Source organism: Thamnophis sirtalis, unplaced genomic scaffold (assembly GCF_051295495.1).
Source record: "Thamnophis sirtalis isolate CommonGarterSnake01/CBP01778 unplaced genomic scaffold, rThaSir2_p1.2 scaffold_3, whole genome shotgun sequence".
NCBI classification, from domain to species: Eukaryota; Metazoa; Chordata; class Lepidosauria; order Squamata; family Natricidae; genus Thamnophis; species Thamnophis sirtalis.
This window is the reverse complement of record NW_028261383.1, coordinates 126,404,156-126,475,130: the sequence shown is the minus strand read 5'-3', so window position 1 is coordinate 126,475,130 and position 70,975 is coordinate 126,404,156. Positions and strand designations below refer to the sequence as shown.

General features: G+C 42.9%; 1 protein-coding gene across 2 annotated transcripts; it reads right to left on the bottom strand.

Annotated features, from left to right (window-relative positions):
- Positions 1–15,767: 15,767 nt before the first annotated feature.
- On the bottom strand, positions 15,768–47,565 carry FADS6 (fatty acid desaturase 6). 2 transcript variants are annotated; one of them, XM_014070653.2, is made up of 6 exons: positions 46,906–47,565; positions 39,894–40,060; positions 24,436–24,616; positions 22,149–22,336; positions 18,574–18,753; positions 15,768–17,258 (listed from the first exon to the last, which is right to left on the bottom strand). In XM_014070653.2, exons 1-6 carry the CDS (start codon positions 47,285–47,287, stop codon positions 17,109–17,111), a joined length of 1,248 nt encoding a protein of 415 aa, XP_013926128.1. In that variant the 5' UTR covers positions 47,288–47,565; the 3' UTR covers positions 15,768–17,108. The 2 variants fall into 2 exon arrangements, with proteins under 2 accessions (XP_013926128.1, XP_013926129.1); XM_014070654.2 differs by lacking the exon at positions 18,574–18,753.
- Positions 47,566–70,975: the final 23,410 nt, after the last annotated feature.

The following is a 70,975-nucleotide window of genomic DNA, read 5'->3' as shown; positions in this document are numbered from 1 at the left end:
TGAAACGGCGCCTCATGGAAGCCAAAATACATGATCTCTTATCCATCAACGCCATGGAACAGGTTCCCAGAGGGCAGGAAGGCCTAGGGTTTTACTCAATATTATTTCTGGTACCCAAGAGCTCAGGGGGATGGCGGGCCATTCTAGATCTGAAAAGACTCAATTGGTACATCAAGTACCAAAGGTTCAAAATGCAGTCCTTAAAGAGCATCTTGGCATCCATCCGCCAGGGCGATTTGATGACATCAGTCGACATCAAGGAAGCGTACCTCCATGTGCCCATTCATCCGTCACATCGCAGGTTTCTGCGCTTCCAGTTTGCAGACTGGCATTTCCAGTACAGAGCCTTGCCCTTCGGTCTCTCCTCGGCCCTGCGCACCTTTACCAAGCTCCTGGCGGTGGTGGCGGCCTCGCTTCGCTCGGTTCCCGTGAGAGTGAATTGTTACTTAGACGACATCTTGGTCCTGTCGCCGTCTCAGGAACAGGCCCTTTGGGATCTTCAAGTAACGATGGACTCCCTGCGGAAGCACGGTTTCGTTCTGAACCTTCCCAAGAGTCATCTGCAGCCAACTACATCACTGCTTCACTTAGGGACCGTAATCAATTCTACCACGTGCGAAGTCTTCCTGTCCCTGGAGAGACGTCAGAGCATTCAATGACTGGCGGCCCAGGTGTCAGCTCAGCGGCTTGTGCCCCTGGCCCTGCTCTCCCAGCTGTTAGGGAAGATGATTTCATGCATCGACATCATCCCCTGGGCCAGTTTTCATGCACGGCGCCTGCAACGGTTCCTGCTCCCTTATCAAAGGTCTCACAACAGTCATTCACAGCTCAAAGTTCGACTGCCGTCCAAACCTCTCAGATCCCTTTGGTGGTGGACATCTTCCAAGCTTTTCAAGGGCTGCCCATTCAAGGAGCCGGATCGTATCCAGGTTACGACAGATGCCACCCTCTTCGGATGGGGCGGCCATGCCTTGAACCGGGTGGCACAGGGCCATTGGTCAAGTCGAGAGCTGAACAACAGCATCAATTGGCTAGAGCTCCGGGCCATCCGTCTGTCCCTGCGGGAGTTCCAGGACATTGTGAGCCACAACCACGTCCTAACGGACAATGTGGCCACCAAAGCGCATGTCAACCGCCAAGGGAGCATGCACTCCAGGGCTCTCATGCTGGAGGCGGAGATGTTGCATCATTGGGCGGAGTCCAGACTGTTGTCGCTCCGGGCGGAGCACATCTCAGACGACTCCAACGTCCAGGCAGATTGGTTGAGCAGAGCCACAGTGGATCATGCGGAGTGGCAACTCCATCCCGATCTCTTCCAACAGCTCTCTCGCCGGTTCGGCAATCCAGTAGTGGACTTGTTCGCACAACCTCACAATGCACAACTGCCTCGTTTTTACTCCAGATATGTGACTCCCGGGGCGGAGAGGGTCGATGCCCTGCGCAGCCCGTGGCCGGCCGGCCTTCTCTACGTCTTCCCGCCGCTGCCAGTGATACCGGCGGTTATTTAGAAGATATTGGCGGAGCAGGCGGAAGTCCTCCTGGTGGCTCCGATGTGGTCCCGACATCCCTGGCATGCCGACCTGGTGCACCTGTCGATCTCACGCCTGTGGAGAATTCCAGATGAACAGATCCAGCTTACCCAGGGGGCTCTCATACATCCGAACCCCCAGTTGTTGCAGTTAGCCATGTGGCACGTGAGCGGGCTCTGCTGACCAAGCTTCATTATTCCAACGAGGTCATCACCACAATTCAAGCGGCCCGTCACCCCTCCACCACTCGGATTTACGAGGCTACCTGGCAGGCTTTCTGCAGATGGTGCCGCCGGACTGGGGCAGATCCCCTCCAGGATTCGGTGCCCCGAGTTTTGGATTTTCTGCAATCGGGTCTCAACAAAGGTTTGGCACCCAACACGCTTCGCAGGCAGGTCATGGCCCTTGCCACGGTGATTGGGGGCGGTCAGGGACATTCCTTGTCTCAACATTCGCAAGTCAAGGCTTTCCTGAAGGGGGCGGCCAACATCCGGCCTCCGACCGTGCACCGCTACCCTACATGGGATTTGACTTTAGTGCTCAGGGCGCTTATGGACTCTCCATTCGAACCTATTACTTCCATCAGTCTTCGACTATTGACTCTTGGTAGCTATTACATCAGCTAGGTGGGTTTCCGAACTGGCGGCATTGTCAGTTCGGGCGGACCTCTGTATTTTCCACCCCAACAGAGTCGTTCTCCGTTTGGACCCTGCCTTTCTACCGAAAGTCAACACGTTGTTTCACAGGGCTCAGGAACTCGTCCTCCCGGACTTTTGCCCCAATCCTTCTCATCCACAGGAGCGCCAATGGCATCACCTGGATGTGCGCAGAGTTCTTCGGCGCTACGTGAAACGCACGGTGTCCTTCAGGAGATCGGAAGCGCTGTTTGTGTCCTTTCAGCCATCGTCCATGGGGCAAAAGGTTTCTTCCCATACGATAGGTCGCTGGTTGAAGGCGTGCATCGCTCTTGCTTATGACAGTCAATCTCAGCAGGTACCCAGGCGCATCACTCTTCACTCTACCAGGAGTGCGGCTACCACGGCGGCCTGGGCCATGCAAGCTTCAGTGGAGGAAATCTGCAGGGCGGCGACTTGGTCTACGCCTTCACCGTTCATCCGACACTACAAAGTTGATGTGTATGCCTCGACTGAGGCCTCCTTTGGACGGCGTGTACTGCAACAGGTGCTCCCCCCTGCGGGGGACCCTGGCCAGCCTAGCTCCCGCCCTGGACCTTAATTGTTTTGGCATGTCCCATGCTTGGATTCCCCAAGCAGCACACAGGAGAACGACCATTGACTTACCTGAACGGTCCTTCTATGTGTGCTGCGAGGGGAATCCAAACCCGCCCGCAGCTTCGGCTGGCCAGGGCTGTCATGACCTTTCACCTGATTGACTTCTGCTCTATGACTTGACTATGACTGTTTGTGACTAGTTGTGACTTGTTTTTGTTGCCATGTTTGTATACCTGTTGAGCTACGGCCTCTATTGTTATTGTTATACATCATTAAATGGCTGACTTCGTACAAAACTGACCCATACAGTCAGAGGAGGCGTGGTCACCAATTTGCATAACCAAGTCTCTAGGCTAATGGACAAAGTTAACCCATGTTTGGATTCCCCTCGCAGCACACATAGAAGGACCGTTCAGGTAAGTCAACGGTCATTTTAGACTACATTTAATGTAAATGTACAAAGACAAAAAATGTTTCTGAGAATCTATTCAAAAGAAAAACAGCTGTATTTTATATAACTGTGCCAAGAGCTTTTTGTTTGAAAGTCCCCTGAAGCTGACTAAAAAAACAGATCTGCTTTGTTTAGATCCTATCTGGATTACTGTAGTCACTTCTGAGCACTTCATTATAAGGATTCAGATGAACTGAAACAAATTCAGAGAACAGCCATGAGAAAGACTAGAGGACTAGAAAAAAAGGCTTGTGAAAAAAGATTGAGCTGAGCAACTTTAGCCTTGAGAAGAGAAGATTGGAGAGGACAGATAGCTCTCTTCAAATACTTGAAAGGATGCCATGGATAAAAGGTCATAACCTAATTCAAAGTGCCAGATGTGGAATAATGGATTTAAGTTCAAGAAAGGCAAATATGATTGAATGTTAAATGTTATTCCTAACAATAAACACTGTTCAGAAGTGGATCCAGTTACCTAGAAAAGTGGTGAACTCACTTTCACTGGATGTGTTCAAGTGGAACTAGGCAACCATTTTCAGTTTGGATTCCTTCAATTAGTAGCAGGTTGGCTTTGACCAGACAAATGTCTTCTTTGAACGTTATGATTCTATAATTTCTGAGATTTCAGTGAATTCTTCATGATTTTAATGAGATGTCTCTTGGCTCCAATCTCCATATTAAACCTTGAAAACTTGAAAAATACAGAAACAGTTTACTATTTAGCAAGTCTCTCCTTAGCTCATCAGGTGGAGAACCTGGTCAACCTTTTCTGTGGATAGAAGCTTAGCACTGTTAATCATGGCACTCATTGTTAATTAGTTCCAGGAAACGTGATGAGTGCCAAAAACAATGAGTACCAAACAGATTTTTCCCATAAGGAATAATGTAGTGAGTCACAAGGCAGTTGACACTGATAAGTTCTAGCTTTGTCTGTTGAGTACCAAACAAACAATGAGTACTGGGACAAAATGTTCACATCAAAATGTATTGAGTATCAAATTAGATGAGTTTCAAAGCAGTTGAGTTTCAGGGTACCATTACCATTGTACTTAGAATTGTATGAAACGTGCCAAAAGTAAGTTGCATTAGATCCATAGAAATGTCTAGTCTGACCTTATGTATGTTTACCTGCGAGTTCCCTTAAGAACTGTCATTTTTATTTTCAAGTTAACTAATTTAGCACTGTTGTCTCTACGTTCTGCTTTGTACAGAATGCTCAATCATATTGAAATGTTTTTGCTTAATTTATTTGTAAAGCTGAACACTGTTTGCTAGGTCAGCAAATCATAATACAGGTAGTCCTCGACATACAAGAATTCATTTAGTGACCATTCAAAGTTACAACGGCACTGAAAAAGTGACTCAACCATTTTTCACACTTAACAACCATTGCAGCATCCCCATGATCACAAGATCAAGCTTGACATCTGGTTCGTATTTATGATGGTTGCAGTGTCTCAGTGTCATGTGATCCTCTTTTATGATCTTCTGATAAGTAAAGCCAGATTCATTTAACAATCATGTTACTAACTTAACAAATGCAGTGTTTTAATAACTTAATAACTATGGCAAGGAGGGTTGAAAAATGGGGCAAATGTCACTTAATAAATGTCTCACTTAGCAACAGAAATGGGCTCAATTGCCATAAGTCAAGGACTACCTGTAGTTTAAAGTCTTGGCTTAATGTTATATCAGAATTCATTTATCTATGAATTTTGTGACCACACAAATGGATTTCTGCTCTTTCCTTACTTCTCTCCCCCATTTCCTTCCTGCAAATTCTTCTAACAGTTCAGTGCACATCAGGAAGAATCATGGGGATGCGATGACAGCCAAATGTAACTTTTATCAATGCTATTGTAACTTTGAATAGTTGCTAAACAAATGATTGTAAGTTAAGGACTTCCTGTAATAATGTAGTGGGCATTTTGGCGTCAAGCTGAAAACTTTACATGCACTTTTTTTTTCAAATTATGGAAACAAAATGTATTCTATAATCTAATAAAATGTTTAAATCAGAAAAATCAGCAGAGAGTAAAGATCTAAAAAAATGCATTCTGCTTGGAATCTTTTGCTAATGTTCTAGTGAACTTTAGCAATAGCAATAGCAGTTAGACTTATATACCGCTTCATAGGGCTTTCAGCCCTCTCTAAGCGGTTTACAGAGTCAGCATATTGCCCACACAGTCTGGGTCCTCATTTCACCCACTTCGGAAGGATGGAAGGCTGAGTCAACCTTGAGCCAGTGAGATTTGAACCGCCAAACTGCAGATAGCAGTCAGCTGAAGTGGCCTGCAGTACTGCACTCTAACCACTGCGCCACCTTGGCTCTAATTGTATAGCTTCAGTAATCACCTGTCCTTTATAGGTATTATGTTTTTTTTTAAACACATCTCTGTTTTTAAATTAAAAATATAAAATAACACAACAACAAATCAATCTGGCAATCATCTGTTATATCAACCTTTACATGCTTGATGCCCTATGCGGGTTATGAAATTGCAGTTCCAATCATTCCTTTACAGCCATGTTTCAGGGAGTTGTAGTTGAAGATTTCTGAGGCACCTTGGTTTGGGGAAGACTCATTCATTGAAGGATGGGTATATTGTACCCATCTCAGAACTATTCTTGTTTCCAGACTATGCCTTTTTAAAAAAGCTATTTCAGGCCTTGAAACCAAAAATAACTTCCTAAAAGGTTCATTAGATAAGCCATCCATGGAAAAATAAAGCAAGGCTACATAAACTCTCTTTTTAAAATATATCACACAGTTGCCACATCGCATTTCATCTGGTGGTCTTTGATCTGCAGAATTATGATTATTTATAACTTCCATAGGAATAATGAAAAATGAACCACAGTTTGTGGTGCCCTGACATTAGATTAGATTAGATTAGATTACTTTATTTGTATGCCGCCCTTTTCCCTGAGGGGACAAAAGACAGAAAGAAAGAGAAAGAAAGAAAAAGAGAGGAAAAAAGGAAGATTACGCAGCTGTTAAAAAGTGCAAGTTCAAGTGGTGCAAATGGCTCTTAACGTTCAAGATGGTTAAAGTGACTGAAACCCAGCAATGGTCCAAACGAGGCGTACAGGGAATGTCTCGTATCCCCCTCTCCTGTAGGTCTGGGAAGGTCCAAAAAGTCCGGAGCAGTTGGGAGCAGAGGGCCTTCTTACACCTTGAGGGGAGCAGAGGGCCTTCTATTGGGATGGAGGGGTCCAAAAAGTTCCAAGGGGGCTGAGATGGAATCCCTTGACATCGACGGGCGGCAATGGTCATACCAACCGGGACCAGATCACAAATCCAATGCCCAGCAACCGTGAGCAGGGAGCGGAGAATAAAGCCCTGTATGAGTAAAAGCAAACCGAGGGCCAGGGAAGAAAAGGCGAGGCCGCACCGTAGAAAAGGCCTAAGGGGTGGACTAAAGGGCTGTGGTAACGGCCGTAAGGCCAACTGCCAGATCTTATACCGCCCCATATCAAACCAACCACCCCTCTATAAAGCCAGCCCACAGAGTCCAAAAAACATTGGACATTGTCAGTTTTCTGTTTAATTAAGTAGCTGGGAAAATTGAAGACTTTTATTTAAAAACAGTCTGTTTTGTGTTGCAAACCACAAATATCTTGTATGATTAAACTTGGATTTCAACTGACATTTTAAGGTGATTTGTGCATATACTTGTTTTCATTGGGCACCAAATTGACAGTATTGATATATGTGATAGATGCAGGCTGATTATAATAGTTGCCAATGTTAAGAAGCTGGTTATAATTACATTTCCCATCAAAATTCATAGGAATAAAAAGTTGGCAGAGATTTTGTATTTTAAAGCGGCTGTTAGGTCATTGCTTCATTATATGCATAAGTCGCAAAGCAATCTGCTTCCTAAACCACCTTGAAACTCTTGTTGCAGCAATATTGTGGCAATCCTGCAGGCTAAACAGACGTTGGCTTCACCAAATAACTGCTGATCTTTTTAGCACTAATTTAAATTGCATGTAGTCCTCATAAGACCTCAATGGAGCACAAAATTACCATTGTTACGCAAGATAGTTGTTAAATGAGTTTTGCCCCATTTTATCACCTTTCTTGCCTCAGTCGTTAAATGAATCATTTGGCCATTAAGCAAATCTGGCTTCCCCCATTGACTTTGCTTGTCAGAAGCCAGCTGGGAAAGTTACAAATATTGATCACATGACCCCAGGACAGTGCAACATCATAAATACATGCCAGTTGCCAAGCATCACTGGCTGGAGAATTCTGGGAGTTGAAGTCCACACCTCTTAAAATGGCTAAGGTTGAGAAACATTGCTGTATGCTTTTTTTTTCCTCCTTTGATTCCTTCCTGAAGGAATAGCTGACATCGATAGCTTTATTCAATGCTACATAATCCTCTTTTAACATATGAATTGATTGCTGATATATTCTGTGGCAATAGACTATGTACTTGAGAAGGAAATATTGCATCTGCCTTCATTTCCCCACAGTCCAGTTCCCTGTAGTCCTCCTTGTGTGTTCTTTATATGTGAGGGTTCATGCTCAATATAGGGCATTGTGTCCCCAAGTGTTGGCCTTGCCCCAAAAACCTTGACCTTGTGGTGTTAAACAATATGATCTTCAAGGGAGGACTTCTATGAATGTCCACTTGAGCAATCGTAAAATTAGCCTCTCTGCTTTAGCAGCAGTTGCTGTTGTTCAGGCAAAAGGATTTGGCCTCTTATCAAATAGGATTGTACACTCTTTGAAAAATCAGATCCAGGAATTGAGTACATTTCTGCACTCGAGCATTTCCATAGCAGAGGAATGTATTTATATAATTAAAGTTCCTGCCTCAGCTAGGCTGTCCCTGAAGTGCTAGCCATTTTAGTACAGAATTACAACCACTTGGCTTTCAGTAACACACAGTTTGTGGATAAATTGCCTTTGAAAAGTGTTTGGAATGTTGAGATAATGTTACTGATAAGAGGCCTTTGACTGACTACCTTTAATTACTACTGTCTTGTAATAAGGTAATCAAATTTTGTCCTGTTTCAGACCAGCATTCAATGCCCGCTCACAAGGCCCTAGAAAGGAAAGAGGCTATTTGAAAAAAGTGCCTTTTCCCTTATGACTTTGTGCAGATCTTTAGTCATTTTTAAATAATAAATGGCATAACAAAACTAGAGCAAGTAAATAAGTGTTTATGTCTTTGCAATATATTTAATAAAAGTAAGAAATTGGACAGAGAAATTTTAGGACATGGAACTACTGAAAGAAGGAATTGGTAAAGTTCCTATTGTGCAAAAGGAATGTTTATGAAAAAAAAGAAAGCAAAAATGGCTGTATATAAGAGTAGTCTTCTGCCAACTTGTTACATTGGGAATTAGAGTTGGGTTTCTCAAAAAAATATATGAATGTATGCTGAATGATTGTAAATGAAAGTTAAATAAATACAAAAGTAAGAGATCAGCATGAAATAAATACTTTGAGATGGCTTGATCATGAAGAGGGTGGAGGAGACTGTGCAACAATTATATGAAGAGTGAAAGATTGAGAGGAAAGGGAAGTGCCATGGGGAAATTAATGACAATTTGAACAAGATAAATTTAAAGAAAAAAAGCAATGTGTAAAGCAGTGTTTAGACCCAAAGATTATTTTCAAAAAGATATGGAAAAAAATATATTGAAAGGTACTGATGTAAAATAGTTTTATCTATTTTCCCCCTTTATCTCATACTATTAATTTCTTTGATTAGTTTTTCCAACCCTTTTGTGTTCTGCATAATGTTGCTGTTGAAGCATTACATAGAGCATAGAATAGTGTGACAAATACATATCTATGTTAGTGGATTTATCTATTATGCTAAACTAGCATATATGGACTGCAAAAATACAAGCAACTAAATGGCAGAAAGAATTGAGTTTTCTAAATCTCTTTGCTACTATCTTGTGGCAATCTAGATTTTTGCAGCTCTATATAGAAGTCCTAGTTAAGACTCCATATGTTTTGCTGTGATTTATTACATAATACACAGCTGGCTTCAAATAAATCCCATTTGGCTTAGCGTGACATCTCAACCCAGCCACAGATTACACTTTATTCAGTTTCAGTATTTGTTAAGAGCGAAATACTATAATTATTTAGCTATGAATAAGCCCATTGGCCCTAAAGGTATTTGCTTCTAGCTAGGTTGACTAAATACACCCATAGTTATGCTTTATTCTAGACAGGATAGAGCTGGTCAAACTTCTCATTTCCAAACTGAACAGTAATTATGTTAGCAGCATGTAGGGGTGGAATTAATTCACAAACAAAATCAGAGTAAAGCTGTGTTGAATGTTCCCCCTTTTTAATCTTTGTGCTGCTAGATTGGGAAGTCTTTAGAGCTATCACAGAAAATATTCATGTTGATAATCATGTTGATAATTAAATTAGTAAATGTAAATGGATTGGCTATTAAATCACCTAACCATGCTCTGCCAACTCAGGATTATTCTCTATGTGATGTTCACTTCCAATCTGAAATGATAAAGCCTTAATTTCACTCTGTCCCTATCAAATGGAAGGTGTCAATTAAAAAAAAACTAATTGTGTGTTCTTTTAAAGGTCAGGCTGGTTTCCAGAAATGTATCTGAATGTTTAGAGGCAGACTTTTCTTTGATGACTTTCAATGCCTGTTGTTTCATTTGTCATGAACTAGACATAGCGGTTTGAACTATGGTGCTGGAGAAGACTCCTGCAAGTCTCTTGGACTGCAAGGAGATCAAATCGGTCAGTCCTAGAGGAGATCAACCCTGACTGCTCTTTAGAAGGCCAGATCTTGAAGATGAAACTCAAATCTAACGCATACCATCTAAAGAGAAGGAAGAACTCAATGGAGAAGAGCCTAATGCTGGGAAAGATTGAGGCCAAAGAAGAAAGGGACAACAGAGAATAAGGTGGCTGGATGGAGTCATCGAAGCAGTAGGCGTCAGCTTAAATGGACTCCAGATAATGGTAGAGGACAGGAAGGCCTGGAGGAACGTCCCTGGGATCGCGATCGATTGGACACAACTTTGTAACTAACAATAGGGCACATCAGCTATCATTTATTTTCATTTTCTATCCACTCAGGTATATAGCTGGATTCAGACATCACAAACCAGGTTTATTAAGCATGTTTTATTCAATAAACCATAACTGTCTAGAGTCACCCTTGCTAGATTTATATGATTTACTTGTCTTACTGACTGAATTCATGTACTACCCTTAGTCAGTGTTTCTCAACTTCAGGAATTTTAAGACATATGGCAATCAAGTTCAAGAATTCCCCAACCAACAAGCTGGCTGGGGGAATTCTGGGAATTGAAGTCCATCTACTGCCCTAATCAATCAAGTAGAGTATTAGGGTAGGATTTTTCTGATATACAGCAGGTTGTAGGCTAAGCTGAAAAATCAAAAAGAACGCTCAACAAAATGTTACTGGAAAATCGCTTCCATTTTGTTGCCAACAAAGAAGCCACTAGGAGTTAAAACCTAACTAAAGGAAGCTTATATTTTTCTTGAACAGTATGAGAACTGTTCAAAAGATACATATATTCACACACTAAGCATCCATCACAGATTCGTATATTCAGAATAGTGAAGCGATCTCTCTTTGTTCTCCATAGCTTAGCTTCTTGATGCACACTTTTTCTTTTGATGCACAATTAGCCTTTTTGTTTTTAGTAATATTCCAGATTTTCCCAAACCATCTTTCAGAAATTAATTATGTAAAGACATAATTCAAACACATATTTGAAAAGAATGTTTTCCTGATAGACATATTTCAGCAGTGTTAGGAATATATCTCAAGTGAAACTGCTAACAAGCTGGAGAAAACATGTGCGAGGCGAATGGCCGCTAACCTCTTCTCTCCGGTCTGGGTGAGCGGAAAACACCTAAAAAATACCAACGACCCGGCTCGAGACTATTCAGGAGGGAGCCCCAGCGGGAAAGCGACATTTGGGGTACTTGAACCATCGTTTATTTGGAGAGTTGTCGCGACTGAGCAGCCTCCGGGCCAGGAAATCACCCGCAGCATTTCTGACGACGTTCGGCGGCATAAACCAAGATCATGGCGGCGGCGCGCTGATGGCGCCGTCCTCGGTGGCTTCTTTTTGCAATTTTAGCCCCGTTTCCTCCGTCGACTATGAGGAGCCTTGGAAGGTGTTTGGCGGTTGTGACCCTAATTCTGGGGAGGTGGTAGGTGATCTGAAGCGGCGCTGGACGAAGCTGGGCAGTCAGTTTGCTTGCTGCAACCGCTGCCTCTTTAAGCGCCCCCCCCCTGCTCTATCGGCTCTGCTGGCTTGCGAAACGCGGCGCCATCGGCTCCTTTTGACAATCTCTGTTTGCGAATTTTAGACTATCCCAGAGAAGGGGCTGGCCTGGCAGAATATTGGACGAGATTGGGTAGTTGTCTTTGCTGCCTCTGTGGCCCTTTTGGATGCCCCCCCCCTCCGCCCCATTTGAACTGGCCTTCCCTTTGGTGTGGCCTGTCCTGTGTGATTTTTCCACGGCTACGAGGAAAAGTCCAGGCATCCAGCTACTGTAAGTCCAGGCATCCAGCTACTGTAAATAAAGGGGGCCATCTGGCCCCCTTTATTTACAGTAGCTGGATGCCTGGACTTACAATCTGGCCACCTAGTGGGTTTATTATCATCCATGGAGGCCCAGAGATGTCATCTCAGCCCTTTCAAAGGAAACTCTTCCGGCTTAGGGCACAGTTTTTGGGACGTGGAGGAAGGGAGAGGGACAGAACACCCCTCTCTGGACTGCTCCCCCCCCATTGAACTGCTCCCCCCCCCATTGAACTTACTGAACTCTTGCCAGAACTCTCACCAGATTTGTAGAAGAGAAGACTAAGACAATTAAGACCTTATACAAGCCTCATACGCTTTTTGCACGCTGCGCAATTTTTAATTTTTAAATTTTTAAATTTTTATCTTAAATTGGTATGATGAGTGTATGAGACTGCATGTGATTGAGTGAATGCGCCCACTTTTATTATCCTATATTGTTGTATTTGTGTGTTTTTAATTATCACGTGGGGACTGTCTGAGTGAACGAATGAGTGTGTCTGATTCGGAGGGCCTGTCCGGGAATGCGGGAGCTATAGGTGTGGTTGGGGGAACCACGGACACGGGAGTGGGTCGGAGCATTACGGTCATAACGGGGAGGGGCAGATATGGCGGGGACTTTAGGGCTGGCCATTACCGGGGAAGGAGGGTTCGCTATGTCACAGCGATCCCTCCTTCCGGCCCTATGAGCCCCACTCCGAGGCCAGATGGCGCGAGTAGTCAGGACCCTGGTCTCCGGCTGTTGTCGCTAAATGCCAGGTCTGTTGTTCACAAGGCTCCCCTCGTCCGGGACTTAATTTTAGACGAGGGGGCAGACCTGGCATGTATTACTGAAACCTGGCTGGGCCCGGAGGGAGGAGTCCCCCTCGTAGAGATGTGCCCAGAAGGATTTCAGGTACTTCATCAGCCGAGAGCTCAGGGAAGGGGTGGGGGTGTGGCTATCGTTATTCGGGAGTCTTTGGTTCCTCGTAGGATCCCTGCTCCGGAGCTTGTCGGGTGTGAGTGCCTGCTGGTGAAGTTGGACCTCAAGGGTCAAGTGGGCCTGCTGCTAACGTACCTGCCTCCCAACAGCGTTGCAGCAGCCCTCCCCTCGCTCCTCGAGTTGGTAGCCGAGCTGGCAGTTGAGTTCCCCAGGCTTATGGTCCTGGGGGATTTCAATTTGCCTACGCTCGGTGAACACTCGGATGGGGCGCAGGAGTTCATGGCTTCCATGACAGCCATGGGCTTGACCCAGATAATCCGGGGCCCAACTCACTCTGCGGGTCACACGCTCGACCTCGTATTCCTCTCGGAGCAGTGGACTTGTGATCTTGGTCTGAGGGGTAATAAGATCATACCCCTGTCGTGGTCAGACCACTGCCTACTAAGGCTTGACTTCCGAAGACCAAACCCCCACTGTAGGGAGGAGGAACCGACCAAGTGGTTCCGCCCCAGGCGACTTATGGACCCTTTGAGGTTCCAGACGGAGCTTGGGGTTATTCCTGATACTCTCGCCCACAGTCCGGTAGAGACTCTGGCTGCTGCTTGGCATTTGGCAGCATCGGAGACCCTCGACCGGATTGCGCCACTACGGCCCCTCCGAGGCGGCGGATCCCGGAGGCCTCCTTGGTTCACCGAGGAGCTCCGGGAGAGGAAGCGCCGGAGGAGACGCCTAGAGCACCTGTGGAGGTCCGATAAATCCGAACCGAACCGAGCACTTTTAACAACCTGCACCAAGGATTACATCAGGGCACTTAGGGCAGCAAAGAGATCTTATATTGCCACCTTGGTTGCGTCCGCCGAGTCTCGTCCAGCCGCCCTGTTTAGGATAACCCGCTCCCTCTTAAATAAGAGGGATACGGGGGACCCCTTGCAGGGTAGGGCTGAAGATTATGCCCAGTTCTTGGCAGACAAAGTTGCTCGGTTTCGGTCGGATTTGGACTCCACCTTTGCAGAACCAGCCGAGGCACGAGAGGACGATTTGGTTGACCATCGCTGGGTTGAGTTTCAGGATGTTACTTCCGGGGACGTGGACAAGGCCATGAGGGCTGTGAGTGCCTCCACCTGTGTACTGGACCCGTGTCCCTCCTGGCTGGTTGCTAACAGCAGGGAGGTGACACGGGGCTGGATCCAAGCGGTTATTACCGCCTCGCTTCGGGAGGGGCACTTCCCCGCCGCACTTAAAACGGCGGTGGTGAGACCCCTCCTGAAGAAACCATCTTTGGATCCAGCCGTACTTAACAACTACCGTCCAGTCTCCAACCTCCCCTTTATTGGGAAGGTTGTTGAGAAGGTGGTGGCCTACCAGCTCCAGCGGTCCTTGGAGGAAGCCGATTACCTGGACCCCTTCCAGTCCGGCTTCAGACCTGGTTACAGCACAGAAACCGCTTTGGTCGCATTGACCGATGATCTCTGGAGAGCCAGGGATGGAGGCCATGCCTCCATCTTGGTTCTCCTCGACCTCTCGGCGGCTTTCGATACCATCGACCATGGTATCCTTCTGCGACGACTGCGGGAGGTGGGGGTGGGAGGCACTGTTTTGCAGTGGTTCTCCTCCTACCTCTTGGACAGGTCGCAGTCGGTGTTGGTCGGGGGTCAGAGATCGACCACGAGGCCCCTATCATATGGGGTGCCGCAGGGGTCGGTCCTGTCCCCCGTACTATTTAACATCTACATGAAACCGCTGGGCGAGATCATTCGGAGGCACGGGATAAGATACCACCAATATGCGGACGATACGCAGCTGTATCTGTCCGCCCCGTGCCAACTCAATGAAGCGGTGGACGTGATGAGCCGGGGTCTTGAAGCCGTTAGGGACTGGATGCGGGCTAACAAGCTTGTACTCAACCCAGAAAAAACCGAGTGGCTGTTGTGTTTCCCTCCCAAAAATTTGGTTAGTGTTCCAACGCTCAGGCTGGGGGGTCAAAATTTACACCCCTCAGACAGGGTTCGCAACTTGGGAGTCCTCCTGGATCCACAGCTGACCTTTGATCACCACCTGTCGGCTGTGACCAGGGGGGCATTTGCCCAGGTTCGCCTGGTGCGCCAGTTGCGACCCTACCTGAATCGGGAGGCTCTCACAACAGTCACTCGCGCCCTCGTGACCTCTAGGCTGGAATACTGCAATGTGCTCTACATGGGGCTGCCCTTGAAGAGCATCCGGCGGCTTCAGCTAGTCCAGAATGCGGCCGCGCGAGTGATTGTGGGTGCACCTCGGTTCGCCCACATAACACCTATCCTCCGCGAGCTGCACTGGCTACCTGTTGACCTCCGTGTGCGCTTCAAGGTGCTTCTTACTACCTATAAAGCCCTTCATGGTAGTGGATCTGCGTACTTGGGAGACCGCCTTCTGCCAATTACCTCCTCTCGACCCATAAGATCCCACAGATTAGGCCTCCTCCGAGTGCCATCTGCCAGCCAGTGCCGGCTGGCAACTACGCGGAGGAGAGCCTTTTCTGTAGCAGCTCCGACCCTCTGGAACGATCTCCCCGTGGAGATTCGTACCCTCACCACCCTTCAGACCTTCCGCACAGCCCTCAAGATCTGGCTATCCCGCCAGGCCTGGGGGTAAAGACTATAGTTTGCCCCCGCCCGAATGTTGAATGAATGTTGTTTGATCTTAACCACATACTGTATTTTTATGTTATTGTATGTCTTCCCCTCCCATGAGTTGTTAGCCGCCCTGAGTCCCCTCAGGGAAAAGGGCGGCCTATAAATAAACGCAACTGAACTGAACTGACTGAACTGAAAACACTAAGGTATGCACCTCCATTCCAGAAATAGTAAATAGTGATCATTGGGCACGTCTCCAGAAGGTGGAAAATGGGCCCTTGGGTAGAAACAAGAGCAAAATATGTAGGTTTCCTTGCACATGATTGTTTAGGTAATTTTCATATAATAGTTATATGTTGTATCATAAATGTGTGAACGTAAACATTTTTACTTTGAGAACAGTTAAAGACTGATTTTGACTAGCTAAAAAAATGGGGCCATGCCAACTCATCAGGTCAGTTAGTGTTTATTTCAAAATATTTTTTTCAAGTATATCTACTTGCTGCTTTTCCTTGCCTAATCTGCTTGCTTTTTACGTTGTTCCTTTTATTAAACCACACTCCCTCCACAAAGTGGATTGGGAAATAATTTATTCTCTCTTTGCATAGATATCACCACATTTGTCAGCAGGAACTTTTATACAATCCTTCTTTGCATCATTTGTGTTAATAAAACATCCGCCGGTAATGACAATTCTATTTCCTTCAACCGTTCAGCATCGTAGTTTACAGAAGCTTTTTTGGGGGGGGGGGCTTCTTGCAAGAGGAGAAATTTTAGTAAAGTTTCCTTCAGGTCAAGCTCAACTCTTGGCAATGCAATAACGGATCCCATATATGGGGAGTAGGAAGTTGGCAACTGTACAGAAGTGGCTACTGCTGCCGTCTTCCAGGGTGGTTTTTGATTTCCCAGTTTGGCCCTCAAACATGATAGTCTATGGAGGTCTACTAAGCACAGACTTGACCTGACCATTCATAGCTTCCCAGAACAGTCAAAGTAGTCTAGGGATTGCTATCTGCTGAGAGTGTGCTAAAAAATGAAAATCTATGAAGCATCTGACAAGAGCTATTTCTTTACCACATACATTCTCATATAATCAGAGCTATGGAAATATCGGTCCAACAGTCAATGCCAGTTTTTTTTCATGTTTCTTCTAACCTCTAGGAAAAGCTTCCTCTAATAAGTTTCTTTCCCAGTGTTCTTTCCAGATGTACTAGAATTTCAGAAATTCCCATGCTAGCTGGCATTCTGGTAATTGGAGTCTCTGCATATCTAGAAGGCACCAGTTGAGCTGCTCTAAAAATGCATATATTGCGAAGATAGCTTGCATTTTCTGCAGTGTGGATTTTAGATCAGTTAGTGGCAGTGATCTATGTTTTGCTGTCGAATACCCAAGATGAGGAAAAGAAATTGCTACACCGAACTTGTCAAAGTTTGTACTATGCAAATGTCTTTTAACTTGGAAGTCATTTTAATTATGAGGAAGAACATTAAATAGCCCTTAGATTTCCCTCCCTCAAGTTGCAGAATAGCAGAATGGAAATAATCCATTAAATATATCAGTGTGCAAAGATTATTACAGCAGAGAAGAAAATCAAAGATAATACAATTGAATTAATTGGAACTATTGATTTTCCCCTATGACCCATTACTGGGCAGCATTTTTGCTTGACCGATATGGAAGACATAAATAACATAGTTATTTTCCCTTGATAACTTAGTCTTTAAATGTATTGATCTTGGAAAAAGAAACCATGCTGCCTTAAGGTCCTAGCTCTAGCCATAAAAGTACCATTACTGAATCCCCACAAGTTCAGAAATAGGAGGTGCATGGACCATCAGTTCTTCATATTTGTCCAGGAATAGCTTCAAGCGGGACCAGTAAGAATCCTCATTGTATTGTAATTTCTTCTTTTTCAAATACTGAGAAACCACAGGTTTTATCTGAAATATAATGGAAAGATAAGGTTAGTATTACAGTAAACATTGATGCTTATTTTTTATTAGGATAGGCCCAGAGCCAAATATAAAGAACATTGCTGGTTACTAAAAATGGTAGAAATCCTGTTAGGCTCAAACAAGATCCACACATACAGAGTTCAAGCTAACTATAGCACTTTATTATTAGATTAGATTGACAGAGTTGGAAGGGATCTTGTAGGTCATCTAGTCCAACCCCCGTCCAAGCAGGAGACCCTACATCCTTTCTGACAAGTGGCTGTCCAGTCTCTTCTTGAAAGCCTCCAGTGATGAAGCTCCCACAAGTTCCGAAGGCAACTTCTGTTCCACGGGTTGATTATTCTCACTCAGAAAATTTCTCCTTATTTCTAAGTTGAATCTCTCCTTGATCAGTTTCCATCCATTATTCCTTGTCTGGCCTTCAGATGCTTTGGAAAATAGGTTGACCCCCTGCTCTCTGTGGCAACCCCTCAAATACTGGTCCTTCTCTTCCCTAGACTAGCCACGCCCAGTTCCTGCAACTGTTCTTCGTTTTAGTCTCTAGTCCCCTAATCATCCTGGTTCTCTTCTCTGCGTCTCAGCATCTTTTTTATAGTGTGGTGACTATTATGTTCTACCTACAAAAAGAGAATCTCCCGACTGGCAGCTTTCTCTTGGGAAAAAATAGATAAAGTTGCAAGAAATTTGGTGGTTGGGTATTGATCATAGCCTTTTGATGGGTGTGTAGTGACTCCAGGCTAATTCCACATTTGAGCCCCCCTTCTTTGCCAGATTGGGTGCTTCCCAACATATATATCACTGAAATAAGTATTAATTAAACAGTACAGACAGAGTGCTTTAGCAACCTCTGAGATACCTGTCATTTTTAGCTCCCTTAAGAGAATGTGAAGAATTCTTGAAGAGAAACCAACAATTTTGTGATGTAAAGTACTATAAAATAAAATGAAAGTACCGTAGTTGTGTATATGATCCATAGAAGGAAGAATTAAAATGTCCAATGTGAAATATATTTCTCAAAAATGAAACTTATTCTTTGTAAAATATGATTTCAGGTCTATAGGATGTGTAGTTTTTGCCCAGTGCTTCCTTTCAATCTCAAAGCATCCTAAACTATATAAAAATTAATTTATGATCAAGAACATTTTTTTTCTATTGTTGACGGATAAGATTTTGGCCTATATGAAACTCATCAGCTCTTAATCACATACCCTTTTCTTTACAAGTAAACATTCAGCAGGTATTTATTTTGCCCCACCCTACTCTTCCAAACACCCATTCCATCTGCCATTCAACCTCACACCTTCAGGCACATGTTATCAGAAAAAGATGGGAAGAGGTGATGCTCCACATGACAACTAATGAGTGAGTGTCCAAAAGCCCAGTCCAACAGAGGATTTCGAGGCAAATTGAGAACTCCGCAGCTCATCATGTAGATGCGTTTTGGCTTCTTATCAGGTGAAAACATGGGTAGGCCAATATGCTATAAGATAAGACCACAAATGTTAATTTATTAGGACATTAGGAAACCAAAACTCTTGGGATAGCAATGCTGTCAGCCAAGAAGGATTTTTTAATGTGTGAAACAGCAATAGCAACAACACTTAGACTTATATACTGCTACATAGTGCTTTATAGCATACTGTGAATGGTTTACAAATGTCAGCCTATTGCCCCCAATAATCTGGGTCCTCATTTTGCCGACCTCAATGGAAGGCTGAGTCAACCTTGAGCCGAATGCAGTATTGCTAACTAATTCTTCCCACAGTCGGTCAGAATCGAACTCCTGGCTATGGCCAGAGTTAATCTGAAATACTGCATTCTAACCAGTGTGCCAGCACCAGCTCCTCTGAATGTTTTTTCCAATTTCTTTGCAATTTGCAATGTTATAGATTCCATTCTGTGGAATATTTGGAGAAAAACTCATACAAAAAGTGAACAGGTATGAACAAGAGATGGAAAACCTTTAGCCCTCTATGTGTTACTGCTCTCAGCCAGCAGAGACAGTAGAGACAGATGCTGGGAATTTAGCAACATTTGGAGATCCAAGTTCTCCAAATATAAACTAGACTCCTTTTGAGAAATGCTCAATATTCACCATTTAATTAAAAATAATACAATCAAACACCTGGAAGCAAATCTCACCAAGATTATTTATGACTATATCTCACCAAGTTTCTGTAGGACAATCTGAAACATTTCCATGTTTTCCCGGTATGTATTGTGTAATTTAAAAAAATTACCTCTTATAGAATGGATGATGAAATGATTGCCCAATATTATGTTGTTTCTAAGAAGCCTACAGCTAGAAACACCCTTATTTTTACACGACTATGCACAAGATCATAGCCTCAGTGCAATTACATAGCTAAAAATAGCATAGGTAAAGGTTCCCCTCGCATATATGTGCTAGTCGTTCCTGATTCTAGGGGGCAGTGCTCATCTTTGTTTCAAAGCCGAAGAGCCAGCGCTATCCAAAGATGTCTATGTGGTCATGTGGCCAGTATGACTAAACACCGAAGACGCACGGAACACTGTTACCTTCCCACCAAAGGTGGTCCCTATGTTTCTACTTGCATTTTTACATGCTTTCAAACTGCTAGGTTGGCAGAAGCTGGCACAATAATGGGAGCTCATTCCATTACGTGGCGCTAGGGATTCGAACCGCCGAACTGCTGACCTTTCTGATTGACAAGCTCAGCGTCTTAGCCACTGAGCCACCATGTTCCTACAAAAATAGCATATACATTGAAAATAGTTGTTCCAATTATCTTTCCAGTCTCTAAGGCCCCCTTTCACAATCTCTGTTTCCCAGTCAATTGTTCAATCCAATTTACTGCAATCAAACACTAGTACTGATAATTGACACATAAAATTTAGTACAGAGTTAAAATGCATTTGTAAAATGACCTCACTAGCATCTAACATATAAAATATAAAACCCAAGATATAGCATATAACAGAAACACTATTTTATATTAAATATAATATCTAAAATTGCAGTAAAGTGTGTGTGTGTGTGTGTATATATACACACACATATATATATATATATATATATATATATATATATATATATATATATATATATATATATATATATATACACATACATACATATACACATACACACACACATACATATACATATACATATATACACATACCTACATACATATATACATATACATATACATATACATACACATACACACACACACACACACACACACACACACACACACATACATATTAATATCAGCAAAGTAGTAATATTTAAAATTTAAATAAATTATGTTTCCCAGAATGGGTGGGATAATCAGAGGTGGTATTCTATCGATTCAGACTCGTAGCGATAATCATGGGTAGCTCCACTCACCTGCCCTGGCTCTACAGCATCCCATTTAGGCCCTTTTTTTGTCAAACACGCATGCATGCTCACATTTTGGAACTAGTAGGGAAGGTAAATGAATACCACCCTTGGGGATAATGGCCCATTAGTGTTTGATAGATCTTCTGCACTGATGGGCAAAACCTAGCTAAGTACACTGTGACAAGGGGTACTTCATCTATAACAATTATGGTGAACTTATGGCACGTGTGCCCAAAGTGGCATGCAGAGCCATGTCGCCTAGCATGCGCTGTGTCGCCTGTTCCTCTTCTGAGTTTGTGACGTGTATTCACATGTGATGACCAGCTGGCCTTTGTGTGTGCGGCAGTGCCAGAAACCAGAAGAGTTGGTCTTCCATTTTCTGGCATGAGCCTGTGCGCTGGCCGGTTCCACCACAAAAGCGCGTAGGACAAAAGCGCGCTCGACAAAAGCGCGCTGTGACGTCATCACAGCGCGACGAAAAAGATCGAAAAAATGTAAAAATAAAGCTAAAACCTTCCCCTAACCCCCCCAAACCTAACCCTAAACCTAACCCTAACCCTAACTCTTAACCTAACCCTAAACCTAACCCTAAACCTAACCGTTAAAGTAACGAAAAACGTAACGCTAACCCTTATCCTAACCCTAACGCTAACGCTCTAAAGCTAACCCTAACCCTTACCCTTACCCTAACCCTAACCCTAACCCTAACCCTAACCCTTACCTTTATGTGAATCGGCTTGCTTTAATTTAATTTTTATTAATTTTTATTTGAATTTTTCGATCTTTTTCGTCGCGCTGTGATGACGTCAAAGGCGCGATTTTGTCGATCGCGCTTTTGTCGTCCGCGCTTTTGACGGGTCACGGCGCTGGCCAGCTGATCGGTGCATGAGCATGCATGGCAGTAACCCAATGGTGGGTTCTGAACCCTATTGCAACCGGTACGGTGCAATGGGGCCCAGTGGCCACCACATGAACATGCGCAGTGCACGTATGCGTTACCTTCTGTGACGCTCCGCGACATCCCAGCTGCTCGGCAGAGCAACGCACAGGTGCCGTATGCTCCATGCGCGGAAGCGCCAAAGAGCTCAAATACAGGTAAGGACAGTGAGTGGGCCCTCCGGAGCACTGTATCGGAATGGTACCCAGTGCTCCCGGCAGACACTGGTACACCCGTATCGGGGTGTATCAACTGCAACCCACCACTGCAGTAACCAGAAGACTGCTCTGGAAACTGAAAGTTCATTTCCCAACACATACATGCCCCCTGGGCAGCTTCTCTTCCTGTTCATGGCTCAGACAAGTGCAAAGAACTCCCTTTTTGGCACTCGGTGCCCAAAAGGTTCACCATCACTGATCTATAAGCAGCATCTGAACATAGGGAATGTCTGGACAACCAGAATATACCCAAAGGGAAAACGTGCACTTTTACAATGCAGGATAGTTATGCCAAGAGATGCTAATCTAATAGATTTTTTCATACAACATCGGGTTGTTGATAGCCTTACCTGGAAGATATTGACATGGATGTATGCATGGGCGAGGAGAGCACGGGTGATCAACATACAGCCAAGTGCAGACCAGATAGACTGGAACTCTGAGATATTAAACAGTAGCCAACAATGGCCATACAGACCAATGAATATACAACACAGAGTCCGAAGGGCAGTTTTCAGTTCCACTTCTGTGAGTAAACCTATGGAAACGAAAATAAGTTAAGCTACTGTTTATTGGGAGGCTACTGTTTCTTACTGTTTTTGTCGGGGGTGAGGGGAAGGTAGAAAAAGTTGCTCTGAGACTCTTGAGAAAGGGAAGGGGGTATTTATTGAGATGAACAATCAGAGGATGGGAAAGAACATTACAGATTTATCAAAGAAATGGATACTTAGCCCATCGTGCACACGGCCTTGGAAAAGGAAATTCAGAGACCTTACCTAAAGACGTCACTACCGGTAGTATGAAATGGCTAGATGTTTCCTCTAATCTGTTCTCAATATCTTGTACAGGTAGTCTTCAACTTACAACAGGTCACTTAAACAAAAAGTGGATATTTTTCCACTTATGACCATTACAGCATCCCCCTGGTCACGTGATTTATATTCGGATGCTTGACAACTGACTCATGTTTATGATGGTTGCAGTGTCGTGGGTGGGTGGGTGTGTCATATGATCCCCTTTGCGACCTTCTGACAAGCAAAGTCAATGGGGAAGCAAGATTCACTTCACAACCGTGTTTACTCATTTAACAACTGCAGTGATTCAGTTAACAAATGTGACAAGAAAAGTCATAAAATGAGACAAATCTCCCTTAACAAATGTCTCACAACAACAGAAATTTTGGACTCAATTGTGGTCGTAAGCAGAGGACTACTTAGGCTCTTGGTTGTGCTCTGCAATTAAGGGGCTTGACAATTGGCTGCCATTATGGGAAATCACGTTGCTATGAAATCTGGAAAGGTAGTGCAGGCATGATGTAAATTCACTATTTCTCCCCTAAGCAATTTATATCTTCTAAACTACAACCACAATTTTTTTGACAACCTTGCAACATCTAGGACAGTGGTTCTCAACCTTCCCAATGCCGTAACCCTTTAATACAGTTCCTCATGTTGTGGTGACCCTCCCCCTCAACCATAAAATTGGTGTCTCAGTTCCTAAGACCATCGAAAGTATTGTTTTCCGATGGTCTTAGGCGACCCCTGTGAAAGGGCTGTTCAATTGCCAAAGCGGTACCCACTCACAGGTTGAGAACCACTGATTTAGGAGATACAGATAATTCTCCACTTATTTTAGTGACTGTGTGAAATTACCATGGCACTGAAACTAGTGACTTACCACTGGTACGCACACTTAAAACCATCACAGCATCACCATAAGCACTTGATCAAAATCTGAAAATGCTTGGCATGTGTTTACAAGGGTTGCAGTGTCCCAGGGTCATGGGATCACCATTTGCAACTTTCCCAGCCAGCTTCTGACAAGCAAAATCAATGGGGGAAGCCGGATCTGTTTAATGATCATGTGATCCGGTTAACTACGATGAACTGTAGTTTAACAACTGTGGCAAAACAAAAGGTCATAAAAGCGGGCAGGACACACATAACAACCGCTTTTCTTAACAATGCAAATTCTAGTCTTAATTGTGGTCAATTAAGTTGAGGGCTACCTCTACTCCTTTAGATTTAGATCAGGGCTACAAAGTTTTAAATGGCCAAGAAAAGGGGCTTTGAAAGAAGGAGTTTACAATTGTCCTTTATGCTATTTTTTTTAATGGGTGTAACTCGCAAGAGAGGAAAATAAAAGTTTCCCTTCTAAGACACACATTGTAACTTGGGGGAAGGAATAATTTAATTTTTCAGGGGAAAGGATCAGATGCCACTTTTCCTAGTGCTCAATTTCTGATCAAATTTGAAATTCTCTTTAAAAAATAATCCAGGAACCCGACTGCAATCTTTCAAAATCTGCTCCCCTTTTTTTTAGTATACATTTTTTTAAAATTAAATGGGAGCAAAGGGATTTGGAGGAGGCTCTTATCTAATAACGCATCACATAATCTGTGTTGCAAGCTGCTGGGTGAATAGCTTTATCTCATGGAAGAAGGTTTAGGCTGCTAATGGTTTATCTTTATTTGTTCTACTTCTCTGATTCTTCCAAAGGCAGGTTGCCACATACAGTGAACTATAACGACAGACGATATTAACGAAGAGACTTAATTGCATTCAACATAAACACTGTAAAACCAATGAAGAGAAGGGGATGCTCATTAGTAGGGGGATTCGGAGGACAGTAACATACCAATGGCTACCAAAGGAGTGATGACAGGTACAGCAATAGGTGCAATGAACATATAAACATAACGGTTCAGGAAAGGAATCTTCCAAGTACTGGAATCCCCAAGGCCAATGACATTTGTATAAGCATGGTGCATTTTGACATGATTGTAGGACCCTCGTTCTGCTGTGAAAGAGGAACAAACCTAGGACAGAAAGAAATGGTAAATAAAGAACACTGCAATTACCCAGGTACGTATATGGTACAACTTATGGTGCTCAGCAGATGTGTTAGAATATAGCTTCCATCACTGAAGAAAGATGAACTCCTGCATAATACCCAAAAGTCATTTTGCATTCCAAAATATGGCAGCTGGAATGAACCACATTGAAGAAGTCTATAGCAGATCACACAAATGAAGATCTTTATAGTTGCCCTCCTAAATTTGATTGCTGCTTATTAGATAGAGCGTGACAGTTTTAAAGCAACGTTGATAACAGCATCAATCTTCAAATCATTTAATTGGATTTAAACAGGTCATTTGATTTAAACAGTTATCTGATGGGATAAACGGTTTCACTATAGTCACCTTCAGGAGTCCATAATATACCAATGGAATGGAGACATTTAGTCAGCCTATGTCATCCAATGATATATAAGACATATACATCATAGACCTATTCAACTTGTTATTCTCTAGATACTCTGATGCAGTTTCCACAGACTAAGGCCACTGGCCATACTAGTTGGGACTGAAGGGAAGTATAACTAGAAATATATCTTAGAAACTATGAGACATAATTGTTCCACCTTATTCTGGTTTGAATAGATTTCATCTAGATTTCTGTATCCAGTTCTGATCACCACACTTTAAAAGCATTCAAAGAAGGTTTAGCAAATGTGTGGCTAATGAAAGGGCTCAAAGGTAGCTTTATAAAGAGAGACATCACTGGGGTTCGGCTTGCTTAGTCTTGGGAAAAGACAAATGCAACATAATACATTTCAGATATTCACAAGTATGCCCAATCAAAGTAGGTCAAGGCTTGTTCTCTCTCATTCCAAATTGCAAGGCACAGAATAATAGAGTTACACTGCAGATTACGATTAAATGTTACAGAAGCAATAACAGCAAATAAATATGCATAATAACCCCCAATGGAACTAATCATGCAGAGGGGTGTTGGCTGCCTTCATGTGCTCAAGTGGAGACTACAGACAGAGCCATCTGTCCAGAATGCTTTAATTTGGCTTCCTGCATTAAGTAGGAGATTGGACTGGAGGTCTCAAAGAGCCCCTCCCAACTCTACAATTCTATGAAATTCAAACATAAAACCACTACCAGGATGCCTACCTTGCTAATTATATAATCCTTGATTTACAACCACAATTTGGGACCAGAATTTCTGCTGCTGTGCAAGGCAGTTGAGTGAGTCACACTGATTTTGCAATGTTTTTGTTACAGTTAATTTACCATTGCAGTTTGTTAAGTGAATTGCATTGTTTAATCACGTGGTTGTTAATCCAGCTTTGCCTGTTGACTTTGCTTGCCAGAAACAGGTTGGAAATGTCAAAAAAGGTGATCCCATGACCCAGTTGTGGTAAATACATGCCAGTTGCCAACCACCCAAATTTTGATCCTGTGCTTGTGGGGATACTGCAACGGTAATCATGAAGACTTGTTGTAAGTCAAATTTTTCAGGGCTATTGTAAGTTCAAGTGGTTGCTAAATGAATGGTTGCAAGGGCTACCTGTGGTTTTCAGCCACTTTTGAAACAGAAAACCCATCTCAGTACAAGAAAAGGACCAACTGAGAGCCATATAAACAGATTCAGATGTTTTTTCTCCCAATTGCAGCTCTCTAAGTTGTTATTTTGTATTGCAGACTTCCATATGTTTGAGTACATATGCATTTAATGCATCCATACTAGTCCACAATAAAAAAAGTTTAAATACCGTATTTTTCAGAGTATAAGTATAATCTTTATTGTCATAATATTTAAATACAATAAAATTGGTCAGAAGAGGGTAAAAATCTGGGTGCATCTTATACACTGAATACAGCATTTTTTTTGCCTCCCGAAACCCCACCCACTTTGCAAAAATGGCCATGCATAGTTTTTAGGAGGCTTCCATAGTGCTCCTGGGGGGTTGGGGAGGGCAAAAATGAGCAAAAAACGGACCCATTTTTTGCTCATTTCTGCCACCCCCAGCCCGTTTTTGTGGGAAAAGGCCATTTTTGGGAAGTCTGCAGAGTGAAATTTTTTTTTATTATTTGCCTCTTCAAAATCTTGGTGCATTTTATACTCCGGTGCGTCTTATACTCCGAAAAATACAGAAAGTACTAAAGTATTTTCGGTTCTCTAAAGGTCATTCAGTTGTACTAATTGTGACCAGAAATATCTTCTGTTTTTGATACAGAATCAAAAGCACTTTACCTATGTCAATAAATGAGCTTCCTAAAATGTATCAGGGGATCAGGTATAAATAGTCTCCATTCATTCACTTTCAATAGATTTATTTCAGGTGTAATGCATTACTGGCTCAATTTAATGAATCTGTGGTTTGTTTGTTTTTCCCCAAGAAGAGTCATCATTTGGGGGTGTCTACAACAACCCACCACCGCCAACACATCATGGCCAACTCGCCAACAGCCATCTCACCACGGCCAATTCGCTGCTGCCAACTTGCCATGGGCCAACTCATTGTAGGACAAGAGTTACACTAATATGGAAAAAATAGAATCCTTAAAGAAAGGATGCTAAAGGAGGGACAAAATGAAAGGTGAATGATGAAAATTAATATATATTTTAAACTATTTAAACTAATTTAATTTAATTGTCCCACAGCAAGTTGTCCTGTGGCGAGTTGGCCGTGGCCGCAGCAAGTTGTCCCATTCTGTTCTTGGGGCACGTATGCTGGCTATTTCCCACTCATTCTTTTCAGATAAAGAATAAAAACTGTAATTAAAATCTACATGAAAAAATTATTCTGGGCTTCCTTGGAATGCTGCTGAGAAGGGAATAGATTATTGATTGATGACTGGAGATACCGATTTAGTTCAAGCTGTTCCAACCATCTACCCTTCAGTGGTTCAGAAATCGCCCCTAATCAGAACAATGCCAATTTTAGTTCCATTTTACTGTGATGTGCAATACAGCATCCTACACTTAATTAAAAATAACATTGAAAGCCATTAAATATTCTCAATTCTAACTTGCCAAAACATAACAGAACTAGCTTTGGCCAATTGTGACACTAATGTTATTACTTTCTATGTTGTTGATGTTGATGTTTAATGAATTTATAGGCCGCCCAATCCCGAAGGACTCCGGGCGGCTTACAACAATACATTTAAAAAAACAGAAAAGTTAAAAACACAGAACATAGATTTAAAAAGACCACAACATACACACAGTCTAATCGGGGCTGGAACTCGGTCATGAGTTCAACAGCCCAGGGTCTGCCGGAATAGTCAGGTCTTAATAGCCTTTCGGAAGGCCATGAGAGTGGGTAGTGTCTGGATCTCTGGGGGCAGTTTATTCCAGAGGGTCGGAGCAGCAACAGAGAAGGCCCTTCCCCGGGGGGTTGCCAGCCGACATTGTCTGGCTGATGGCACCCGGAGAAGGCCCACCCTGTGCGATCTTATCGGTCGTTGGGAGGTATGTAGCAGAAGACGGTCTCGCAGATATCTGGGTCCTAGGCCATGTAGGGCTTTAAAGGTAGTGACCAACACCTTGAATTGTGCCCGGATACCAATAGGAAGCCAGTGCAGCTTGCGGAGGATAGGTGTGATGTGGGTGTACCTTGGTACACCCAAAATCGCTCACGCGGCTGTATTCTGGACTAGTTGTAGTCTCCGAACACTTTTCAGGGGCAGCCCCATGTAGAGCGCGTTACAGTAGTCGAGCCTTGAGGTAACAAGGGCATGAGTGACCGTGTGAAGTGCCTCCCGATCCAGATAGGGCCGCAACTGGTGCACCGGGTGAACCTGGGCGAAGGCCCCCCTGGTCACAGCCTACAGGTGATGTTCTAACGTCAGCTGTGGATCCAGAAGGACTCCCAAGTTGCGGGCCCTCTCTGAGGGGAGTAAGGTTTCACCCCCCCAGCATAAGGATGGACTAACCGAACTGTCCTTGGGAGGCAACATCCATAGTCACTCGGTCTTGTCAGGATTGAGTGTGAGTTTGTTCACCCCCATCCAGACCCTGACAGCTTCCAGGCACTGGCACATCACTTCCACCGCTACAATGAGTTGGCACGGGGCGGAGAGATACAACTGGGTATCATCCGCATATTGATGGTATTTGATCCCGTGCTGACGAATGATCTCACCCAGTGGCTTCATGTAGATGTTAAATAGGAGGGGGGACAAGACCGAGCCCTGTGGCACCCCATATTTAAGGGGCCTAGGGTTCAACCTTTGTCCCCCAACCAACACCCACGGCGACCTGTCAGAGAGGTAAGAGGAGAACCACCATAAAACGGTGCCTCCCACTCCCACCTCTTCCAGCCGTCGCAGAAGGATACCATGGTCGATGGTATCGAAGGCCACTGAGAGGTCAAGGAGCACAAGGATATAGGAGTATTCTCCATCCCTGGCCCACCAGAGATCATCGATCAGCGCGACCAAAGCAATTTCGGTGGAGTATCCAGGCCTGAATCCAGACTGAAAGGGATCTAGATAATTTGCTTCATCCAAGGTCCGTCGGAGTTGTAGGGCCACCACCTTCTCAACAACCTTCCCTAAAAAAGGGAGGTTGGAGACCAGATGATAGTTGTTGAGAATAGCTGGGTCCAGAGAAGGCTTCTTAAGGAGGGGTCTTACCACTGCTTCCTTCAAAGATTGTGGGAACGATCCCTCCTGCAGAAACAAGCTAGTAATCCTCTGGAGCCAGCCTTGTGTTACCTCCCTGCTGGTTGAGACCAGCCAGGAGGGGCACGGATCCAGCAAACAGGTGGAGGCACTCATTGCTCCCATGGCCTTGTCCACTTCCTCAGGGGTAACAAGCTGGAACTCGTTCCAGGAAATTTGAGCAAGACCTTCCCTTGGTACCTCCATTGGTACTGTCCAACTGGAGTCTAGGTCTGTCCGAATCTGAGTGATTTTGTCCGACAGAAACTGAACAAACTCCTCAGCCCGTCCCTGTAAGGGTTCCCCCGCATCCTCCCCTTTTAGGAAGGAGCGGGTTATCCTAAACAGGGTGGCTGGGCGAGATTCTGCGGATACAATAAGAGCGGAAAAATGTGCACATTTTGCCGCCTGTATCGCCACTAAATAAGTCCTAATAAAGGCTCTTAGTAGTGTTTGGTCGGATTCGGAGCTGCTAGCCCTCCAACGTCACTCTAGGCGTCTCTTTTGGTGCTTCATCTCCCGGAGTTCCTCAGTGAATCAAGGTGCCCTTCTAGAACCACTGCTGCGAAGAGGCCGCAAAGGCGCAATCCGATCCAGAGCCCCAGTCGCTGATGCATTCCAGCTGGCGACCAAGGCGTCTGTCAGAGTGTGGGCAAGAGAGTTGGGTATTTAGTGGATCGAGGAAAGAGAAGAGATGAGAGCCAGGACTGCAAGGAACTCAGGTTTATTCAATACAACTAATGTACAGCGATTCAAAAGAATCCCCCGCTTGACATCTATTTAAACAGGCTGTCAAAGCAGGGGGACCAATGGGAGCGCTCCCGGTGTCTGGTAACTGATGATGCTGCGCCCTAGCCAATCAGGGCGCCTCTAGCGGCTAGCAACAGGCTATGCTGCGCCCCAGCCAATCAGGGCGCAGCCTGGTCTGTTGCTAGCCTCCTGGTCGTAACTCGAGGACTTTCCTAGTCCTCAACACCCCTTCTCCCCGAGTTAGAGTGCATGCCCAATAGTGGAGCATGCGTAGTCGGCTAGATAGGCGGGGCGGCGTCGGACCCGCCCAGAACGCCTCAGTTCTCCAGGAGTCGTCAGAGGGGTGAGTCCTGCTCGTTGTAGCTCCTCCCTGAAGGGAGTGGAGCTCCAAGCAGCGCCATATTGGGATGGCCCAGAAGGCGGGCTCAACACATCAGGTAGGCCGGGCTGTGGGGGCGCGGCAACAGGGAAGGTGTCGCCTTGCCGGGTGGCGGCAACCGGCGATGGATTGTTAACAGAACGAGGCAATTGAGTTTGTGGCGGGGACGCCGGCCAGCAGGGGGCATCCGGATAGGTGGGGCCTGCTCTAGGAAAGGCCCTTTCACGGGAACCTTGGTCGGATTGAGGCAACAAAACAGCAGGGTGGAAGCCTGCAACATTGCCTGGGGAAAGGCCTCAAACTGGAATGTTTGGACCGGCTGGCAGGCAGCTGTGTCACTAGGCCCTGGATCAGATGGGATGCCGGTCTCCGCGGGGAGACGCCTCCTTATCTGATCCACGTGGTGCCTCCACTCGGATCCATTGGCCAATCTGACCCTGTAAGAACAGGGGCTGGTTATGGACACAACAGAGGCAGTCACCCATTTAGATTCCCCAGAGACCGAGCGGGCCCAGACCAGATCCCCCACAAGGAAAGAGCGGGGAGGGGAGGCCCCCAGGTTGCATGGCTGCTCCCCCGAATAGAGTGGATGAAGCCTATCCAGGGGGGTCCAGAGGTGCCGACCCATCAACAACTCCGCAGGGCTTTTGTTGGTCGTTGGGCAGGGGGTGGAATGTTGGCTTAACAGGTAAGCTGCCACCCTTGTCTGCCAATCGCCCCGGTCCATCCGGCCAAGTGCCTCCTTGGCCGAACGGACCGCGCGCTCTGCCTGGCAGTTGCAGGCCGGATGGTACGGGGCAGTGGGCGCGTGCCAGATACCCTGCAAAGCCAGGAATACCTGGAACGTGGTGGAAGTGAATTGGGGCCCATTGTCTGAGACAACCACGTCCGGCAACCTGTGGGTTGCGAACAAACAGCGTAGGACCTGGACCGTACTCTCAGCGGAGGTGGAGGTCATAAGGACCAGTTCCACCCAGTGAGAGTAGGCGTCCACCATGATCAGGAATGTCTGGCCATGGAAGAGGCCGGCAAAATCCACATGGATGCAGGCCTCTCGGAGCCTCCCACTCATGAGCCGGCACCGCTAGGGGGATGGGACGGGAGAGTTGGCAGTCAGCCCACCAGTCAGCCCACGCAGGCCGCAATCTGTGAGTCCAGCAAAGGCCACCAGACATAGCTGCGCGCTAAAGCTTTCATGCGCGCTATGCCGGGGTGGTCCTTGTGGAGCAGAGATAGGACCTGGGAGCACAGAACGGGAGGGATCACGACCCAATCCCTCCAAATTAAACATCCGCCATGTAGGGACAATTCAGCTTGCCTGGCCTTAAAAGGCCAGAAGCTGTCAGCCACCTTTCCTAAAGGCCATCCGCGTAGGACCCAGGAGCAAACTTGAGCCAAGACCGGGTCAGCCTTAGTGTGGGCCGCAATGTCCGCGGCTGAGAGGGGAAGGCCCGAGGAGGCAATTAGCAAAACGGACAGGGAAGGCACTGGGGCCGGGTCAGAGTCCGGCAAGGGGCAGCGGCTAAGGGCATCAGCATGCCCCAGCTGCTTGCCCGGACGGTAGAGCAGCATATAAGAATACGCTGCCAGGAACTCCGTCCATCGCATCATTCTGGGGGAGAGAATGGGAGCGGTCGGCTTGTCGCCTGCCAGAAGCCCAAGGAGCGGCTTATGGTCAGTGACAAGGGTGAAGTGCCGACCATACAGATAGTCATGAAACTTCTTAACCCTGGACACTGCAGCCAGAGCCTCCTTGTCGATCTGGCTGTAATTTCGTTCTGCAGCAGAGAGTGTCTGGGAATAAAAAGCCACGGGGGCCTCTGAGCCATTTGGGAGGACATGGCTCAGGACCGCCCCCAGACCATAGGGGGAGGCATCACAGGCTAGTGTCAGCTTGTCACTGTACTGCACTAAGACAGCCGCTGATGTAGGTGTGTCTTTGACAGCCGCGAACGCATGCGCTTCGCGGATGCCCCAGCGCCAGGCGCGGATCGGTCAAGCAACCGATGCAGCGGCTCGACTAGTGACGCCTTGTGAGGCACGAATGGTGCGTAAAAATTGAGAAGCCCCAGGAACGCCTGCAACTCCGCCTTGGAGGAGGGAGTGAGGGCGTTCCTGATGGCGGCAACCTTAGAAGGTGTAGGGTGGATTCCTTGGGCGTCAATCAAGAAGCCCAAGAACTCCACCCTAGGCACAGCAAACGAACATTTGCTGCGCTTAAGTTTTAAACCCGCGCCCCTAAAACAAAGGAGGACCTTCCTGAGCATTTTGATGAGTTCTGAGCGGCTGGAAGCAGCGATCAGAATGTCATCGAAATACAGGATGACACCAGGGAGCCCATGGAGCAGACGCTCCATGAGGCTCTGGAAGATCCCCAGTGCCACAGAAACGCCGAATTGGAGGCGGCGACAATGAAAAGCCCCACGATGGGTGACAATGGTTTGGGCAGCTGCTGCATCATCATCCACTGGGAGCTGTTGGTAGGCCTGCACCATATTCAGTTTCGCAAAGGTGCAGCCCCGCCCCAAGGAATGGAGCAGGTGCTGCACAACAGGGACTGGATAGGGGTTTGCCTGGAGGGCAAGGTTGATGGTCGACTTGTAGTCAGCGCAGATCCTGACCGACCCATCGGGTTTGACAGGGACCACAATTGGGGTCTCCCATCGCGAATGGTCGACGGGTTCCAGGACGCCCTGCGCCAACAGCTTATCCAGCTCAGCATCAACCTTGGCCTTCAAGGCAAAAGGCACCCTGCGAGCCTTCAGCCAAATTGGAGCAACCTGGGGGTCGAGGTTAAGGGAGATGGGGGTGCCCTTGTAGGAGCCCAGCTGGCCATTGAAAATGTCCGCGAATTCCACGAGGATACTTTCCAAAGATAGGGAAGAGGTACCCACCCGATGAATCCCCCCTATGGACAGCCCCAGGGGAGGGAACCAATCCAGACCCAAGAGGGCAGGCAGGGGCTTTTGTACAATCAGGACAGGTAAACAGCCATGAAAGTCCCTATAGTCAACCCAAATGGGGAAGGAACCCAGGGTGGGAATAAGAGTCCTGTGGTAGTCTCTGAGGGAGGTGTCCACCGGGTGCAGATGGTCGCGGGTGATGCGGGGACACAGGCGGGAGAATGTGGACCAGGAGACCAGGGAACAGGAGGAGCCAGAGTCCACCTCCATGCAGCAGGGCTGACCTTCCAGCTGGAGAGCTGCAAAGACCTTCCAAGCACCGGCGGATGCCTGGCTGACCGTCTCCCTGGCGACATCAGGCTGGTTGACGGTGTAGCAGTCTTCAGCCCGTCTTGCAGGGCGCGAGGGCTGTCGGCGCAGCTGTGGTTGAGGTGCGGCTGGCTGATGGAGGAAGGATAGCGCAGGCAGGGAGGCACGGCAGACCTGGGTGATGTGGCCCTTCTTGCCACAATGACAGCAGACGGTGCCCTTGAAGGGGCAAGCTGTGCGGGCGTGGCGGCCGCCGCAGCCCACTCACCCAGACGAGGCAGGAACAGCAGGCTGGGGGGGTGGTCACCGAGGTTGAGCCCGAAGTTGGATGACTTGCTCAGAGCTGGGGTCTTCAAGCGGCACCAGCTCATCAATAAGGCATGCGTGAGCAGCCGGCGGAGGGCACACAGGAGCGGAGGAGGTGGAGGCAGTAGAGGCTGGAGCTGATGGAGAGGCTGTAGGCATTGCATGTTGGCCGTGGACTGCTCCGAGAGCTCAGCTGCTCTGGCTTCATCCACGGCCTGCTGCAAGGTGATCTCGGTGTGAGACAGGAGGCGGCAGCGAAGACGAATGTCTTTGACCCCGCAGATGAATTGTTCTACGAGGTTGTCTTCTAAGTCCTCGAAATCGCATTGGATTGCTGTTACGCGTAGAGACTCAAGAAACTGGCTGATGGATTCTGCCGGTTTCTGGACGCATTGGCGAAACGCGTAACAGCGGGCGATACGAGATGGTGTAGGCGCATAATGATTCTTCAGCTTCGTCATCAGCATCTCCCAGTTTAGCTGATAGACCGGCTGCAGAGAGGCCAGGGCTCTGGCAGATGCAAACATAGCAGGACCACAGCAACTAAGGAAGAAGCTGCACTTCTCCTCCTGGGGTTGGTTATGGTTCTTTGAGGCTATGAGATAGCACTCAAAGCGCTCAAGAAAACCTTCCCACGTCTCGCCGGCGGTCCCATAAGGAGCAAACGGTGGTAAGGCAGAAGCCATATTAGCAATTCAGGCGAATCTCTCTATTCGGCAGAGAGAGAGATAGGGAACGAGAAAAAAAAAGTCAGCTGTTTGCCGCACCGGCGGTTGCTTCGCGGCTTGAGTGGCTATGTGACTGATTTCCCTCTCATTCTGTCCTAGGCTCTGCTTATTGGAATCGCTGCAATCCCACCTTCATCGCCAGTTTAGTGGATCGAGGAAAGAGAAGAGATGAGAGCCAGGACTGCAAGGAACTCAGGTTTATTCAATACAACTAATGTACAGCAATTCAAAAGAATCCCCCGCTTGACATCTATTTAAACAGGCTGTCAAAGCAGGGGGACCAATGGGAGCGCTCCCGGTGTCTGGTAACTGATGATGCTGTGCCCTAGCCAATCAGGGTGCCTCTAGCGGCTAGCAACAGGCTATGCTGCGCCCCAGCCAATCAGGGCGCAACCTGGTCTGTTGCCAGCCTCCTGGTCATAACTCGAGGACTTTCCTAGTCCTCAACAGGGTATCTCCCCAAGCTCCATCTGAAACCTCAGTGGGTCCATCAGGTGCCTGGGGCGGAACCATTTAATCGGCTCCACCTCCCTGCGGAGGGGGAGTAGCTTCTGAAAGTCAAGCCTCAGCAGGAAGTGATCTGACCATGACAAGGGTAAGGTCTCTATCCCCCTTAGTTCAAGATCACATCTCCACTGCCCCGAGAGAAACACAAGGTCGAGTGTGTGTCCCGCTCTATGAGTCAGACACTGAATTACCTGGTTCAAGTCCATGGTTGTCATGGAAGCCATGAACTCCTGGTCTCCATCAGAGCGTTTGCCCAGTGATGGCAAGTTGAAGTCCCCCTGTACTATTAGTCTGGGGAACTCAACTGCCAACCCGGCTACTGACTCTAGGAGAGCAGGCAGAGCTGTTGAGACGCAGCTGGAAGGTAGGTACGTCAGAAACAAGCCCACTTGAACCCCTAGGTCCAACTTCAAGAGCAGAGACTCACACCCCACAGTCTCTGGAACAGGGATCCTGCGAGGAACTAGCGATCTTCGGATAATAACTGCCACTCCTCCTGGTGTCGAGGTTGATGAAGCACCTGAAACCCTTCTGGGCACATTTCCGAGAGGGGGACTCCTCCCTCATGTACCAGCCAGGTTTCAGTAGTACATGCCAGGTCCGCCCCCTCGTCAAGTATTAAGTCCCGGACGAGGGGAGCTTTATGGATCACAGACCTGGCATTTAGCAACAACAACCTGAGGCCAGGGCCCTGGCTTCTCTTGTCACCAGGTTCTGGAGTTGAGCTTACAGAGCCGGAACAAGGGATCGCTGTAACATAGCCTATGACCTAACAAGAGGAAGGAGGAAAGGATTTTCAAATATATTAATGCAGTTATCTGTCAAGATCCAATAAAGAGTGAACAACAACTTTATTAGACCCAAGATAAGGCTTCTGATTACTGACGTAGCATAATTGACATATTTAATGGTTTAGATATAGACAAATACTTAGATAAAGAAAAAATACCCTTAGTTAAAGAAGAACACAGGCAAAATTGAATCAACCAATAACCTCGGGGGAAATCTTACAGGTAATTAAACAGTTGAAGTCAGGGAAGGCACCAGGCACAGATGGCTTGACAGCGGCTTACTATAAAAACTTATAGTTGGAAATGATAGAACCTCTTAGAGAATTATTTAATAAGATTCAAATGGAAGGTAAGGTACCTCCTTCATGGAAGACAGCCTTTATATCTTTGATATCCAAAGAAGATCAAGATACTACTCAACCAAAAAACTACAGACCTAGTTCATTACTTAATGTAGACTACAAAATATTTACTAAAATACTAGCAAATAGGTTAATGCTGGTTATCCAACAATTGATACATGCTGATCAAACAGGTTTTATACAAGGGAGACAGATGAAAAGTAATGTTAGATTAATTATTAATGCATTAGAATACTTGGGAAAGAACAATCAAATCCCTGCTGCGTTCATATTTCTGGATGCTGAGAAAGCCTTTGATCGAGTTAATTGGCAATTTTTGCTGAAGATTTGCAAAAAATGCAGATAGGAGATAGTTTTATACAAGCAATCAAAGCAATATATCAACAGCAAACAGCTCAAATTATAGTCAATGGAAGTTTAACAGAATCCTTTCAAATTGGAAAGGGTACAAGACAGGGCTGTCCTTTGTCCCCACTATTGTTTATTATAACTTTGGAAGTATTATTGAATAAAATACGGAGCTTGGAGGGCCTAAAAGGAATTAGGGTTAGGCAGCAAGACTACAGAGTGCGGGCTTTTGCGGATGATTTGGTCATAATATTGGAACAACCGCAGGAATCCAGTATGGTTTTAATGAATACGATTAATCAATATGGTCAAGTGTCTGGTTTTAAAATAAACTTAGGGAAAACGAAAATATTAGCCATAAATATGAATACTAAACAAAAGGAGGAGTTAGGAGGAATGTTAGGATGTGAGGTAGTCAAAAAGGTTAAATATCTTGGAGTTAATATTTCAATCTCAAATGGGAAATTATACAAGTATAATTATGAACCACTCTGGCATAGTATACAGATAGAGATGAAACAATGGGAGAAATTACACTTATCTTTGCTGGGAAGAATCGCGGCAGTGAAAATGAATATCTTACCAAAATTTTTATTTCTTTTCCAAATGTTACCTATACTTAAAAAAGATGCGAATCTTTTAGAATGGCAGAAGGGTATCAATAAATTTGTATGGGCAGGAAAGAAGCCGAGAGTAAAGCTGAAAATAATGCAAGATGTACGCGAGAGGGGAGGCTTGAAACTACCCAATTTAAAACTATACTATGATGCAGTGGTGTTGTCCGTAATTAGTGATTGGATCAATTTAACTAATGATAGGATACTGAACCTTGAGGGATATGATCTGGTATATGGTTGGCATGCTTACTTGTTATTTAACAAAAAACTGGACAAAAACTTTAAAATTCATATTTTAAGAAATGCTTTACTGTGGGTTTGGAAAAAATATCAACATAAATTAAATGATAAGATACTTATGTGGGCAATTCCTAGACATGCAATTGAAAATATAAATATAGCACAAAAACAGGATAGAATTACTTATAGACAGCTTCTTATTTTGGAAGGAGGGGCACTACAATTAAAATCCTTAGAGGTATTAAAAGAGGAGAAGGCAGTTCAAACATGGTTCCAGTATGGGCAATTACAGGCCAGGTGGAAAATAGATTAAAAAATTGGTTTTGTCCAAATTGAGGACAACTTATTTAAACAAATAAGAGATCAAAGTCTAATGCATATAAAGAGGATATATAATGTATTAATACAGATAGATTCGGAAACAGAGTTAGTTAAAGATTGTATGGTAAAGTGGGCTCAAAATATTGAAGAACCAATAATGTTGGATACATGGGAAAAAAATTGGGTAAGAAATGTGAAATTTACACAAGCTCAAAACCGGAGAGAAAATTTTTACAAGATGTTCTATAGATGGCATTTAGATCCTAAAAAGCTGGCTTATGTATCCGAATTTACAACCCAAATGTTGGAGATGTGGTTCTCTCGATGCTACCTATTTCCATATATGGTGGACTTGCCAAAAGGTTAAGGCATTTTGGATAAAAATATGGTGGATTCTGCAAAATATCTTTAAAAGAAGGATAAAGTTTACTCCTCAGTTATTTTTGTTGGGTATAAGTACTGACTTTACAGCGGTAGAGACTAACTTGATCCTGCACTTAATAACGGCAGCAAGATTGTTGGTGGCGCAATACTGGAAGAAGGAAGACCTGCCTACAACTCAAGAATGGACATTGAAAGTTACAAATTTAGCCGAGATGGCTAAAATATCAGCATATCTTAAAGATCACTCAAATGAGAGATATAAACGAGACTGGAAAAAATGGATTGACTATATATAAAATAAATACGGGACCAAGAAATTCCAGTTAGCCTATGCTTAAGATCAGGAATGATTTAAATTGTTTAAAGTTAGCTTAGCAAGAAGAAGCTAAGATCAATGTAGAGATGTTATTAATTTCTTTATTTCTTTTTTCTCAATAGATTTTAGACTGTGTTTGTTAAAAATCTATACCATGTATGGGTTCTGGGAAGTCGGGGGGGGGGGAAGGAGGGGGTGAGGAGGGGGGAGGGAGGAATATCTATTAGGCTAGACACGATGTGTTAGATCTCAATGCAATGTGACTTCACATGTATACTGTTTTTCTTTAATTTTTCTTTAAAAATAGAATAAGCCAAGTACATTAACGTATAGTGGAAATACACCAAGGGGAGGAGGACTAGGAAAGAAGAAAGATGGGTAGAGAGGGGAGAGGGTGGGAGGAAGGCGAAAAGGAAGGGGGGAGCAGATCTGGAGAGAGGAGTGGTAGAGGGCGAGGGGAAGTAGGGTAGAGGGGGATGATGGAGGGAAGATAGAAAGTTGGAGGGTGATGGAAGAAAGAGGTGTATGGAGAATGGAAGAGGTATATTGGGCTTTTATTTTCTGGGGCATTGTTGACAAGAGGAACTGATGCAATTATTGTTTAATACTGTATGGTGTATACATGTGAGTGTATGAAAATGAAAATAAAAATAAAATATACTATAAACAAAAAAGTAAAAAGAAATTTAAAAAAATTGACATATTTATTTAATTAGTTAGTTAATCTGGAAAGAACTCCTATGACATTATAGCCAAATAACAACTTTGTGTTTATAGAGTATCAACAATATCAACATCAGGTGCCACTTATTAATATTCTTCACAATATAAACAATGTGCCTTTTTAAAAGACCCAGATTGCAGATTTAATCTATTTGGCAACTGCTATCATCTCTTTGATTTTAAGTAGCCACAATTAATTAATTATTACTTCATCGTTACTGCGTTTACATAAGCAATGAATCAATGTAGCATTAAGCAAGTTGTTCTCCCCCCACAGTACCTAAGAAAATAAATAAATCTGGAAAGCATACTACTTTGAGTTGTGTGAATCTGGCAATATCCCCAAACATTTCCGAACAATTTTGCAATGAAACATTTGATAGTGGGCTATATTGCAACTTGAAAACCAGGACAGGCATGTTTCAAAATGACTGTTTTTACTTTCTTATTAAATATGATCATAAACTTTCATAAATTGTATAATTTTAGGAGTGTATACAGCAAATGAAATAAATGCATATGATAGTTTGGTTTAGCTAATGTAATTTATGCAGGTTCTGTCAATTTTTCATTTTGGATGAATATCACACACCCACTCTTGTCCTGCTTTCTATGTCTTAGAGAATGGGATTAGCTAAAAACAAACCTCAATGAAGAATATGCTCCATAATTTCCCCCATGATTTGGATTCCACCAGAGAATTGTGGCTAGCCAAGTGGCTTGCCTTCACAGCGAGAGTATGATGGGCCACACCCAGGACAATAATGCCCAGCAGGAACACAAAAGGATTACTGGAACGGAGAAGCAGGAATCCTGGAAATGGAAAAGAAGCACTTAGAATCTTTCCAGATATAAGCAAAGATAACAATGCAGTCCAGATTCATGTCATTTATCATCTTCCATGGCAGTCTTCACAAATATAATTTGAGAAGTAGATTTAGTTCAGAGCCTCAGGAGAGAGGCAGAACATTTTCTTGGCACAGCAGAACATAAGGAGTGTCCTGCTGGATGAGATCTCAGAGTGTTTTCAGAGTGGCCAATCAAGCAAGGAAGTCCATCTCCCCCCCCGCCCCCCCGCCCCGAGGCTTTCAGCGATAGCCACACTGACATCAAGGGTGATCTCCATGACTTCCATGACTTGATCCAACCCCTTTTTTGAATCCAGCCAAGCTGGTAGCCAGCACATCTTGTTAGTACTGAATTCTAAGGTTTGACTGTGTATTTGTGTACACCAAAGAGCCACCGTGGTGTAGTGGTTAGAATGCAGTATTGCAGGCTAACTCTGCCAACTGTCAACCGTTCAATCCTAATCGAGATCAAGGTTGACTCAGCCTCCCATCCTTCCAAGGTGGGTAAAATGAGGAGCCAGATTATTGAGGGGAATACAACAGCTGACTCTGTAAACCACTTAGACAGGGCTATAAAGCACTATGGAGTGGTATATAAGTCTAAGTTCTATCGCTATTGCTACTTTTTCCTTTTGTCTGCTCTGCCATTCTTCCAGGATTCAATTTCATTGGGTAGCCTCTGGTTTTAGTATTTTGGAAATGGGAAAATACCTTTCTTCATCCACATTATCCATACCATGCACAATTTTCTACACCTCAGTCATATCACCTATCATTCACCTTCTTTCTAGACTAAAAAAGACCTAATATTGAAAATTTTATTTATAGGGAAGCTGCTCCAACCCCTTCATCATCTCAGTTGCTTTTGTCTGAATCTTCCCTATCTCCATATATATCCTTCTGGGGTTTATCAACAGGAATATTCTAGATGTGGTCATTGCAATATTGACAACTCATTTTTTATTATCCCCATGATGCTGTCGTCCTTTTTTTATAGCAGAAGTTGAACCTTTGCCAACATTTTCATTGAACTGTTTACCATTACTCCTTGATCTCTTTCTTTATCAATCACTGCTGGTTCTGAACTTATTTGTTTGTAGGAATAGTTAGGATTTTGGGGGGCAATGTACATCACCCTATATTTGCTCACACAAAATAACATCTGACCAGGGATGAAATCTACTTACCTTTGCTACCGGTTTGGAAATGTGCTTGCATGTGCCACCTCTGTGCATGCGCGGGACCTTCCGTGCATGCACAAAGCATCAAAAACAGATGTGATGACGCCTGGGTGGGTGGGCGGAGCCTGCTACCAAGCACACCTGCAAAGGTAAGTAGAACAGCAAAGGGGGGGGGGAAATCCGCTGTGTCACACGATTTAGATTAGCTAGAAAGCAGGAAATCCAATGATTCTAGCTAATATAAATTGCACACCACAGCTGATCGTCAGAAATACTAGTTCATCCGAACCAGTAGCATTTTTTTTACTACCAGTTCAGGTGAACCCATCCAAACCGGTAGCATTTCACCCCTGCATCTGACATCTTGATGCCCATTGGTGCAGTGATCCTTTTGGAACTGTTTACAATCCTTTGTTGTTTTTACCATTCTGAAGAATTGGGTGTCGAGCTGTGTTGAGTATTCCACTAGTCATCTCAGATCATTTACCAATAAGTTAAAAAAGATCACTCCTAGAATAGAGCCTTGGAGTCCCCACTAGTTACATCTCTTCATTGTGAAAAATGTTCATTTATTCTTATTCTTTGTTTTCTATTCTTTAGTCAGTCGTCTATGGATGGATAGCCATTAGATACAAGACTGGCCTGCTATTTACAGTTCAGGAAAGCTTAATGCTTTAAGGATTGCCTTGTTGTGTATTTTACACAGATTCCTGTTTTTGGAAGATCCAGCACGGCATTTCAGTTGGTGTCCCAAAGCTCTTGTAGCAATGGTAGATTTGTTGGGAACTGTAGCCCTAACCAATTTGAAACAAAAATCATATTTAGAATAGAATAGAATAGAATTTTATTATTTGTATGCCGCCCTTCTCCAGGAGGACTCAGGGCGGCGAGCAATTCAAGGGGGGAAAAAAGGGAAACATAAAAAACAAAATATAAATAATAAAAGTAAACAACAGTCGCACAACCATACATGTCGAGAGGGGAGGGAACTCATCACCCCCAGGCCTGCCGGCAAAGCCAGGTTTTGACGGCTTTTCGGAAGGCCTGGAGAGAGGTGAGGGTCTGAATCCCTGCGGGGAGTTCATTCCAGAGGGCCGGAGCTGCCACAGAGAAGGCCCTCCCCCGGGTAATAGCCAGGTGGCATTGGCTGGTAGATGGCACCCGGAGGAGGCCAACCCTGTGAGATCTAATGGGTCTGTGGGAGGTAATTGGCAGCAGGCGGTCTCTCAAGTACCCAGATCCAATACCATGAAGGGCTTTATAAATTACGACTAGCACCTTGAAGTGTATCCGGAGACTGATCAGTAACCAGTGCAGCTCGCGGAGGATAGGTGTAACGTGGGTGTACCGAGGTGCACCCACAATCGCTCGCGCGGCTGTGTTCTGGACGAGTTGAAGTCTCCGAATACTCTTCAAGGGCTGCCCCATGTAGAGCGCATTGCAGTAGTCCAGTCTTGAGGTCACGAAGGCGTGAGTGACTGTTGCGAGCGCCTCCCGGTCCAGGTAGGGACGCAACTGGTGCACCAGGCGAACCTGGGCAAATGCCCCCCTGGTCACAGCCGACAAATGGTGTTCTAAAGTCAGCTGTGGATCCAGGAGGACCCCCAAGTTGCGAGCCCTGTCTGAGGTGCGTGAAAGGCAGGGCAGAAGTTAAGAAGGGTGCAATATGATAATCTCTAATTTAATATCCCTTTCCCGGTTGCAATTACCCCTGCTAAACAATCTCTAAAATATGTAACTAAAGACTCAATTTTGCCCATTTTAGTGGGCAATATGATGCATTTATTTTGACTGAATCATCACTCTAGAGAACATTCAGTGTGGCTATGTCTGTGCAAGACCATTCCTTGAGATAAGGCGGCATTGTCACATTCTAGAATGAAAGCAGATAATATGATGTGACAGTGATGATTTCGTATTTCAGCATCTCTTGCAGATCTGCTATCACATCTGGTGCTAATCTGATGTTTGGAAGCATTATCCTGATGCCTTCAATACAAAAATAGAGTATATCTGCAGGACATGACTTGCATCCAGTATGATTGTCCCAACGTTATTGGAATAATCTATTAACAGTATAAGCAAGCACCGTGTTCTATTGATAGTCTCAATGGATATTTGTCCAGCCTAGAAATAATTGAAGAACCAGGGTTCATCTTGCAGCATAGGATAATGTTGCTATATTTATAATTGCAAAGCATTTTATTAAATAGCTACCCATCTCCCTAGTTGTCAATCTCTTCATCATATATCAAACGAATCATATAAGATATACTCAGAGAAAGTGACAGCCAATTTTATCTCAAAAGTCAGGAGAATCTGGCATGTATATTGCACATCTGCCTTGTCCTTTCTTCAAGGAATTTATTGCATTATCCTATGGTGCTTTGTCTTTGAAATAAACATGCCACATAAATAAGGAAGGCCAAAAGATTGTGGTAACCCAAGGTCTCCAATGGAGATACATGAAAGGACAGCATGAATCAGAACTGGGGCCTTCCTACTAAATCTGAGTAATTTGCCACAGTACATAAAGAAAAATAACTTGTTTCCAGAGGCTGTCCCAAAAGAATAGTTCTAATTTCATTGATATAATTGTTTGGGTTTCTGTATTTCACCTCCCCTAGCCTCATATCTTCCATATGACTTGGGCCACAGTGCATATCATTCCTATCAGCATGGCATTCGGTTATGTTGGCTATGACCAAAAGATGCTACAAACCAATATATCTGCCTGATACCAGATTTGAGAAGGCTGCCATATACGATATACAATATTCATGCGGATTGCTATTGGGTAATGCACCGAGACAGCTTGCCCCCGTCAAATGTATTTTAGGTATTCTGTTTTCATTCTACTTCAGAAAAGTGTTTCAAATCTGTCCTTAGGAAGGTTCACTGAGGAAGCTATGCCTTCGTGCTTTTCCTCCCTGCATTCATTCCTGTTGCAGAACTTTCTGATATAAAGAGAAACATTTTGAGAGTTTCACTAACTTTAAGACTGTGAAATACTCTGAAGGAATTAATGATTGATCATCCCTGACTTATTATCTTAGATCAACTGTACTACGCCCACAGCATAAAGATACTTAGGGCTTATCTGCCCTGCTTGCTGTGGGGTAAGGACTGCCCATGTGCAATTTCTCAACTGGAATGCATTGCATTGTCCTCCCCCATGAAGCCTGCATCGATTCATTTCTTGCTTCTCTGTAAAAACAGTATTTTTATACTTTGATTGGTAGAAGCAGAGCCAAGCGGTTAGGAAATAATTCTAAGCAAAGTTCAGAGAAAGGCACCTTACCTTGTTTTTATTGGCCATTCTCCCTTCCATGCCCTAGCCTCTAGTTTTCAGAGTCATTTACCTTTTGGCAGTGAGACAGTCAAGGTTTTCTGCTGAGCTAAACACCCATGTTTCTCACTTCTCTTCCTAACTGATGGGATGCAGGAAAGGAGGAGACTTTGCAAGGCCAGCTATCTTGGCATTAAAAAGATCCAATTCTCCTTCCTCCACAGAAGATTCCTGAAGGGTGCTCTCCCGCAGTACAACTGCTTGCCACCTCAGGATAGACAGGACTAAAGCAGAAGTTTTTAGCACATTAGTACAGAGTGAAGCAGCAGGGGTTTGGATATAGGGCATGTGTCAAAAAGGAACCAATGACATGTTTCAAGAACAGCTCTTGAAACTGGGGGATATCTACTCCCAACCCAACAATTTTGATACATCCACACACTGAAGTCATGAAGGCCATGATTGATGTGTCATTGGTCCACTTACACCACAGATTCATGTTAAGCTGACGCAGGTCAAGTAATCCACCCGCAAAGTGTTTGCTGTACAAAACACTTCTTCCACACAGGGCTAAGAAAGTTCTGTATTGACTTCTTCACAGGTCTGTCTGTTCTAATAGTCCTTCTCCTATGACTGCCAGATCTTCTAGCAGATCTTCAAGGAAACCATGGGTTGCTTCATTATAGAACAGCAGTGACCCACAGTTTCTTCATAGAGTTGTGGCCATAACTCTTTCATAGAAAAAGTCAGAGGCAACTTCAGCAGGGAGCCCACACAATACCTGTTTTAAGCCCCAGAGTGAATTTTTCCAAATTAAAGCAGTCCCTGGAGTTCTTCTGCCAGTACCCCTGGGTAGCTTTACCATGGCACTTTCATCCTACTTTCTTCCCTGTAAGAGGAAACTAAAAATATTTGCTGTTTTCCCTTTTCCCCACCAGGCAGCAAGAGAAGAGAGAGGGAGAAATGGAGAAAAGCTTCTGTGTTTCCAGTTCTCCAATCCCAGGGAATGATCCCAGCAGACCCGTCTCCAGCCAGTTACCCGTGTTCCATACTCCTCTCTACTTCTGGTGTGGATAAAACACCTGGTCTGTTCTGTTGCCAAGACAAAGTAGGGGTTGGAAATGCAGTCCAAACTTCCCTAAACTGGCATTATTTTCTGCTGTCTCGCACTAGAAAGCAGCACCTTAGTGTTGTCATGCAGAACAACTCTTAAACCACCAGGGTTGGGTCACAGTTAAGGTGTTGAAGCCAAGTTCAAATTCCACTCAACTGTGAAGCTTACTGGGCACTCTCTACCCAGCTAATCATTCTCAACCCAGTCTGTTTCACAAGGCTGTAGGATATAAGTACAGTAAGCCAAGGTAATGCAGTTTTATACCGCTGTAAAAAAGATCATCCACTATGATTATCCTTGGTTAATAGATTTTACCATATAAACCACATATTAATGGCAATCTCTTTAAGACTCTATTTTATTCCATTGTCAATTATAACAACACTGGAGCAGTGTTTATGCTCATTTTTTATAGGTGTGTAGATACAGCCTTTTTTCGGTTGGAAATAGATCAGATAACAGTAAGTCATGTTGCTACATAAAAATTGTTGTCAGTATGCCCCCCCCCAAAAAAAGGGTGAGTAACTACAGGCTGCTGTAGTTGGGATCAAACAAAATTTCTGTTTTATCTAGCCCATCTCTTGGTAAGCAGTCAGAGATCCCAAAGAAACTTTTAAGTAGGACAAGATTTCACTGCTATATGCTAATCAGTCATCAGAAATTACATACTGTACTTTCCTAGTTTCCAAAAGAGTAGCTGTGCTATTATTATTATTTTCCCCACAAAAGCAACAAAGGGTGTTCTCAGATCTTAAGACTAACACTTTTTTCTTCTCCCTCATAAACATGCATGAATCACAGTTCCTTTCTGTAGTACAGTCATGAATGTGTTACTCTTTAAGGTGCTGCCACGTGCTGCATTATTTTTCCTCAGTGGCTTCCCCTGTTACATCATCTACTACACACAGGCACCAACCGGATCAGCAACTTGGTCTTTTGCCTCCGCCATGGATGAAGTAACACCCCTGCCTTAGGGACAGTTGCAAAGCAGCCTGCCTTAAACATGCCTCTCTGTGTGATAACCAGAGACAGGACATTTGATCCGCCTCGCCTTCTCTAGGAAATGGGACAGCCTGCCACCGCTTCCTAGTAGGACCCGCCTTGTGGTAGGCAGCTTAATGACAGAGTGGATTTCCCCATGGACAGAACAGAAACCCAGGTGAATGGGGCTCTCCCGCCCACCCAACGCGGGCCAACGGGGGTCCGGTGGGGAATCCCTTCCTTACCTAGGGGTAGGCTAAAGAGGTTCAGAGCAATGATGGTGTCATCCACGCCGTGCCTCTCCCACCAGCTGCTGCTCTTCACCACCTTGTGTACCATCTCGGAGAGTTCCCCCATCAGGGCTTCTTCGGAGCCCCTCGGCTCTCCAATGGGCTGCAGATCTTCCACCGCTCTTCTCTTGAACATGACCCCCTCTTGCCCCAGGACAGTGAGCCGGGCATCTTCCCCCGGGGGCCAGCCAGCTCGGGTGGGCCTGGCGCCTTGCTCTGCGGAGCCTCCTTCCTCTTCCTCCTGCTCAGCTGCTTTGCTGCAGCCGTTGGGCCGTTGTCGCCGGACGGCGGCGTTCGAGGAATCCCCTCGCCCTTGGCTCTCACCTTCCTCGGGCATTCTCTCCTCCGCCGGGCGGCTTGCAGGAGGACAGCCGCCGCAGTCGCCGCCGCCTTCTGCTAGCGGCGCGATGCCCGCGGCACCTGCTCCCTCCCCGGCTCGCTTGGCTTTCCCTCGCTCCACCTCGGCCGAGGACGCGCGAGGCTGTCCCGGGAAAGGGCAGCGGCAGAGGAGAAAAGGGGGTGGCCTTTTTTTCTTTCTTTCTTTTTTTTGGGGCAGCGGCTCCGCCACAGCGTGCAGTCAGACTCGCTCGCCAGGCTGCCAGCTCCCGAGTGCTTAGCCAGCAGACAAGTCTATTAAGCCCGAAGGGGCTGTCCCGGATCCCAGGCTAGGCGTTGGGAGCCAGCCCTGCTCCGCCCGCTGCCTCCGCTTGCCCTCAACCCTAACGCTGCTTTCTTCATCTGGAACAGCGTATTCCGACCGGAGCGATTCTGGCTCCAGCCCAGGGACCTCCGCCAGGTACAAAGCAGTTGTACCTACAAAAAGACGATGTCGAGGAGGAGGTGGCTCTCGGCCTTAAAGGCCCACCAGGGCTCTAGAGCTTCCCTTTGGCCCTGACTGTTTCTGCCCCCCTATTTTGGAGACATTCTGAATTACTTTTCTATAACAATGGCAATAGCACTTAGACTTATATACAGCTTCACAGTGCTTTTACAGCCCTTTTTAAGCAGTTTACAGAGTCAGCCATTTGCCCCCAACAATCTGGGTCCTCATTTTACCCACCTCTGAAGGATGGGAGGCTGAATCATCTTTGAGCCTGGTGCGATTCGATCTGTCAAATTGCTGGCAGGTAGTGATCAGCTGAAGTAGCCTGCCGAATTGCACTCTAACCCCTGCGCCACCAAAGGTAGTCCTTGATTTACAATGGTTTCATTGAGTGTCTGTTCAAAGTTACAATGGCACTGAACAAAGTGACTTATGGCCATCTTTCACACTTACAACCATTGCAGCATCCCCACATGATCAAATTTGGCAAATGGTTCGTGTTTGTGATGGTTGCCGTGTCCTGGTGTCATGTGATCAGCTTTTGCACACTTCCGACAAGCCAAGCCAAGCCGAGATTGTTCTACTAACTCAACAACTGAAGGGATTCACTGAACAACCGTAGCAAGAAAGATGGTAAATGGGGCAAAACTCACTTAACAAATGTCTCACCTAGGAAACAAACATGTTGGACTCAATTGTGGTCGTAAGTTGAGGACATGTTGTATCTCAGTTACTTCAGTGGAAGGAAACATGTTTTTAAAGGCAGCAAATGAGAAAAAGAAAGAAAGAAAAAGAAAGAAAGAAAGGCCCCAAAATTTTCAGCTGGTTTCAGCCTGCAACTTTATTTCAGAAAAACAAACAGAATAACCCAAGGGAATTGGGGGGGGGGGGCAGAAGAGGAAAGGGTCACATCCAATTTTTCTGAGCATGAGCTTAAAGAAATTCATGAGAAATTCACAAGAAACTGACAATGAACTATTGTTATGCTTTTCTCCAGTTTTCTTGGCATGAGAGCAAAGCTTTCCCACTGCCCACCTTAGCAAAACACTAGAAAATCCTCTCATTAGTTTCTAGGGCTTTTAAAAAGAGATTCCAAAGAAGATGGAGAGATGGAACAAAGAGCTGAAAATGCTCCTTGAATTCTGCAACAGCTTGGAAAGAACAGAACTCCCTGCTAGCCTGTTTCCATGGTCAATAGCAGGGGTGAAATTCAGCAGGTTCTGACAGCTTCTGGAGAACCGGTAGCGGAAATTTTGAGTAGTTTGGAGAACCAGCAAATACCACCGCTGGCTGGCCCCAGAGTGGGGAGATTTTGCAGTATCCTTTCCCTGCCATGCCCACCAAGCAGCGCCCACAGAACCAGTAGTAACAAAATTTGAATTTCACCACTGGTCAATAGCTACGATATTCACTCAGGTTTTGCTCACTAATTTCTTTCCCAAGGTCGTAAAATGGGGCAAAACTCACTTTAAAAAGGTCTCAGCAACATAAATTTTGGGCTCAATTGTGGACGTAATTCGTGGACAACCTGTTTAGCTCAGGCTGTTTATTAGCATGTTAACAATCAACAAATTCACTGGATTCAGTGTTTTTTGATACACCAGGAAAATCGGCATAGCCTACCCTTGATTTGATACAGAATTAAAAGACACATACATATTTAATTTAAAATGAGAGCTGGTTTGTTGTAGTGGTGGGACATTGGGAGATCCAGTTTTCCCTTTAACTCAAAGCCAGCTTGGTGACATGGTGACTTGGGCCAGTCACTTTCTCTCAGCCCTAGGAAGGAGATAATGGCAAAGCACTTCTGAAAAACTTTGCCAAGAAAACTGCAGGGGTTTGTCCAGGCAGTCTCCATGAACAGACCAAAAAAAACGTATTTTCAATCATACAAAAATGTGAAAAAGAAGTTAAGAAAAATGTAGCATTATGTGTGGTATTATTGCCTTGTAATTAGAACTAAACATGTTTACTATTTTTTTTTAAACCAAACAACTGAGTCATAATTAAAATGTTTCTTTTAATGGTATCATACAGTTAGGCAGAGGAGATTATATTGATATACAGGGGTGCTTTTAAAAAAGAACGAAAGAAAAGAACTGTTTGTGCAGCTCCTACGCCTTGTAACAGCAAAGTATGTTCATAGCACATTGAAGGTCAATCCATCCATTCCACACAGATCAAGGAAAGGGCACAGCTTGTCTGTTTGGAGCTGATTTTAATACTGTTTTAATACTGTTCCCGTATTTTCAGCACTATTTAATAACTTAGCTGATTTATTTTTTGTTCAGCTCTGATGTATTTGAAATCATAGTAGAACCAGATTTATTTTAAATGTTATGGTTCTGCGTCTTTCTCAATTTGCAGAACTGTAGGAGTCCCCAATGCCCAGGCTGCAGCCCGCTATGGGCCGTAGCTTATTCGGAATTGGGCGGCATGCGTGGCTGACTGGAGCACACATGCAAGCATGCAGCTCAACTTGCACAAGCAGTGGGCTAGCGGGCACTTGTGTGCATGCGCACCAGCCTGCCACTCATATAAGTTAAGTTGCACATGTGCACACCAGCCCACCAATCGCACAAGGTTTGTGTGTGTGCCGGCCTACCATCTGCAAAGCCCAGTTTCCCTCTTACCCCTCACCCCAGCCGAAGCCAACAAGCTGCTGACCTACAATATTTTGTTTTTCAGGCAATTGCAAATAACAGGCACAAAGACATTTAGCAAGCTGAAATTATTTGCATCCACAGGGAGAGGAAAAGGAAGGGGAGAAAAGAGAAAAAGTGAGACAGAAGCTAGTAGTGAATACAGCAAAGATGGTGAAACACTGGCTGATCCCAGCATATATTGTTTCAGTTTCCTGAGAGATGCAGAATATTTATTTATATATCATGTAAGCATATAGATAATCCTTAACTTACAACCATTCATTCAAAGTTATGACAGGGTTTCATACTTACGACCTTTGCAGCATCCCATGGTCACATGATCAAAATTCCGTTCACTTTTGCACTATATTAGGGTCATGTGATCACCATTTGCAACCTTTCCATCCGGCTTTTGTCAAACTCAATGGGGGAAGCAAGATTTTCACTTCACAAATGCAGTGATTCACTTAATAACCAAGGCAAAAAAAGTAAAATGGGGCACAATTCACTGAATAACTACTTTGCTTAGCAACAGAAATTTTGGACTCAAGTATGATCATAGATCAAGGACTTCCTCTACTCAAACTATTAACACTAAGAAAGAAGAAGGTAGAAGCAGGCCAAGATGTTTATTAAATTAGACTTCAGTTTTAGGAGTTGGCACAAGATTTACTATTTTGCCTATTCCATAATTCTCAAATTGGGTCGCTGTTGGGGAGAATGGGAGAGGGAGTAAAGACATGGTATAAACCTAACTTACTAAAAAGAACAGGTGAATTTTCAGGAAAGCATTCACAATTTAGTTCCCCTTTTGAAGTGACGTTGCTTCTCAAAGGAGCTCTCTGTGAAAGAATTTTACCTCCAGGGTTAAAAGCAGAAAAACAGAATTTTTTTTATGCAAGGATAATGAGACATTTTAAAATCAGCTCCAAACAACTGTTTGGAGCTGATTTTAATACTGTTTTAATACTGTTTCCATATTTTAATACTGTTCCTGTATTTTCAGCACCATTTAAGAACTTAGCTGATTTATTTCTTGTTCAGCTCTGTTTTTTTTTAATCATAGTAGAACCAGATTTATTTTAAATGTTATGGTTTTGCGTCTTTCTCAGTTTGCAGGAACTTTCCTCAGTTCAATGCAATCATCTAGCAGATCTCCACCCAGAAATTAGGTGGGTTGTTTTGCATTTGACAAGACAAATGTAAAAACATGAAATAAGGATGTGGAAGGTGTTTATTTTATTCTCTTTTGTGTGGAAGGGGAGGGGTGAAAAGATTTTAGGCCTTCAGCTCTGTCTGGGGCAATGGCTCTATGCTGCTCCTCAGCATTGGGAGGTCACTAGAAGAGGAGACAACTATTTATTACATTCAAACTGATTTTGAAGTTTGGGAAAGGGAAGTAGTTCATTGCGTCACACTTGGAACAGGGAGTAAGGAAAACAGGGCAGAATAGAGATTGGAGATAGGTGCAAACCAATCATTTATGGAATGTTTACTCTCTCTTAATTATTACAGTTCTCTTATCAAAGCATGGAAATTGGGACAAGACTGGCAACCCAATTAGGCCAGTGCTGCCTCATCAAATGAGTTTGCAACTCACTTGTTGCCACAGCAAGTATATTACATCAGCCCATGGGGCACAATGGGCCAAAGCTGCCACTGCCAATATATCAGTGGATATCAGTGACTTGTGGTGAGGTTTATGGCTGGTGAGGCAGTCCTCTCCCCCGACACCCCACTGACTAAAGCACTTTCTTTCACCCGCCTGAGCTCGCGGCAGCCCGCCTGAGCTCTGCCGCAAGCACAGGTGGGCGAAAGAAAGTGCTTTAGTCAGTGGGGTGTCACGGGAGAGGAGAGAATGCCTGAGCATTGCGTTTATTAAAGAAAAAAGAAAAAAAGGAAATTTGAAGGAAAAGAGTGGAATGCCTATGTATTCTTCAAACTCAGTGCCTGTATGCATGGAGTTAAACACTTCTCCGCCCCTTATAAGGAAAGGCATCCAGTTTCTTTGGGCTACCTGGAAATCTTCCTTGTTGTAATAATAATAATATAATTCACCTCAATCAATTGCAAAAGGCAATTGAACAGCTTACATTTTGCAATGATACCTTTAACACCATTAAACAACATCTGCTAGTCCAGGTCTGTGGGAAGGACTTGATAGGTGGACCCAAATGTCAGATACAATTTAAACATCAGACTGACTGTGTGACCAACCGTAATAATCATATAAAACTAAGTCTTCTTAGTTCTGTATCTCATGTCATCTTACCACACCTCTGGGAAAAGCCTGAAATATTTTTGTGATTCAGTAGGAACAAAGCAACTTCAGTTCTGTTTCCTCCTGGCCACCTTCTGGAACTGGTTCACTATCTAGATGAAGTTTCAAACACTATGCACATTTCCTCATTGTCTGCTTTGATTAGGGAAAGTTCAAGTACCCAAAGCAATCCATTCACTAGGAAAGAGGCCCAGGGTTAAAGAATAAAAATATGTCCCTAGTTAAATTTTCCCTTTCTTTCACAAATATCTATGTTCCAGAAGTGGTATTCCACAGGTTCTGACCAGTTTTGGAGAACTGGTAGCGGAAATTTTGAGTAGTTCAGAGAACTGGGAAATATTACCTCTGACTGGCCCTGCCCCTATCTATTCTCTGCCTCCCATCTGATCGGGAGGGAATGGGGATTTTGCAGTAACCTTCCCCTGGAGTGGGGAGGGAATGGAGATTTTACAGTATTTTTCCCCTGCCATGCCCACCAAGCCATCCACACCCAGCAAACCACGGCCACAGAACCAGTAGTAAAAATTTTTGAATCCCATCACTAAGTTGCTCCCTAAACGCAAGGAAATAGGCATCCCATATGCTGGGTCTGGCCTCAGCCTTAGGCAGAAAATGATGTACCTTCTGTCAGGAAGTCTTGAGATTTCATGAAAAGGCCAAAAAAAAAAAAAGTTAGACATTTTCTTTATTATTTGTGATTCCCTCCCCCCCCCACCTGTAAAGGGGGTGTGTGTGAGATAGACTATTTTTTTTTACTTTGCATCTTGGCTTGACTTTGTAGAGAACTGTATTGACTGCTTTGTTTTAGGCATTAACACACTGGTCCTGCCCGAAATACCTACAGAATCTAAATCAAATCAGCTGTCAAAAAGACGAATCCCTCATTCTGTTTTCAACGCAGCAGCTCTGGAGCCTGGAGCAGCAATTCTGGATCAAACGACATAAATAAATTGCTAAGTCAAAAACAATGTGTTACTAGTTCACCCAGCAAGTTCTTCCCGTTTATGCAAACAAATACTTCTTATGTTCCAAAACTAAGAGACAAGATTAAATATCATTATCCCTGAAAAAAAACAACCCACTAAGCTTATGATTTAGCTCTGAGTCACAGGCACAGAATCTGGGAATCGGCTTTGTAGTAACAAAACTTGAGAAAGCAGTAACTGGTTCATAGATTACACAGCTATGAAATCGTCTTATTGCATCAACATCTTTACAGCAAATCAGTTGCAAAGGCCTCTTTTACAGTTGTTGCTTTCACAGCTGTCCCAATCAGCACTTCCTTCTCAGATGGTGTGTGCTTGCAAACTGTCCAAACATCTCTACAATAATTCTTCCTTGGAGCTTTCCTTCAGTTTACATGAGCCAATTAAAATTAATTGTAAAAAAAAGAAGAAGAAGCAGTCACACTGGATTGTTTTCTCCTTCACTCATGTTTTCATACTTTTGACTCAAAATAATCCCCAGTGAGAAAGGAATTAACTGCAGAGATTTCTTTCCCATGAAGGAGGGATGACAATGAGAACTACTACCTGTTGTTCTAATTGTATAATTGTCCATAACTGTGGGTTGATGCCCTTGTTCAGAAGTGGCAGTAGCTACCACGGGCAGATATGGAACAAGCATTCCAAATAGCTGCTTTGTCAAATCAGGTTGGACTGAAGACAGGGTGGTAGTTCTCATTTGGACTGTAAAGCCATCCATAAGATTAACTAGTATTAATAGAAATAATAAAGGACTATTGGAGAAGCCAACAAACATTATTATTAATCCTATATCACATAACCTTGCATTCTTCTTCTTCTTGTGCCATATCCGTCATCGAATGTTGATGATCATGTTAGCAATTCTATTTTTATCAACAGCCGCATGAAAAAATGCTGTTGAGTTTTGTCCACACCAGTCCCTTAGATTTTGAAGCCATGAGGTTCTTCTTCTGCCTGGACCTCGTTTGACTTCAGCCTTTCCTTGGAGGATTAAGTGAAGTATGGTGTATTTTTCCAGGTGTCGCATCACATGTCCAAAACTTTCTAGTCTAACTTTCACTTTTCTGTGGTTTTGATGATTCCCCTTGGCTTTCCCAGGCAGCTTAAGACCACCTCATTACTGATTTTGTCAACCCAATTTATATGTTACAACCGCCTGTAAATCCACATTTCAAATGCTTTTAATCTCTTTGAATGGCTTTCTGTCAGAGACCAACTCTCTCCATTTCGTAGAGCAGGATAGAAAAGACATAGCATCTGACAAGCCTGATTTTCAATCTTAGGCTTCTGTCATGACTGCAGAAGACCTTTTCCTTTTTGAAGAATGCTGTTCAAGCTTTCTCTATCCTTGTTTTTACTTCAGAAATTGGTCAAAAAGAAGTACAAATGAATGATTTTAAAAGATAAAAATGCCCTTTTTGCATAAAGATGCATTGCTTTCTTCGTTCATCTAAAGTACAAACAGATGAATAGGAATATAATGTACAAGGACAGTTATGAGGGAAGAATACACTTGTCATAAAAAGTTTACAAGAACTGAAGAATACAAAAGTTCCCAAATTATATCATGCTTATTGTATTTATAAATCAGAGTGTGTAAACACTTTTTAAACCTGTGGTTTTTTTAAAATGTTATTATTTTAAGGCCTAAGCTTTTGTGAAATTCAGGAAAGCTTAGGCCTTAAAATAATTATAAAATTAGACAAAAAATGATGTATTTGGAACACTATATATATTAATTTTTATGCTGCTCTGTGGAGCTCTCACCTCACAATCAATCCTACTTGTCTGCGCATGCTCAGAAGCATCCAGGTGGGTGGGCAGAGCCTCCTACCATCACTACTACCAGTTCGCCCAATTCGGGCTGAACCAGCAGCAACCCACGTCTGATGCTTCCTCTTCATTTTTTGCACATTATTTCTTGTAACTACCAGTAATATCTGGATAGGTAAAAGTTTCCCTCTCACATATGTGCTAGTCATTCCCAACTCTAGGGGGCAGTGCTGATCTCCATTTCAAAGCTGAAGAGCCAGCGCTGTTCAAAGACGTCTCCATGTTCATGTGGCCGGCATGACTAAACATCAAAGGTACACGGAACACTGTTACCTTCCCACCAAAGGTGGTTCCTATTTTTCTACCTGCATTTTTACATGCTTTCAAACTGCTAGGTTGGCAGAAGCTGGGACAAGTAATGTGAGCTCACTCAGTTACACAGCACTAGGGATTCGAACTGCCAACCTTTCTGATTGTCAAGCTCAGCATCTTAGCCACTGAGCCACTGTGTCCCTTCAATATCTGGGTACAAATGCAGAAAACATGCCAGTTCTTATAGTGTGATAAATATACAACTCAGACATAATACAATTATTTTATTTCAAATTATAGAGAATGTTAAATGCCCAATGTGTGGTGGGTTTTTGTTTTTATTTTTCAGGTCCTTTAGTATTAGGCAGCAGAGGCTGGTTATCCATCTTCTAAATGAAGAGTACCATCTGCTGGTAAATGGATAACATTTCACCCAAGTCTCCAGTGGTTCAACTAATTACATATTATTATTTTAACACTATGCAGACAATAGAGGATACTTCGGTAAGCAATAAATGATTTGCCTACCATGCATGTGATTCCTCTGTTTTTTAGGATACAATTTATTTTATAAATAGAATAGTAGGGTTTCTTAAAACATTTTATTATGATATAACTCTTTACAGAAAGAATACTGAGGCTTTAGTAGATAGTAGTCCTGGGCCCCTATATTTATTAATTTTTATATAATGCAGATTCTCATTTTATCAAAAACCTTAGGGTCATTTACAATAGAAAAATCACAAATTTAATTTTCAAAGAATCCTTGCCTATTTGCAAGCATCTTTCATCCAGGTAAAAAAGTGTGATCATATGATGGTTGAACCACTAAATATGTCATTAAACTACTCAAAATAAAAGGTATGTTGTAAAGGAAAAGAGACTAGATGAGGCATTTGAGCATAAGAAAAAACAAGAACACTCAAAACCTCAGTACAGGAGTGAAATTCAGCAGGTTCTGACAGGTTCTGGAGAAACGGTAGCGGAAATTTAGGGTAGTTCGGAGAACCAGTAAAGGCCACCTCTGGCTGGCCCCACCCCCATCTATTCTCTGCCTCCTGAGTTGGGAGGGAATGGGGATTTTGCAGTATCCTTCCCCTGGAGTGGGCAGGGAATGGAGATTTTACAGTATTCGCGAGACCGCCTACTGCCACATACCTCCCAGCGGCTGGTGAGATCCCACAGGGTGGGCCTCCTTCAGATGCCGTCAGCCAGACAATGTCGGCTGGCGGCTCCCCGGAGGAGAGCCTTCTCTGTGGCTGCTCCGACCCTTTGGAATGAGCTACCCCCAGAGATCCGGACCTTACCCACTCTCATGTCCTTCAGAAAAGCTGTTAAAACCTGGCTATTCTAGCAGGCCTGGGGCTGTTGACCTCACTGTTGAGGTCCAGCCCCAATCAGAATGAGTGCACGTGTTGCGATTTTAAATCTGTCTTTTTTATTTTTTTTATTATTTCTTTTTCCTCTTCTTTTTGTAAGCCGCCTGGAGTCCTTCGGGATTGGGCGGCCTATAAATTTTATTAATAAATAAATAAATAAATAAATAAATATCCTTCCCCTGCCACACCCACCAAGCCACACCCACAGAACCGGTAGTAAAAATTTGAATCTCATCAGTGCCTCAGTATCATTACTTATCACTAATGTACCCTACCACTGCTCTTCTTTGAAGACGATTCCCTGGAGACAGCAAAAAAGACTGGGCAAGAAAATAAATGGAAAATAGATTTTCCCTTCTGATGTGGGTACAAGTCTTTTAAAAATAATAACAAAATAGTATATGCAGACCTCAAATGTCTTCTCCAGCATTTTCTCAATAACATTGTTGAATAATGAAACAGTTGACAGTTTCAGGTATTTGTGTACCTCACCTGAATGTGAGAACTTCCTTTGTAGGCTTTTGTTAACCACCATCCTTTTATGAGTTTCTACTCATTTTATACATTTATTTATTGGAATCTGTGTAAAAGAGGGGTGGGGGAGTCACTTGCATTTGCTATTTCTCTGATTCCTGAGCTGATTTTCTCACCCTCTTCAATAATTCCCCCTCCCCCCTTAATGCATTGAATAATCCCCTTGATTTCATAGAATAAAGTGCAGATAGTCCTCGACTTGCAAGAGTTCATTTAGTGACCGTATGAAGTTATGACAGCTTTAAAAAAATGACTTATGAGCATTTTTCAAACTTATAACCTTTGCAGCATTCCCATGGTCACACGATCAAAATTCAGTTGCTTGGCAGCTGATTCGTATTTATGACGATTTCAGTGTCCTAGTGTCATGTGATCCCCTTTTGCGACAAACATCGTCAACGGGATGCCATTTTTTACTTACCAACTGTATTATTAAGTAAACAACTACAGTGATTCACTTAACCGTGGCAAGAAAGTTATAAAATGAGGCAAAATTCACTTAACAAATGTCTCAATAACAGAAATTTTGGGCTCAATTGTGCTCGTAAGTCAAGGACTACTTACAAGGACTACTTATCCCTCCGGTCTCCCAATACCTTCTAAAACCAGAACGTCTCAGCTCTAAAAATCCCCAAATGGTTGGCATGATGAGGGGATGCGGATGAAGTCTGTAGCAATTCTCAGTCGTCATCCAGGTCACAATTGTCCCAAAGGTGTTTTTTTTTTTTCAGGAGGCAACTGGACTTCCTTGTTTTTTCTTTGAAGATGTTTCGCTTCTTGGATGAGAAGCAAAATGTCTTCAAAGAAAAAACAAGAAAGTCCAGTTGCCTCCTGAAAAAGCACTTTGGGACAATCAAGATCAAATATTCAAGACTCCTCCTAATTCTCTGCTTATCCCTCACTCATTCTTCATCCTCAGATGGAACTCGGTTCCTTCTCACTCTCAAACTTCTTAACTGCCCATTTCTCTCATAGGATGGAGACAGAGATGGGCTTCACATAATTTTACCAACGGTTCGCCGTGCACCAAAAATGTGAGCATACGCGCAAACTCACTTTGCTCACACACATGCCTTCCTCGCATGTGCGTGGCCTTCCATGCATGTGCTTTGCTCACGTGTGCGGCTTGCACGCATACGCGCAGCTTAGAAAATGTGGCTAAATAGGACAGCATAGCACTGGGGTCTCCGCTACCAGTTCGCCCAAACCGGTCTGAACCGGCTGGATGCAGATATAGGAAATTGAGGCCCAAATGTTTTCATTTCTGCCCTGCTGATTGCACTCCTCGATCGAACAGTTCCGACCTCAATCTATTAATTTTTCATTTAAAAGAGACAGAGAAAAAATTTAAAAAGCAATCCATCGTCATCGGGCAGGACTGTTCATTGATAGGAACTTGTTTCTTTTAAAATTGTTTCTTTATTTTAACTCCTTATATTAACTTTCTGTAAGCCGCCCGGAGTCCTACAGGATTGGGCGGCATATAAATTTATTAAATGTTAAAGGAACAGTCCTTTGAGCTGCAGATAGGAAATGAATCAAACAAAATGTTAAAAAATTATGATATTTATGTAGTTACTTACCAAGCACATCTAAATTATATTAAAGTAACCAAAATATCTTTACAGTCCCCAAGGGAGGTCCCAACCTGTGAGCACCCTTAATGTTTTGAAATTGAAAGTTGAAAAATTTGACACTCCCTAAGTAAGAGTTCTGTGACTCTGATCCAGGGAGAAGGTTATTCCAAAATATATTTGACTGCATTTCCATAGATGCACAAGATGAAGATAAAGCAAAGCTAATACTAGTTCTGGATTCATTTCTTCTCGGGATGTTGCAAATAAAGTGTGCAATTTCACTGTTAATATGGGGTGAGCCCTTTGGTGATGAAATGTTGTTAGAACCAGCATTTGTTTCTGCAAACAATTGTGATATATAGGTAGTCCTTGACTTACAACAATTCATTGGGTGGCCATTCGAAGTTACAACGGCATTGAAAAAAGTGAGTTATGACTGTTTTTCACACTTACAACCATTGGGGCATCCCCATGGTCATATGATCAAAATTTGGCTGCCGGGAAACTGCTTGGTTCATATTTATGATGGTTACAGTGTCCTGGAATTCGCCTTATGGGACTTTCTGACAAGCAAAGTCAATGGGGAAGCCAGATTCACTTAGCAAGTGTGTTCCTAACTTAACAATTGCAGCGATTCACTTAACAACTGTGGCAAGAAAGGTGATAAAATGGGGCAAAACTCACTTAACAAATGTCTCACTTGGGAAACAAAAATCTGGTACTCAGTTGTGGTTGTAAGTTGAGGACTATCTGTATCTCAATTACTTTAATAGAAGTATTTTTAAAGGTAGCAAATGAGGAAGAGAGCAAGGCCCCAAAATTTTCAGCAGGTTTTAAAGTGCCAGCCACTTTATTTCAGGAAACAAACAGTCACAAAATACCCAAGGGGAGGAAGGGTGGTGGGAAAGGAAAGAGTCACACCCAATTTTTCTTAGCATGAGCTTAAAGAAATTCATCAGAAATTCACAAGAAGCTGACAAGAAACTATTGTCATGCTTTTCTCCAGTTCTCTTGGCATGAGAGCAAAGCTTTCCCACCTTAGCTAAACACTAGAAAATCCTCTCATTAGTTTCTAGGGCTTTTAAAAAGAGATTCCAAAGAAGATGGAGAGATGGAACAAATAGCTGAAAATGCTCCTTGAATCCTGCAACAGCTTGGAAAGAACAGAGTTTCCTGCTAGCCTGTTTCCAGGGTCAATAGCTACGATATGCCTCCAGAAGTTGTGGGAGCTTCATCACTGAAAGCTTTCAAGAAGGGACTGGACTGCCATCTATCAGAAATAGTGTAGGGTCACCTGCTTGAGTGTGTGGGGTTGGACTAGATAACCTACAAGGTCCCTTCCAACTCTGTTAATCTATATCTGTATTCACTCAGGTTTTGCTCACTAGTTTCTTTTCCATTTTTTAAAATACAGGGCTAATTCCAGGCATTTTTATCATTGAATTATAAGTAAAGATTCTACAAGTTCATAAACCAACTTTCTTTTTTTTTTTAATAATATTTTTATTAAAGTTTCAAAAACAAAGATAAAAAAACTAATATAGGACAAACTAAGAAAAATATGAAATTGAAAAAATAGAAAGTGGAAAAAGAAGAGGTAAAAGAAGGTGGTAACAAGGATGGGTGTGAGTGTGAGTGTGAATGTGTGTGTGTGTGTATGTATTTATGTATGTATGTATGTATATAATGTATGTATATAAATTATATATACAGACACACATACATATATACACATACATACATACATACATGCATACATGCATGCATGCATGCATACATACATACAGGTTCTGTCCCCCCTTCACGGCTCTTAACAAATAGCAAGACAAATAAAGTTAAAAGGAACTTTCTTTATCAGTTCTCAGTTCAAACTCGCTTCGAGCCCAAAAATAAACTAATTAAAGTCTCTGCCAGAAGATAACGGACTGAAACACAAATCTTTCTTACTTCAATACAAGGTGAATCAAATGAAAGCAAAGCCCTTCTTCCAAAGTCTCTACAAATCAGGGTTACAGAAGTCAAACCACTTTTCCAAGTGTACAGCAAAGAAACCACGATCAAGGATCAAGGAACGCACGAAGGAACATTGACTCCTGCAACTAGGGTGTGGCAGCATCAGTCCTTTTATCTCCAAACCTGCCCCTAACAAGCCCCAGCTGCATAATGAATCTTGTATCCCAAAAAGACTCACAGAAGACATCTGCTGAGTCACCACACACACACACACACACACACGTATGTATGTATGTATGTATGTATGTATGTATGTATGTATGTATTACCCTTCACTAAGTACAAACATGTACAGCAATTTAAGACCAAATATTTCGGCCCAAAATAACTTCGTCCCATTTCTAGTAAACCTCATCTTATAAATCTTTAAAACCTCATAATTCAAATTTAATCAAGAAAAATTGACATGCTACTACTGTGGTTCTCAACCTTCCCAATGCCGTGACCCTTTAATACAATTCCTCATGCTGTGGTGACCCCCAACCATAAAATTGGTGTCTCGGTTCCTAAGACCATCGAAAATATGTCTTTTCTGATGGTCTTAGGCGACCCCTGTGAAAGGGTCATTCGACCCCCAAAGGGGTCCCGACCCACAGGTAGAGAACCGCTGCCCTACTAGGAACAACAACTAATTTTCCAGGTATATAGTAGAAAATATTTTCCTGGGAGCTTTTGGCCCATTTTTCTCTGTCCTTAGAAAATAAGTTTATAATTGAATTATTTTGAAAGAATTATTTAAGTATTTCATATGAATGGCACTCATTTTCAAAATTAATCATTGGTTAAATAATTTTATTTATATATTAAAGAAAATATTTTAGTTTTATACCGTTCAGCAAGAAAGAGGGATGTTAATTAATGAAATTAATTGATTGGTTTGATTTGGTGGAACATCATCTGGGTTCTCAGGAGGGAAGGGCTGCTTCCCATGGGCAAAGAAGCAACTGAGCTTGGAAAGTTTGGTTGGGAGAAAGAATTAAAACGGCTCCTCCCTAGCTTTTCTTAGAATATATCTGTAGTTATGCAAACAGTTGCTTGAATCTGGCAGGTTTCTGTCTGCAGCTGAAAAACAGTAAAGGAAACTCCTCTTGAGTAACTCCACGTGCCATTCTGGTGTTCTTGACCATTAATAATTATTATAATTTATATTCTAATTAACTAATGCTGTAATTAATTATAATTAAGATTTATTTCATAGTTGACTAATATGTTCAATTATTAATTTTATGTTAAACATAAAATTTTATTTTTATTGTCATTGTCAGCTAGGTTGCTCACACAATTCAGAGGGAAAGGGAGGAAATCAATTCAGTGGTTCTCAACCTTTTCTTCACCATGGACTCCCTATAAATAACTTTTGGGGCCATGGACCATGGCCACAGACCAGTGGTGGGATTCAAATAATTTAACAACCAGTTCTCTGTCCTAATGACCAGTTGGGTAGGCGGGGCTTAGTGGTCATGTGATCATGTGGGCGTGGCCAACTCAACATTACTCAGGTCGATGGGCACTTTGCCTTAGCTGTTACAATGTAATAAGGGTTAACCGGAGAGGCAGTTTCTGTAAGCAGGGCAATAAAGATTAAGCTAGAAACAACAACAGAATGTTTCCTTCTTGCCTTCCTTACAGGATTAGCCCTATAAAGCAGAAACAAACCAAAAGAAGATTTATTCCAACAACCAGGTCTCTGAACCTCTTAGAAAGTTAAGAACCGGTTCTCCGGAATAGGTGCGAACTGGCTGAATCCCACCACTGCCACAGACCCACCCCTCAAGTTAACATTTCTTCAAGCCTTCATGGACTCCCTGTGATGTCATTGCAGGAGTCCGGAGAAAATCACTGTGCTAATTAATAATGAAGATACAATAACCACAAAAATAGGAAAAAGAAGAAGTAGTAGTTAGGGGGAAAGGGGAGAGAAAAAAAAAAGAATTAAAAGTGGAAATTTTGAAAGCCGAAGAGAGAAAGGTTAAAAGAGGAAGAAAGGGGAAAAGAGTTACATTAGTAGACTAAAGAGAATAGTAGCAAGATTGTTATTGTTATGTAACTAATTAAGGAATAAAGAAATTATAGTATATTGTTAATTGTAGAAAAAATTGTAAATAAATGCTCTCTATGATTAAATTGAATTAGAGGATATATGCTGTTTATAGCAAAATATACCATTGGAGAAAATAAGAAATGAAAATTTGGTGTAATTTTGAAGGGGCAATTAAAGGTATTGTTTATGTATTAAGAAAAAATAACTATAAAGATGAAAAATAATGGAAGAGAATAATTTAGCTGAAAGTGAAAACAAAACTATGATGTAAAATGGACCATGTAAATGAGAGGATGTAAAAGAAAAGACCTGGACAATGCTTTGTTCCTATAATATGTATAATTTGTATTAAAAAATAAAAAACCTTGAATTAAAATAATAATACTTTTAATTAATAATGAAATAATTTATATTATAAATGATGTTGTGAAAAAGTATAATAATTAATTAACATTTTTAAAGGTAACATTTTACTTTTATTGTTCAGAGGGAGCTGTATTTTTGCAGCTTGTTATTCCGCAATAAATCTGAACAAGACATTTTTTTTCTTCTCTCAGAATTGTTTCTCTCAATTACTGTAACAACTTGTCATTCTCATATATATGTAAGAATTAGTGTCCAAATTTACTTACTGTATATTTCTTTCCCCTCCAAATGTGCTTCTTCTTTGCGTCACAGCAGTATAATTTGGACTTCTATTTTGCATTGATTGCCTTGGTGGAAAAAGCAACAAATTAATTGATTGAAACAAGATTTGAAACTCAAGATCAACTCACCACATTGAGATGGTGTGCTGTGCATGGTAAATAAATGTGTCATGTCAAAATGGGGTGAGGTGGTTGTGCGTCATTACTTTGCCACTGGAAGAGCCACAACCTGACCGGATGTATTATGCCACCACAAAGCCACGAATGTGCAATGTGGTAGCCAATGTGTAGCATTAGTATATCGGATGGGGTGAAATACTCATGGAATTGTTGGTATACACCACTAAATTGTGAAATCAGATCCAAGGACTCCATGGACATCCCATGAAATTGTAGCCACTGCTACCGGCATCAGAAGAAAAATGCTAAGGATAAAGATAGGTTTTCCTCACTTACAGAAGAGATAAAAAATATCTTTTAGTTTAACTTTTAAAAAATTAAATGAAAAGGAATCTTAGTTCTTGTCGATCAGAAAGGTCGGCAGTTTGGCAGTTCGAATCCCTAGCGCCATGAAACGGAGTGAGCTCAAATTACTTGTCCCAGCTTCTGCCAACCTAGCAGTTCGAAAGCATGTAAAAATGCAAATAGAAAAATAGAAACCACCTTTGGTGGGAAGGTAACAGTGTTCCGTGTGCCTTCAGCATTTAGTCATGCCAGCCACATGACCACAGACACCTCTTCGGACAGCATTAGCTCTTCGGCTTTGAAATGGAGATCAGCACCACCCCGTAGAGTCAGGAATGACTAGCACATATGTGCGAAGGGAACCTTTATTTTTACTGCACAAGAATACTGAGAACTTCGAAATAAAACTCTTAGGTACCATCTAATATGTATCTGGAATTTTGCAGCCTAAATACTGCCGAGTAAAAATTTTCCAAGCTTTCTCCAACATAAAATTATTTTTAAAAATGAGACAAGATTGACAAAATAGAAACAAGACACAGTCCTCAAATGATAAATAGATTTTTTTATTTATAGATAGATCATTCTATTTATAATAGATAGTCCAGAGTATTTATTTATTTATTCATTTCATTTCTAGATCATCTCATAGCCATTAAATTCTTCATCAAGTATAATTGAATTACATTTTAATTATAAAAAAGATAAAGCTAAACAAAAGACAGAACAATAAGACAAATATCTTCAGCACCAATAATAACAGCAGCAATTCAAGCAACATGCAGATCTGTAAAATGCAGCAGTAAAACAGCTATAATCCAAGAACTCTAAAATAGATTTTAAAATGCCTGGACAAGTAAAATATAGATAAATCTTCTTAACTTACTCATCACTCACACGTAATTGATATTAATCTTAATTTTATGAAAACTATGTTAATCCTTAGTTACCTAGTACATTCTGTATTGGAATAATAGCCTCATCAGTCTGTGAACTGTTGCAGTGAAGTTTACTTAATTCTTCTACCATAAATTATGCTTCACTCTGTATTTTAAATTTGGTCCATTGCTTTCAGGTAAATGTGCAAAGCAAGCATCTCAGTCATCCAGGTCATGATTGTCCCAAAGGTGCCTTTTCCAAAAGTCAACTGGACTTTCTTTGTTTTCTTCAAGATGTTTCATCCAATAAGCTTCTTCTGTTCTGACTGAATGAGGGGGAGGGGGTCGGAATGGAAGGATGCACTTTGATTCAGGTGACTCTGAGGGTGCCGAGATAAATCCTGAGGTGGCCTCAACAAATCTCAGAGAAACAACCAGATGACTGCAAGAAAAATAAATCCTTCCATTCCCCCACTCCTACCCCACCATTGAATAGACCTGAAGAAGCTTCTCTTTCAAAAGTTGTCCTTTGTGCAAACCAAAATTTTCTGAAGATATAAGTTCTCGAATGAACAAAATGTATAAACAAAAGTAGACAAAATATCTGTTTTGTGTAAAAGCATTCACTAATGCTCCAATATCCTTGAAATAAATCACTCTGTGCTTAAACTCCAACGTGCAATTATTTCCATAATTGTATTCATTCACGTTCTGGTAGCCATTCCTAAACTACTAATATCCAACAAAAGACTTTTGTTGTTTTTCTTGTTGTAAGCTTTCCAGAGTCACTTATTAACAAGATGTGTTGCATACAAATGTAATAAAATAAATAAAAATAACACCAAACACCAGCATCGCTTATTCTAGTTAAGTTGGCTAGCCTGAGAAATTTTTGTTTCGAGAAGGAAAATAAAATCCATCCTCCTCAAGACCATTATTCTCAGGAAAATATGTGGAAACAACTGAACTGATTTTATATCCATTTCTGTTGCATTGACTCTGCCCTGATCTTGAAAAGCTAAATAGAATTCAATCTGATTAATACTTGGATGAAAAAGCATTCAAAAAAATTCCAGGGTTGTAGGCTAGACTGAAAATAAGAATAGGTCTAACACCAACAAATGGCATTTGCCAATCCCACATCCTTGGGAAAGTGGATAAAAATGCCAAATCCAGTCTAAACATTTGGCTGACTGTACGACCAACCACAATTCTTCTAGAAGGTAGTTGTGGCAAACCATTTGGCTACTGTTGCCAACAGTACTACCTGTAGCCATCCATGAAGTTCACGAGCTGAGCTCAGCTCAAAGAAAACTTAACTTCTATCTTGATCTCTAGCAAAGAAACTTCTTTCAGTATTATCTATAAAAGGAAATGCTTCTTCATTGATCATGGAGGTATACAAGCAATCCAGATGAATGCTTTGCGTTGTATGTTCACTTGAATCAGAAAACCAGAGGAAGGACTTAATGAAGATACCAGTTCACATTGTTCATGATGTTTGTATGCCACTGAATTCCAAAAGACAAAGCAATTGGTCATGCCTACTTTATCATTCAATATGTCTCAGAGCTGTGGTAGTTTTCTTACACAAATCTGTGGTAGCATGTGTTTTAATCAACAATCTTTTCAGCTGCCACTAGACACTTTTTACTTTATCTGCTACATGTCTATAGGCAAGATAAATATTTTAATGATAAAATATAATTTGATGAGTTCTAGTTTGGAACAAAATATCAACTCATTGCATAAATCATTGGTTTGGGCAAGATGAAGATTGTCACCCATTGTTCCTCTAGAATCTATCTATAAAATTAATGTTTCATTAATTTTGCTTGGTGCTCTAGCATTAATAGTATCCCCTCACTCACTACTGTTGAGATAGATTATGCCATGATTTTGACAGTATGGTTTTCAAAAACATTTTAATCATTTTGATTTGCTAATATGTTGTAATCACTATTGCATAGGTCAAGTTGACTTTTTAAAACAGGTTTGTTTATCATTTGCCGATTCACATCATGTTAGGCAGAAGTTCTCCACATATTCAGTCCAAACAATTGCACAGTTTAATTATTGATTGTAAAATATCAACTGGTAAATCTTTTTATATTAAATATGAAACAGAATACAAATTTACAAGGGTATGTTATAACAAAGATTAACTTGTGCCTTCTGACATTTACTAAGAGTAGATACAGTAGCTGATGAGTGCCTGTTTTAGTGTATAATAAAATTAAGGTCAGACTAACCCATAGAAGTTACTAGTGCTTGCCAGATGGTTTGAACTCTAGAGCAGGACAGTCAAAGAATAAATCCTGCAACATATTTTAGACTAAGCAATAAGCCTTTTTTCACCCTATACAAACTTTCTTATTTTTACATATTATAGATATATATTTATATTTCATATTTTTAGACCACCCATCTCCTTCAAGAATAGTTATAATCAGTAGTTTGATTATAAAAAAAATGAAGATATTCATACATTTTCCACTCTCCAGTTTTAAAGTCATCCCTGCAATTGTCCTCACTTCCACTAATCCCAGAATGCTGAGAACAAACAGATAACACTGTGAGCCAATCAAAAAGAGAATGCAAATCTCCACTCCCACACAGCATTTCCTGGAGCTGTGGCAGCTTCTATGGGAACCCATTGTCATCAGGCCACTTGGTTCCATGTCCAAGAATTTTGCAAAATACATCAATAAATTGCAGTTTCTTGCAGTAACACCAGCAGAACTGCAAAAAAAACCTGTACTACTCGGAACATCTTAAGAAGGTACGGTACTTGGTCGATACCTAGGATGCTGGCAGCAACCTGTATAAACCATCAGCGCCAGTCAATAATATTGGTGATACATTTTTAAATGTTCAGTTAACTGAGTTTCATGCTTAATGAATAAAAGTTTGTAATAATAATAATAATAATAATAATAATAATAATAATAATAATAATAATAATAATAATAATAATAATAATAATAGACAAAATTAAAAACAACAAAATCATAGATCGGCTAATCAGAAGATATAGATTGGATACAAGAAACATCAATGAAGCTGTAGAGATTGTAAAACAGCAGATAACAGCAACAGCTAGAAAAATTGAAAGATACAAGGCACGAATCATCCAATATAAACAAAATCAGCAATTTCGATCAGACCAATGGCGTTTTTATCAAAGTCTTAATGTGAATGGTGACACCAAAAGTGAAAAACCAGAAAAACAGGCCACAGTTGAATTCTGGAAAGAATTGTGGGAAAATGCAAAGGACTACAACAAGGAAGCAAAGTGGATACATGACTTTGAGAAAAGCATTGGCAACAAACAAATGCAAGTATTAGAAATAACAACTGAGATGGTCAAAAATCGAGTTAAAAAGGTAAAGAATTGGACATCACCTGGAAAGGACCAATTACATGGTTTCTGGCTCAAATATCTGACCAGTTTACATGCAATATTGGCCAGGCAACTGAATGAAATTTTACAAAAGGGCCAAATTGATGAATGGTTGACAACTGGAAAAACATACTTGATTCAGAAAGATGCAACTAAAGGAACAACACCTGAAAACTACAGACCAATAACATGCTTGCCAACAACCTTCAAATTACTCACAGGCATTATTGCAGATAACATGATGGATTATTTGGAAACAAACAACATCTTGCCAGTAGAGCAAAAAGGCAACAAAAAAAGGAGCAGGGGCACAAAAGATCAGCTTCTAATTGATAAAATGATATTAGAAAATTGTAAGAACAGAAAAACGAACTTGAATATGGTCTGGATTGATTACAAAAAGGCATTTGACTCACTGCCACATAGTTGGATCATAAAATGCTTAGAAACAACTGGCATTAGCAAAAATATTACATCCTTTACTGAAAAGGCGATGAAACAATGGAGAACTGAGTTGGCAGTAGGGAATGAGATCTACGGAATGGTTAATATCAAGCGAGGAATTTTCCAGGGTGATTCACTTTCACCTCTTCTCTTCATCATCGCAATGATCCCACTATCAGTAATCTTAAAAAAAAATGAAATTAGGCTATCAAACAGCCAAAGAAGCTGAAAAAATTTCGCATTTACTATATATGGATGATTTGAAACTCTATGGAAAGTCAGAAATAGAAATCCAATCATTGACAAACACAGTCCGAGTATTCAGCACCGATATTTCAATGCAGTTTGGCATGGGAAAATGCGCCACTTTATCCATAAAAAGAGGCAAAATCACTGCATGTGAGGGAATTGAAATGCCCAATGGCCAATTAATTAAATGCAAAGAAAATGAAGCCTACAAATACTTAGGCATTCTGCAGTTGGATAACATCAAGCATGGAGAAGTAAAAACTATTGTCAGGCGAGAGTACACCAACAGAGTTAGGAAAATTTTGAAATCTAAATTGAATGGTGGAAATACAATCAAGGCCATAAATACCTGGGCAATACCAGTTATAAGATACACAGCTGGTATAGTTAACTGGACACAAGCTGATTTGGACCTTTTGGACCGAAAAACCAGGAAACTAATGACAATGCACTACAGTTTACATCCACGTGGTGATACTGATAGACTATATCTGCCCCAAAAATCAGGTGGCAGAGGATTATTACAAGTGAAGCAAACAGTTGAAGAAGAAAAACATGCACTGGCTGATTATTTAAAAGAAAGTCAAGAACATCTATTAATCGAAGTAAAGAACAAAAATCTACTGAAGGCCCAACAGACGAAACAAGAATATAGAAAAGAAGTGATAAAATCAAGAATGGAGAGTTGGCAGAACAAAGCACTGCATGGCCAATTTCTGGAAAAAATAAAAGATAAAGTGGACAGTGAACAAACTTGGTTATGGTTAACAACAGGTACATTAAAGAAAGAAACAGAGTCACTAATCCTGGCTGCGCAAGAACAAGCTATCCGCACAAATGCCATTAAGGCCAAAATCGAAAAATCCTCTGATGATGCCAAATGCAGACTTTGCAAACAAGCTGATGAAACTGTTGATCACATACTCAGCTGCTGTAAAAAAAATCGCGCAGACTGATTATAAATTGCGGCACAATTCAGTAGCACAAATGATCCATTGGAATTTGTGCAAAAATTATAATATTAAAACAGCAACAAACTGGTGGGAACATCAGCCTGAAAAAGTCACCGAAAATCAGATGGTCAAGATCTTGTGGGATTTCCGTATACAAACAGACAAAATACTGGCGCATAATACACCAAACCCCCACTGTAGGGAGGAGGAACCGACCAGGTGGTTCCGCCCCAGGCGTCTTATGGAGCCAGTAAGGTTCCAGACAGAGCTTGGGGTTATTCCTGATACTCTCACCCACAGTCCGGTAGAGACTCTGGCTGCTGCGTGGCACTCGGCAGCGTCAGAGGCCCTCGACCGGATTGCGCCACTGCGGCCCCTCCGAGGCAGCGGATCCCGGAGACCACCTTGGTTCACCGAGGAGCTCCGGGAGATGAAGCGCCGGAGGAGATGCCTAGAGCACCGTTGGAGGTCCGATAAGTCCGCATCGAACCGAGCAATGGTAACCACCTGCACCAGGGAATATACTAGGGCACTTAGGGCAGCTAAAAGATCACATATAGCCTCCCTGGTTGCGTCCGCTGAGTCCCGTCCAGCCGCCCTGTTTAGGATAACCCGCTCCCTG

What these genes read in the sequence shown, in the direction of transcription:
- FADS6 (XM_014070653.2), bottom strand. Translation starts at nt 47,287, where the DNA reads ATGCCCGAGGAAGGTGAGAGCCAAGGGCGAGGGGATTCCTCGAACGCC. An exon ending in CCTCTTTAGCCTACCCCTAG is followed by an intron (nt 40,061 to 46,905) that starts GTAAGGAAGGGA and finishes TTCCATTTCCAG; the next exon opens with GATTCCTGCTTCTCCGTTCC. An exon ending in CTGATAACATGTGCCTGAAG is followed by an intron (nt 17,259 to 18,573) that starts GTGTGAGGTTGA and finishes ATTATATTTCAG; the next exon opens with ATAAAACCTGTGGTTTCTCA.